The sequence below is a fragment of the Coffea arabica genome, chromosome 6e, assembly GCF_036785885.1.
Source record: "Coffea arabica cultivar ET-39 chromosome 6e, Coffea Arabica ET-39 HiFi, whole genome shotgun sequence".
NCBI lineage: Eukaryota > Viridiplantae > Streptophyta > Magnoliopsida > Gentianales > Rubiaceae > Coffea > Coffea arabica.
The window spans coordinates 13879798-13950038 of NC_092321.1; the positions used below are offsets into that span (position 1 = coordinate 13879798).

General features: G+C 35.6%; 8 protein-coding genes, 1 long non-coding RNA gene and 1 other non-coding gene across 13 annotated transcripts; 3 read left to right on the top strand and 7 right to left on the bottom strand.

Moving 5' to 3' along the window:
* Positions 1-4407: 4407 nt before the first annotated feature.
* On the top strand, positions 4408-9134 carry LOC113694522 (gamma-tubulin complex component 3-like). 4 transcript variants are annotated; one of them, XR_003449406.2, is made up of 4 exons: positions 4408-7041; positions 7140-7596; positions 7682-7744; positions 8698-9134. XR_003449406.2 is itself a non-coding variant. In XM_027213348.2 (3 exons), exons 1-3 carry the CDS (start codon positions 4734-4736, stop codon positions 7450-7452), a joined length of 2478 nt encoding a protein of 825 aa, XP_027069149.1. In that variant the 5' UTR covers positions 4600-4733; the 3' UTR covers positions 7453-7626. The 4 variants fall into 4 exon arrangements, 2 of the variants coding, with proteins under 2 accessions (XP_027069148.1, XP_027069149.1); XR_003449404.2 differs by lacking the exon at positions 8698-9134 and having other exon boundaries at positions 7682-8220; XM_027213348.2 differs by lacking the exons at positions 7682-7744; positions 8698-9134 and having other exon boundaries at positions 4600-4778; positions 4922-7041; positions 7140-7626.
* Positions 9135-9254: 120 nt separating this feature from the next.
* LOC113696415 (uncharacterized) lies at positions 9255-10897 on the bottom strand. The gene is made up of 2 exons (XM_027215836.2): positions 9733-10897; positions 9255-9472 (listed from the first exon to the last, which is right to left on the bottom strand). Exon 1 carries the CDS (start codon positions 10895-10897, stop codon positions 9827-9829), a length of 1071 nt encoding a protein of 356 aa, XP_027071637.1. The 3' UTR covers positions 9255-9472; positions 9733-9826.
* LOC113694525 (DNA-3-methyladenine glycosylase-like) lies at positions 10671-16014 on the bottom strand. The gene is made up of 8 exons (XM_072055355.1): positions 15997-16014; positions 14534-15041; positions 14379-14450; positions 12879-13002; positions 12271-12341; positions 11763-11820; positions 11420-11610; positions 10671-10810 (listed from the first exon to the last, which is right to left on the bottom strand). The coding sequence occupies exons 2-7, from the start codon at positions 14957-14959 to the stop codon at positions 11447-11449; spliced, it is 915 nt and encodes a 304-aa protein (XP_071911456.1). The 5' UTR covers positions 14960-15041; positions 15997-16014; the 3' UTR covers positions 10671-10810; positions 11420-11446.
* A 36-nt stretch (positions 16015-16050) lies between these two features.
* LOC113694524 (uncharacterized) lies at positions 16051-19320 on the top strand. The gene is made up of 3 exons (XM_027213349.2): positions 16051-17123; positions 17898-17977; positions 18984-19320. Exons 1-3 carry the CDS (start codon positions 16239-16241, stop codon positions 19075-19077), a joined length of 1059 nt encoding a protein of 352 aa, XP_027069150.1. The 5' UTR covers positions 16051-16238; the 3' UTR covers positions 19078-19320.
* A 404-nt stretch (positions 19321-19724) lies between these two features.
* On the bottom strand, positions 19725-19806 carry TRNAS-GCU (transfer RNA serine (anticodon GCU)). Its single transcript has one exon. It is a non-coding gene; the product is annotated as a tRNA-Ser (tRNA).
* Positions 19807-20025: 219 nt separating this feature from the next.
* LOC113695121 (thioredoxin-like 3-1, chloroplastic) lies at positions 20026-22345 on the bottom strand. Its single transcript, XM_027214097.2, has 5 exons — positions 21905-22345; positions 21726-21800; positions 20635-20701; positions 20511-20528; positions 20026-20389 (listed from the first exon to the last, which is right to left on the bottom strand). The coding sequence occupies exons 1-5, from the start codon at positions 22201-22203 to the stop codon at positions 20291-20293; spliced, it is 558 nt and encodes a 185-aa protein (XP_027069898.1). The 5' UTR covers positions 22204-22345; the 3' UTR covers positions 20026-20290.
* Positions 22346-28543: 6198 nt separating this feature from the next.
* LOC140009210 (uncharacterized) lies at positions 28544-30382 on the bottom strand. The gene is made up of 4 exons (XM_072054099.1): positions 30235-30382; positions 29956-30056; positions 29693-29760; positions 28544-29296 (listed from the first exon to the last, which is right to left on the bottom strand). Exons 1-4 carry the CDS (start codon positions 30379-30381, stop codon positions 28686-28688), a joined length of 927 nt encoding a protein of 308 aa, XP_071910200.1. The 5' UTR covers position 30382; the 3' UTR covers positions 28544-28685.
* A 2857-nt stretch (positions 30383-33239) lies between these two features.
* On the bottom strand, positions 33240-34638 carry LOC140009528 (uncharacterized). Its single transcript, XR_011816964.1, has 2 exons — positions 34007-34638; positions 33240-33842 (listed from the first exon to the last, which is right to left on the bottom strand). It is a non-coding gene; the product is annotated as an uncharacterized lncRNA (long non-coding RNA).
* A 10967-nt stretch (positions 34639-45605) lies between these two features.
* LOC113695511 (protein trichome birefringence) lies at positions 45606-49249 on the top strand. The gene is made up of 5 exons (XM_027214635.2): positions 45606-46968; positions 47455-47647; positions 47757-47950; positions 48032-48190; positions 48432-49249. Exons 1-5 carry the CDS (start codon positions 45920-45922, stop codon positions 48787-48789), a joined length of 1953 nt encoding a protein of 650 aa, XP_027070436.1. The 5' UTR covers positions 45606-45919; the 3' UTR covers positions 48790-49249.
* A 13203-nt stretch (positions 49250-62452) lies between these two features.
* On the bottom strand, positions 62453-65406 carry LOC140009529 (homeobox-leucine zipper protein HAT14-like). Its single transcript, XM_072055356.1, has 4 exons — positions 64802-65406; positions 63837-64183; positions 63455-63534; positions 62453-63043 (listed from the first exon to the last, which is right to left on the bottom strand). The coding sequence occupies exons 1-4, from the start codon at positions 65079-65081 to the stop codon at positions 62692-62694; spliced, it is 1059 nt and encodes a 352-aa protein (XP_071911457.1). The 5' UTR covers positions 65082-65406; the 3' UTR covers positions 62453-62691.
* Positions 65407-70241: the final 4835 nt, after the last annotated feature.

A 70241-nucleotide genomic window follows, 5' to 3' on the forward strand; every position in this document is an offset into this window, starting at 1 on the left:
TTTTACTTTTTGAAGTGTCCAGAATCTGGACGGTCCTTTACTGATTGAATTTTTTTTTTCTCATGGGACCATCTAACGTTACTGATTCCTTCGAGCATATTCTCCAACCATGCCAGGCTCATCTCTTCTTGTAAATCATTAGCTTAGCCTTACAAGAGAAGCATAATCCCATTTTGATTCGATTGTCATTTTCGTTCAAACCTCTTGTATAGCTCCGTTTGGGGTTGCGGTGACTCGTAAAAAAACGCTTTTGACACAAGTGCTAAATAGTTTTAGGTTATCAAAAGATGGGCAATTTAAGTTACGAAAATTAGTTACTAAATACTTTAAACGTAAGCGCACTGTAATTTCAAATGGGACCTAAGTCGTAACGAGGAGTGTGCTCTAGATCATGTTTTGCATGAGAGGAATAATTGTGCAGGTATCTTGGTCAAGATTAGGTTAAAATTGCTAGTCTCGCACTTCTTCTAGATCCACCATCTACTATGAAGGAGTTCTTGGCAGCAAATTTATTGGGGGCTTCTTATAACAGAGTGGTTAGTTTGTAATGGGCGTCTAATCCTCCTCTTGATCAAGAAAAAAGAGAAAGAAGGAGATATTTTTCATTAGCTAATGAAGTTGTGTTAGAGTAAATTTTATCTCTTCTCTTCTTAGTGTTTGATTAGTATTTTACATTATCTTCTTTGTATTGTTTGTTTGATGCATCTTTATTATTAATAAATCCTTATGTGCAATTGTATATATTCTCTCACCAAACTTCAACTTTGGAACACATCTGGCCATTCCAACAACAAATATACCGATAAGATTTTTGATAATTAGTTAGTCTGGTAACGAAAAGAGATGATTCTCAACCATGGACCAAATTCAAAAGAAAAAGAGGAGTACGTTGGAATGTCAAGATCAATTTCTTGCATCTTTGGAAGTGATAGGATGGTTGAGACAAAAAAGAAACAAAAAATGAAAACAAAAAACAAAAATCCCACAGCCTTGGGACTTCTTGTGGTCCTTGCATACTCGATGAGAAAATTAAAGAAGCACCGTCGGGTAGTCTCTTGCAATCTAGGCTTCAGCCTTTTTGGTCCCTAGTTTCCTTGTGAAACTGATTGGAACACATCTGTTAGATTCGCATGGCTATTTAAGTTTTAACTCATTTTTTTGGTCACTAAAAGTTTGTGATTTTGGCTCTCATCATCCACACGATGTATGATAACGTTCTTGAAATCATACGTCTCTTATGTGAGTTTTTAAAAACTACTTAATAGTGCAGTTCTCACGTTAATAAGATCTGATAAGAAAGTGATTCGTTGTTGTCAACTGAATCAATATAGTTTGGCATGGCTATTTGAAACTAGCAAGTGTGGGCTTGATCAAGCAGAAATTGGTTTCTTTTATCGTCTTCTTTAACTCAAACCTACTTTTACAAGCACAAAAGCAAATATAGGAGGAGTTTTTTTTTTTTTTTTTGGGAACGACAGAGAACTTTTTACTAATGACAGTCAAAGAAGGTATATCCCTACCTACGTAAAACAAGCACTAATCTATACAGTGCTCAAAGATAGGCAGAGAAAACAATGAACTTATCAGAACTTAAGCCTGTACAAAATATATAGAATTCAAATTTAGGTTCTAATAATAATTAATGCATGCAAGATTACAGAATTGAAGAGATAAAATGATCACTCATTTGTGAGAAAGAAGAAAATAAATAATTCACGTTATTATTGAAATCTCAAACAATGAAACAAAACCACACCATAATAATACTTGATAGACTCTTTTAGAGTGTCTCTTGGACTCTTTCAAGAAAATCTCTCAACTAATGCCATATTTATAACTTACTAAGACTTATTAAATAAGAAATCACTTGCACAAAAAATTACAAAGTGAAATACAAATTTGAAATAATTCGCCTTTCACACGTGAAGGTCTGCAAGTTGGGCTTTAGCTCAGAGCCCAAATATTTGTTAGCCAATACGGTAAAACTTGTTAAACTTGTTTATAAACAAATAAGAAATTGGCCCACATCATTCATTTTCTGGATATGGTATGGCCAGAAAGGAGACCCAATACGCTAAAATTTATTTATAAACGATTGCGCCAAGGCCAACATTATTATTTCTTTATATTATAATCAGTTAATTGCCTTTGTTATTTTTTTCCAATTTTTTTCACAAAAATATGTTAATTACGTATCTTTTAAGTGATTATTTCATCATTTTAATATGAAAATAATCATGGGCATAAGTAAAAACAAATAGGCACATCTCCTTCAGGCACCAAAATAATTGGATGACAAATAAGACGAGACAGAAGAAACTATATAGTATGAATTTGGAAATTTCAAAAAGTTTTGGTGCATGAATAAAAGCAGATTGAGCTCACAAAAACAAAAGAAATGGTTTTGTGAATTGCAATTTAACAATTCACAAAAATATATTTTAGGTACCAAAAGGGGTATGACTGTAGTTGACGGTCTAAAAGAAAAACATTTGAAGGTGATATTCAAAAGAAAATGTATCTAGGAAAGAAGAAAATTTTCATTATTTTATTTTTTTGATTCTATTAGTATAGATTTTTATCATTCCTCTTGAATATCATATCTTCAAGTTAAAATTATCATTGAATAATGAAACAAGTGTTTTTGAAGCTTTAAATTGTATTGACTTTAATCATTTAAATTTTAAAACACTCTATTATCGCTGAGGGATAGAAATTGAGAGAATGGACTATACAACTTTCCTAATTTTTATAGGGAAAAAAAAAGGAGGTTTTCATAATTTGTTGTTCTGGCAACGAGAACAGATGATTCTCAACTTTTGGACCCAACTCAAAAGAAAAAGAGGAGCAAGTTGGAACGTGAAGATCAATTTCTTGCATCTTTGGAGGCGGTAGCCTGGTAGGATGATTGAGACGGAAAGGAAACGGAAAGAAAAGAAGAGAGAAAACAAAAAATATCCCACGGACTTGATGGTTGATACTTCATTCGTCTAGTCCCTTTACAATCTTGGCTTCGGCAAAAGTTACTCTTTCCCCTTCTGTTTTTCCCCACATAGTTCCCATATGAAACTAATTGGCACATTATATCTCTCTCAATCTCGTGGCTATATCAACTGAACCTGGAATACCATGGCTTGGTCAAGCACGAGTCTTAGCTGAAATTGGCTTTTTTATCCTATTCATAGATATAGGGCTGAAATTGGCTTTATCATCAATGTTCATCTCCTTTTAAGCACAAAAGCAAATACTAGGAGTTACTTACTATAGCTCAAAGAATTCGGCTAGTTTTTTTTTTTATTTTATAAGTAGAAGATTTTGAATTCAAAATTTACAAGAAAGCGTTTAAAGAAAGATTAGAGGCCCTCCCAAATAAAAGAGGATTAAAGTGGAGTCATGAGATTAAAATATTTTCTTCACGGTTTGATGTATTCCTCTAGAAGGCGTGGAATGTCATCATCCGCTTTTTGAATTGAAAGAAGACTCAAAATCCGAATATTTGTCAGCGAGAAATGGACCCATGTTATTTTCTGGATTTGGTAGAAAAAGAGGCTCAATTTTTATTGATTATTTTTCATATTGTAAAGCTAAAATTTATCTGCAAATGAGTCAACCAAACGATTTTTTATTTATTTTGGTTACTTAATCACTCATTGTAATTATGAGAATAATCATAATCAAAACATATTAGTCAAAACAAATAGGCCAATCTAATTTATTGGAGGTATCAAATGACTATAATTTGTTTCTAGAAATTTCAAAAGGTTTTGGTACTTTCCATAGTGTTTTAACTTTTTTTTACGATGACTCGAGTCCTCAATTTATTAATTACAGTTACAGGGCAAATAACTTACAATCCAAACACACTCAGTGTTTTATCAATCAAACTATGGCCCCGTTTGGAAGGTGAGTTTTTTGGGTGTTTGTCTAAAACTTAACTTACTGTAGAAATTTTTAAAAATATTTTTGAAGTATGTTTTTTTTTTAATATTTTGAAGTTTATAATTTAAAAATTTTGAAAAATTTTTTAAGGTTACTGTAACTAAAGTTTTTAAAAAACTTATAGCAGACAAACTTGACAAAAAAAGCAGCCAATGCATATCTGTACTTTGTTGTCATAATGCTATAACTTGGAAATGAGAAATATAAAAATCTTTAAGGGTCAAGAAATGATTTGTGATATATGAATCGAAGTAAATTAAGGTCACAAAAATAAAGCAAATGTCTACAAAAGTGCAAATCCTTCATTCATTTTATTTTTTTCGTCCTACTACTAGTTTATTCACAAGTTTTATCGTCCTACTAATTGTTTATTCACAAGGTTTCTATTTTATTCACAAAAGAGGTTTTATTGGGATATAAAAAGAGGTTTTTTGAAAATGTTAAAATATGGCCCCCTATACTATAAACTTCTTTGCACCAAAAACTTTCCCCGCCATCCATCATATTAAATCAAAAATCAAAATTCCCACAAACCCTTCCACACTTCCACTTCTCACTGCCCTCCGCTCTCGTCTGTTCAGCCATGGAAGACGACGATCAGAAGGTCCTAGATCTAATCAAAGAACTGGTCCACCGCTTACTCTACACCTCCCAGCACCCAATCCCCTCCCCGTCCGCCTCCTCAAACCCTAATTCCTCCTCCTCCTCCCCCACTACCCATCAATATCAGCAAGCTCTCCGGTATGCCCTTCGCATTCTCTCGAGTCGGATGACCCCATCAATTGCCCCCGACGATGCCGCAATGGCCGAGTCCATTAAACGCCGCCTCGCCACCCAAGGTAAATCCTCCGAAGCCCTTACTTTTACGGATCTTTACTCCAAGTTTTCATCCAAAACGGGCCCCGGAAGCGTGAAAAATAAATGGGGTGTGCTTTATTTGCTAAAAACTATCTCTGATGATCGGAAATTGCTGAAAAATCAGTCCATTTCTAGGGTTTCTAATGGATTCTTCGACCCCGCCTCGGTCGGCGGATTGCCGGCATTGTTTGATAGTGAGTTGAGCGACAGAGTTAGTGTTGTTAATGAACATTACAAGAATTTGAGTGATTTGGATGACAAGCATTTTTCGCATAATTTGGGGGGTTCTAGTGATAATTTGAAAAAATTGAGGGGTTTGAATAGTTTTGGGAAGGTGGAGAAGAAATGGGGTGATTGTGGTTTCAATGAGAATTTTGAGAAATTGAGGGTTTCAGGGGAGGGTTCGAGGGGTTTCAAGGGTAGGGAGAATGTGGGCAAGGGTTGGAGTGGAGGGGTTTTAATGGTTTCGAAGGACCCGGAAAATATTCGTCATTTGGCGTATAAGGAGTTTGCAGCATTGTTAAGGGAAGAGAATGAGGTTTCAGAGGAGGCCTTGGTGAGGGATGTGTTGTATGCTTGCCAAGGGATTGATGGGAACTATGTGAAGTTTGATGAGAAAGCTGATGGTTATATGTTGCCTGAGTTAGTGAAGGTCTCAAGAGCAACTCATGTTATGGTTCGGAAGCTTTGTGAGCTTGGATGGTTGTTTAGGAAAGTGAAGGGTTATATTTCAGAAAGTATGGAGAGGTTTCCAGCTGAGGATGTAGGGACTGTTGGGCAAGCATTTTGTGCCGCCTTGCAGGATGAGCTGTCAGAATACTATAAGTTGCTTGCAGTTCTTGAAGGTCAGGCAATGAACCCGATTCCACTGGTTTCGGAGAGTGTAACTTCGGGGAATTATCTTTCATTAAGGAGATTGTCAGTTTGGTTTGCTGAGCCAATGGTAAAGATGAGATTAATGGCAGTTTTGGTTGATAGTTGTAAGACTTTGAAAGGTGGGGCTATGGCGGGGGCAATTCACATGCAAGCCCAACATGGTGATCCACTTGTGAAACAGTTCATGAAAAGATTACTCCGACGGGTGTGTTCCCCTCTTTTTGAAATGGTTAGGAGTTGGGTTCTAGAAGGAGAGCTTGAAGATATTTTTGCTGAATTCTTTGTTTTAAGTCAACCAGTTAAAGCCGAGTCGCTCTGGAGGGAAGGTTACAGTCTGCATTCTGCAATGCTTCCTTCTTTTATTTCATCTTCTCTGGCTCAGCGGATTTTAAGGACGGGGAAGTCAATTAATTTCCTTAGAGTTTGTTGTGAGGATCGTGGTTGGGCTGATGCAGCAGCAGAAGCTGCTAATGCTGCTGGGACTACCACAGGGAGAGGTAATCTTGGTTATGGTGAAACTGATGCACTTGAATCTCTAGTTGCGGAAGCTGCCAAGAGGATTGATAAGCATTTGTTGGATGTTATGTACAATAGATACAAATTCAAGGAACATTGCCTCGCAATTAAACGCTATTTGCTCCTTGGGCAGGGTGATTTTGTACAGTATCTTATGGATATTGTCGGTCCGGAACTGTCTGAACCTGCTAATACAATCAGTTCATTCAAGCTTGCAGGACTACTGGAAAGTGCAATCAGGTCATCTAATGCACAGTATGATGATCCTGATGTACTGGACAGGTTGAGGGTTAAGATGATGCCACATAACACTGGGGACAGAGGCTGGGATGTATTTTCACTGGAATATGATGCCAGAGTTCCACTAAATACAGTTTTTACTGAATCCGTTATGGCTAGATATCTGAGGATATTCAACTTTTTATGGAAGCTGAGGAGAGTAGAGCATGCTCTTATTGGTGCTTGGAAAACCATGAAACCAAACTGTGTTACTTCTCGTTTCCTTGATAAGCTCCCAAATGCTGTTAAGTTGCAGTTGGTTCTGACATCAAGGAGATGCCAAGTTCTTTGGGATGAGATGAATCATTTTGTCGCAAATTTGCAATATTACATCATGTTTGAGGTCTTGGAAATTTCATGGTCCAATTTCTTGAAAGAGATGGAGATAGCGAAAGATCTTGATGATCTACTTCTGGCACATGAGAAGTATCTTTGTTCAATTGTGGAGAAGTCTCTCCTTGGAGAGAGGTCACAAACTCTGAATACAACTCTTTTTGTTTTGTTTGATCTAATATTGCGGTTCCGCAGTCATGCAGATCGATTATATGAAGGTATTCATGAGTTGCAATCGAGGTACTGTCCTTATCTTTCCATTTATAGTGAATTTTTCTGAAGTTCAATTATTGGTTCTTTTTCTTTGGCTCATTTAACATGTTTGTTACATTTTTCAGAAGCACAGAAACTTCCCTGTCTTCACGTGATAAAACAAAATCTCGGGCCAACAAAAATGACAAATTATCTGAACCTGGGTTGTGGCTTGGTGAAGGCAGGAAGGCTCTAACACAGCGTGCTGGAGAGTTCCTTCGAAATATTGGGAAGGATTTAGATGCAATTGCAAACGAATATACCTCTGTGTTTGACGGGTTCATTTCTCAATTGCCGGTGCAGCAACACATAGACTTGAAGTTCCTCATGTTCCGACTGGATTTCACTGAATTTTATAGTCATCTGCAGTCCAAAACTGGCGCAAAGCTACTACCTTAGCACCCCTGTTAAACAACATTTTACTTTCTAAAGTGTGTAAGATGTATGCTTTCTTTAGTAGTTGCACATCATGTGTGCTTGTAGATAGTCTCTTGGCTGTTGTAGAACAGGCCCTACATTCTGTACATAATTATTTGCTTTCAGGTAATAGTTTACTCTCTCTCTTTCTCTCTCTCTCTCTTTCTCGTTTGCTTACTCTGTTGCTTGTTCGTGGTTTTCTTTCTTTCAGAAGGCATTCTTAAGTTCTTGAGCAGGTGTGTAGCTGCTCTTGGCTGTTGTACTTGAGCTGAAGGTATTCTGCTCTGACTGTCACCAATGTAGAACATAGTGTTCCACGTTTGATTGTTATGTTTCATTTTAGTTTTTCTTCTTTTCATACGGTCAATTTTTGAGCTTGTAAGTCTCTGTAACATAGTTTTCGTTTGGTATGGTAATTAGTAAAGGCGCTGGTAGGTTTATTGCCTTCATGTTTCCATGACTTGTTGGTGATATAATGGTTCCTGTATCGCTTAATGAATTTATTGGTAGCAGTGTGTGGAACTGTATTTGATTATATCTTTGTTTTTTTCTGATGTTGTCAACAGAGAATTTCTTGTGGCCCTTTAAAATCTTGTTGTCTTGTATAAAGTACCCGGCATGGATTGTGCTTTCCAATAGGGAATGCTAAACCATGCTTTATAATGAATTCTGCTATATGTTGATTAGTGGACCATTTATTTCTTTTGCTGTTTTAATGCAAATTTGCACGCAATGTGCATCATAACTAAATAGATATATTGTGCATTGAGGAGATTGGTTTGTTGTGACTTGTGAGAACTTGGTCTTTCTTCCTTTGCTTCTATTACTTTTATTACCTATTTCTAGTTGACATTCCCCTGTTGCAAGCTGACATTCAACTGAATCAGAATTAATGGGTCTATACTCCCATTCTAGACGTCCTTAGATTTAAAACATCTTCTATGTAGATCGCTTTGGTGTTTTTTTTTTTGTTTGGTTGGGTTCATCTCAGATTTCAACCACCTATGGTTGGTCCATTGAAATATGTATTACCTTCGGACAGTTTGAAGCTTTTGACAAATTTTGGCTACTTTTTATGTATCGGTTGATAAATGAGTGAATCTGAATAATATGCCAGTGTATGTCTTAATGTATTATTATATGACAAAAAAAATCAATGCTTGTGGCTACAGTTGGATGTAGGTTTTTGAACCTTTTATTCTAATTCTCTTCTTTTTTGATCTCAAGGTTCTGGAAGATCATTTCTCTTTTTGGTTGTCAGGGTTAGGAACAGTGTGTTGCACCATATCTTAGCCTCTTTTATTGCTGTTGTTGACAGTTCTTTTTCCATGTATTGTTTGGGAGTTTGAGTCTGATTAATGGAGAACAGCAGAGTTTTGCACCCTTTTAACGTGCAAGTCTGTACATACCTTTGTCTGACTCGGCAGCATTGTGGAGTTCCAAAATGTTAGGATTTGTACTTTGCATTGTTAGATTTTTGGAATTTGTTAATATCGAAGTGTTTAATGGTTCCTTATGAGGGGCTTTCTAGTTATGTTGTAGTGATGAATGAGATTAAAAAGCGTTGGGTTCAGAGTAGCTTCTGATGGAATATCAACGGAACTAACAATTGCCTATTCAATGTATCGAAGTTCCATAGAAAGGAAATTGCAGTTGAGGATGAATTATGTGTGTGTGTGAGCTTTTAGTTTCAGGTGCTGGATTATTTACTTACGGAATATCTTAATTTGTGTTGAAATATTTTAATCATGTCAAAGATTGTCTAAATTGGTGCTCGCAAGTGGTAAGCATTAGCAAGGAACTAAATCTTCCTTTTCGATAATGTATCAAACTTGTTATGGGGAAATCTGTTGTGTTGTTTGAAATTGAAATTTGAGTTGTTCTAGGGCGTCAAGTTAATCCCCCATCAAAGGGCTGCCCAATGACTTCTGTATCAGCAACTGTTCTGCTACTCGATTTACTTTTTGCCAATGCTACTGCTTAACACGCAGCCCCTTCAAGCCTGCATGGAAAACAAACCAGATGCAATTCCAGTTATACCAAAAAAAAAGAGGTCTATACCAAAACATGAGCAATTGGAAAGAAAATTTAAGCAGGGCTTGTGTTAAGAACTAGACAAAAAACTAGTGAAAGTTTGTTACCAAGTTATCAACAATTTCATAAACTCTTAAGCACAGAATTTAAATACTTTGTTTTCTTGATCTCTACGAAATTCATGTATAATTCCTATCAAAACAAAGGAAGCAAATATACAAATAATACCTGTGCATCTACAAGTCATTGAGGAAACAGATTTCCCGCATGGCTAAGCAGAATTTGCAGCAAGCGTGCGATCTCTCCCACAGAATTGAGTTTGTTACTCGCCCAACGTATACTTCTTTCCTGTGAATGGTATGAACTTATTTTCTTCAGCACTAGTTGCATTCTTTTTGTTATCTAGTTCTTCAGAGATCCTCCTTGATTTACTTGGCTGATTACCGACTTCTTCAGGACCAAACACTAGCTTTCCAGCACGCTTTCTGGATAAGGGTTGTGCTTCAGATGCCATTCTATTGCTAGATTCTTTAACTGGCAGTTGGGAAGAGGGAGGAGTAGAAGAAGCTGCACGAGGCACAATACTTGCAGGTTGCTCATCTAATCTTCTGGCAGCACCCACAAACGGCTTGAACTTAGGCTGTTGATCATCATCTTGAGCTGATGTTTGTTTTCCTTGAACCTTTCGGGGATCAGCGTCCATGGCAGCACGCACAACTGATGATGGAGGTTGCTTTTCTGGCTCTTTGTAGTCTAAAGGAGGTGCAAAATCAACCTCACAATCTGTCTCAAAAAGTGAAATAGCATTCGAAGGGTTTGTTTCCAATATGTCAATGTAATACCGGTTATACTGATGAGTGATCATGATGGTATCTCCAGCAGTCACACATGCAAAATCTTTCAGTGCTGTTTCAAGGATTTCTTTAGGATCAGGTAGTTTGATAAAGTTCATCCTATGTGGTTGAATCTTCATAAAACTTCCTCTGGGAAGAGTTACATACTTCAACACCACGATTGAACCCGGATGAATTTGCCAGTTTTTCATCATCCATTCTGGCACGTAAACAAAACCCTCATCCGCACTGAACTCCAGAACCCCACAATGAGAAACTTGTTGAGAGCCACCCTCGTTATCGTCCCGCCCGCCCCTGGTGGTGGTGTTGGTGCTGGCCGCGGCGGCAGCAGTGGTAGTTGGTTTTTTAATCTCAAACACCATGGGGTATTCGATGTTGTCCATATAGACTAAGCGTTCAAGTGCTGAGGGAGGCATTACGATCCTGTTTCCATCTTCGAGATATTCCCTATCCTTGATATGAGAAACCGGAAAACAATTATAAGATTGTTCAAAGTATTCATAATCTTGATCCTGAAAATCTTCCATGGCTGGTTCCATGTTAGATAGAAGATTAAAGCTGAAGTGAATTAATGAGGTTGTTGGACTTGAACGAATCTCTTTTACAGGGTCAGGGAGACTTGCAATTGTACATGTCAGTGCGTCTCGACTGATAAGGTCCCTTTTCCAACTTTTGTTAGAATCCTTTGTTTCCTTTTTCACTTCGGTTTTAGTTTGACGATTTTTTCTGATCTTAAATAGGTGGAACTTAGCTCATTCATCTAAATTCTCCAGTCTCCCAACTAGTTATATTAAATTTGTCCAAACATCAGAACAGTTGTATTTTTATAAATTTTTGCCCATTTTTTATGAAAGGTTTGACTAATATATAGCACATTTGTGAATGCATACTGTCTCATGGTAAATTACATGCAATTTAGATACTCGTTAAACAAAAAAAAAAAAAAAAAAACCCTTTAATCGTTTAATCATAGTTTTTCAAGATTTTCCCTTCCGAATTTGGAAATAGTTTTCCGTAAAGGAGACTTCAAAACACCGTATTGAGCAGAGATTTTAACCCACCAGTGTCACAGATGGCGTCCGGAGTAGCTAGCGAGGTCTCAGCGTGATTTTGGGAGCGCTTATCCAAGGGGTACCAGCAATTGCAAACCTCCACAATGCGTTGACATGTTCTGGCAAAGCATAATCTATTCCAACTCTTGGACCAACAAGTACATGCTCTGGCCGTGGTCCCTCTAGGAGCTCTAAACCACCTGAGTTACATCCTAGTCTATGTTAGAATCTGTTTAAGAACATCCTAGTCTAGGAAGTATAAATGTATAATACTCCCCATAAAAGTTTCACCAGATTTGAGCTTTATCAGTGATGAAAAATAGGAAGAAAGAAAGAAAAATTGGAAGCTTACCAGGAGTATATAGGGAATGGTTAGACCAATCTGTTGAAATTCCTAATGCTTGACCAACCTTGAGAAACAAATGAGAAGTGTCAATCGGAATAAGGTTGTTGAAGTTGGCATAGTTTAGCGGAAGACATATATTGTCTTAATGAGAATCAGCTTGCTGAATGCAACCTCAGATGTTTCTACAGCTAACAGCTGCAACACATTTCTTTTAATGTCCTGTTGCTTAATACCCCAATATGATTGTCGTTTCCGTTGTTTTTTTTTTCCTTGGGGATTCTTTAAACATCTTGTTTTTCAATTCTAGATTAGCACTAAATAATGATACATAAAAAAATTCAGTCTAGATTTTTCTGCTAATAGACTTGTAGAACAATATAGTAGTTTAATCCACACCTCTTCCAGTAAAAGTCGCTAAACTATATTGCCGCACAATAATAATGTTAAAAGTTCCAAGCAGAGGATAGATGCTAGAATGTTCATACAAGAGGAGGAAGAAGAAGTTATAGATCACCTTTCCTGGCCCTGTAAGAAGAACAGGCTTCTCAGTGACTATACCTCGACGTTGTTGAATGGTTTTCAGCCCTGAGTTATAATTAAAAGAATTTTGGCATAAGATCTCAGCCATGATAGCTTTTATGATGTTAAGGATATTCATCCAGGAAAAAAGTGGTAGACAATAAATTTTCACCAGAAAAGTTCCTCGTTAGTATCATGATAAAGCAGCAAACATCAAAATTTTTATTTCTTTTCTCCACGTTATTTGGATAACATGTGAATCACTACTTTTTTGGTTACCAAAAAGCATTTCCCTAAGACAAAATCTGAATGAATTCTTCATCAAAAGTCTTCTGCCTAGTTCACATTTGGAGCTTTCAATATTTATTTCACATTTATCTCATCCAAATGCAACAGAAGTGCCTTGGAGTTGGCATTTTGCTTCAGCATAATCCAATATGTTCTACTAATGACTGCTTGAGGTTATAGCTGTCACATGGTATTCCAAGAAAACTTGCTACACTACCATTATAAATTAAATGCAAAATACAAAACAAAGAAACTATAGCAAGAATCGACAAAAGAAAATGCCAATTCAACTTCAGAATTCCAAAATGGTATTACCACTGATTGGGGCACAAGAACGAATTAGCACAGCTGCTCCTGCTCCTTCTCTGTCCGCGACAATATTGAGCATGGTGTGGAGACCATAGCAAAGGTAAACATATGCATGTCCACCAGGTCCAAACTATATTAACCACAAAGAGAAGATATTTACAGCAAAGAAGCCACAGTAAAATATGATAATGGATTCAATCTTATATTTCAGGATATGTTAGCACTAAACGAACAAGGAATAAACCTTAGAGTTAGGCATTTTCCCTAGTAATATCTTCAATTTATTGTATTTCTGAAGTTAAAGAGATCAAGTTGGCTAGGAACTGAGAAAGAATAAGGCCTATCTTGCAAGGTCCCTAATTTAATTGGAAGAATAGGTCATCTGAAAACTGCTAATACATCTGCTAGACTTAAAATTATAGTCTCAAAAGTAGCTTAAAATTGGATAAGTTTTCATGATTGCATCTGATCCACAAGCCAATGCAAACTATTAAGTACACAAAACAAGTCTTATTACCTTGTCATGGCATTATTTGTTAAGACAATACAAGATAACCAAGAACCAGAAATTGAATCTTTAGCCAACACAAACACCTACACACAAAGACATTTTATATGGTCCAAAATCAGAAGCTCTGCTCTTCTGGTATGCAGGTCTACTTAATAAATTATGATTATCACCCTTCTGGACCTCCATCCACATGCATCCATCTTTTTTGTTCTCTTTCATTGCACTTAAATGCCGAGAGGATACTAGCAGGCAAGGATGGCTTAATCCTTAGGCAGTTACATTAAAGGGGAAATGGACAGTTGGAAACATACCCTTCCTGGTATTATTGTAATTGCACAATCCTTATAAGGAATGAGATCTGAAACCTCAAAAAGAAAAGATGATGACATGATATTAGGTCAGGAATTTTGTGTTCATTATTCCCCCAACTGATTCAGCATCTGAAAACATGAAGCAACGGTCACATGGTACTCATAATTAACATATTTTCGTAATTTGCAACTGATCACAATCTAGGCATTTGGAAAGTACAGTGGTATAAAGTTTTGCATCCACCTTGTATTAGGGGTTGGAAATCGTTCATTCTTATGTAATTGCTTACATCTTAGTTATCTCAGTTTTACTTCAAGGCTGCTTTTTCAGGGAACAAGCTTAGTTCAGCCTAAAACTAACTGCTCACTATCGTGTCATTTTACAAAGTAAATAACCGGCTATCCAATTATGCTTCTGTAGTACTATAAGTAAACACAGACCATTTTACAATTACCACATGGAGCAATCAAAGAAGCAGAAAATTATGACTGTTAATGATTCATTATTACAGATTCTTTATTTTAATGATGGGGAGCGAAGGCCAAATGTATTAGTAAGACTGCAGATAGTCGTTTCATCCTATAAAAGTTATCTAAAATCAGGCACGATTAACATGCTCCATTCATTTGCACAAGTAACAGGTAAAGCAGATAGCACTTAAATGGCTATAACAATAAACTTACAACTGGTGCTGTTCTTGCTGTCATGCCAAATCGACCGTGGCAAGCTGAATCATTTGGCCTATAAGCTTCCACCTATAAATCAAGTCCAAAAAAAAAAGTGTTAAGGCATCCCGTTCTAAGATTGCAGGAATACAAAAATAGATATAGTAATTCACCTCAGTTATCTGAAGAACAACATCGTCTCTTCTGAGGTACTTTCCAAGCAAAAGTGGGGCAAGATCAAGGGCATCAATTTGGTAGAAATCAGGGGACAAGATTGGCCATTTCTCAAAGAATGTAGACAACGAAGAACTGGGATTTAAATCATTATCATCATCATCATCTCGAAAGTCAGATTCTGGGATTGTTGAACTGGGGTTAGCCCTGGGATTGACTTTTGCTATCGTCTTAAATTTTCTTTTTATGATACTGGTGGCGGTGGTGGTTTTCTGGGTGCTTTTCTTGATGGGTTTAGTGAGTTTTTTGGGAATTAGAGTATCCTTCATCGAATTGATCGATGAAGAAAATGGAAATTTGGACTGGAGAGAACTTGTGGGACGTATCAGACAACGAGAGAAGACTTTTGATTGCAAGAATAACATAGAAAATAGTGGACTTTGATAGTTTGACCCTGCAGCGTTTTGGCTAATTTGGCGGGTGTTTGTTGACGACTTGATGTGGTTGCTGTCAATGCAGTAGGAAAGGAATCAGACTGCTGCTTGGAGTTCAATAAAAAATTTTTTTTTTTGGGTTCTTCCAAAAGGATTTACTTAGAACAGCACCTTTTATTGTTTCAGTTTTTTAATTTAAATCTGACTATTCTTATACTACCTCATTAACTACAAATGCAATTATTCCAAATAGCAATAGATTTTTCTCAAGTGAGTATATGTATGGAATGGCTACTATTTGTCAAAAATAATTACTTGGATCACAAATATATTTTTAATTTTTTTTTATCTTTCTGATTCTTTTTTATTTCATATATATGATATCAGAAAACACTAATATAATAATTACTCTAAATCCTTCTTTGAATAATCTTTTAATCGAATAATTTTGGTCCACATATTATCAATTGTACACTATAATTGAAAATCAGGCCTTGTTTGGATTGCCGGTTTCCGTCGAAAAATTACGTCGTTTTCCGTTATCACATTTCCCTATTACCTTTTTCCCTCACATACATCAAATCGCTACAGTAATTTTTTCATGAAAAATCACGGAAAATGCAATCCAAACACAACCTTTATTTTCTTTTTGTTTGTTTGATAAATTCATCTACTCTCATCCTACCTTATATTTAGTAAAGTAAAATCAATATAAATATTGACTAACAAAATTAACTTATTTTCAGACTATTATAATTCATCGAGTGCAGATCATTTTGCTTGAACTGAATAGTAATCTACTTAAATTTGATATTATTTTTTTTAATGAGTTTAAAATGTTATTTAATCTTTATCTATGGAAGTTCTATAATAAACTATATTTACCAATTGAATTCAACTATTTTTTTTATTTATTATCTTCTTGTAATTCATTTGGTAGTTGTGGAACAAAATTGAAAACTTGTTTGGGCTAAAGTTCAAATAAAGGAAAAATTAAGGGAAAAGGAGTGAAAAGTAGTGTAAGTTACCGCGGTGGCCTATTTCTTCTAGACCCTTCTATTTCTGAATAATTTTTGCAACCCAAATTAGGGTTTCCATTTTTCTATTCTAGACCCTTCTTCTTGCTCCTTCCACCTCCGGAACCCTCCGGACTCTCACTTCTTTTTTTAAATCTCCCTTTTGCACAGATTTTCACCTACAAACACGCACCAGAAACACTGAAGAACGAAGAACACGAAAAATATAAACTCCTAAATTTCCACCTGAAACAATGGCGAGAATGGGCGAAGGAGACAAGAGATGGATCGTCGAAGACCGCCCCGACGGCACTAACGTCCACAATTGGCATTGGGCCGAGACAGATTGTCTTGAATGGTCCCGCAATTTCTTCAAGAAAACCCTCTCCGATCAATCCCTATTAAATGGCGAAGGCAATCTCTTCATTAAGATAAACAAGGTCGATAAACTCGACGGCGAAGCCTACGTCAATATCCGTAAGGGGAAAATCATCCCTGGGTACGAATTGAGCCTCGTAGTTTCATGGGAAGGTGAAGCCAAAGATTCCGATGGTAATTCAGTGCTTAAATCCGAGGGGACCGTAGAGATACCTTATATTTCCGATGAGAACGCCGACGAAGATCCGGAGCTTAGAGTTACGGTGAAGGACGATGGGCCAATCTGCAAAAGATTAAAGGAGGCCTTCTTAGCTAAAGGGAAACCGTTTGTGCTGGAGCAAGTTAGGGCTTACGTCAGTGCAATGGCGAATGGTGGGCCCGCGAAAGAGGAGCTGGAGGTGAAGAAAGTGGCAAAGAAGACTGCTTCTGCTGGTAGTGGTGATGAGAAGGCAGTGGCGGCTGCTGCTCCGGTGGTGGAGAAGATGGAGGTGGTGAAGAAGGAGAAGAAGAAAGAAGGGTTTAAGACGATTACAATGACAGAGAAGTTTAGTTGTGGGGCGAGGTATTTGTTTGAGATATTGATGGATGAGAATAGGTGGAAGGGTTTTACGCAGAGTAATGCTAGGATTAGTAAGGAGGTGAATGGGGAGTTTAGCATATTTAATGGGTCGGTGACTGGGACTAATGTGGAGTTACAAGAGGGCAAGCTAATTGTGCAGAAGTGGCGGTTCGGTAGCTGGCCTGATGGCATTCACTCAATGGTAAAGATTTTAACTTTTCTCAGTATGATGATTTAATTTGTTCTTGTTTTATATTCTTTGTGTATACATGGATGCTTTTGTGCAGCTTATTTTCGATTAATCTTTTGTTTTATTCCATTTAGCAAGTAGCATGCTAGAACTGGTTAGTGGAAGAATTTGTTCAAGCAGAATTTGTTTGGTAGTTCTCCACCAAGGGAAATTTACCGTTGTTGGTAATGAATTTAATACTGAAAATGTGCTTCAGGTGGAGTCAACCGCATGTATGTTAACATTAATGTCTGTCGCATTGTGATTGGTGCTTGTTCGACTGCTGCAGAGGATTAATATGCTTGTTTACTTGTTGCTGTGGATAAACTAAATCTCGGCAATGATTGCTGCTAGTTAAATTTATTAGCTACAGTCCACTCGTGTATTTTGATTGATTTCTTGAGCAGCATTTCAGCTAATTATTAGATTTTTATTGTGTGCTTTGGAGCTTTGTAATACAACTTCTGTGTTACGGTAGTTTTTCCTGCCTTTGGATTATAAACGTTGTACATGCTGCCTGCTTTCTAAGAATTAATGCACCACGGAGATGTACATTGATGTTCTTATTAACAGCTTGAAGAACTTATATTATTTGTCATTTTTTGCATGTTTGATTGATAATTTGATATCATCACTGCTGAGCAGCATGCAGTGTTTGACTTTGTTGGCAAATTCAAGTTACATGTGTTATGGAATTTTCTCCCCTTTGGATTATAAACGTTCTGCTAAAAATAATATATGCTGCAGGTGCGACTAACCTTTGATGAGCCTGAACCTGGGATTACAATTGTCAAGCTCATACATAGTGATGTTCCAGAGGAAGACAGGTTGGTGCCATCTCTAACTGCTTTAGAATATATTGCCTTACCTTCAGCTAGCTGTATATTTCCTCACTGCACCACCCCATCCCCCTAGAAAGAAAAAGACTTGGCAAGAACAAGGTTAAATTCTAATTTGCGCCTCCACAATTTGGCCAAGCTTACCCTAAGGTCTGGAAAGCCATGATCATTGTCTTGTCCAGAAAAGATGTCCACATGTTGAAATCACGTCTGAAATAACTACATTAGTTGAAAATTGATTGTACAGAAGGAAACACTCCCACTGGAAAATGGCTTGAATCCTGTCTCTCCCCTACCCATCTTCATGTCATCCAACCCCTTATTTCCTCTCCAGAGTTTCCGTAAAGCCACTTATGCCCGCTGTGACTATTTTGCCCTCTTATGCATAACATTCCCTGTTGGCTGTTTCTCCAAATCGCCTACCTACAACTCACCTTATCGCCTTCCTTTAAACCAGCACCACCTTTCCTTTTCCCTCCCACTTGTTTGTGTCATAGGTCGTGCTCAGCAACCAGCACCAAGCATAAATCCTGGTGTCCCTTGCCTTGTGTCCTCACAACCTGCACCAAGGCCCTTGTCATCTTTTCCCAACCTACCCCTTAGCTCAAACTCCTTGCTTTTAGTTTTCAAGTGGACTCATTTCTGTTTGTTGCGGAGATAGCAGGATTAGGCAAGGTTTTGATTGGTTGAACTTTTCCATGTCTTTGGTTAATTCCCTGCTCTTGAAATCTACAATTTTTAACTGTTTAAATATGTTATAAAGTTAATTTCAGAACTTTCTGTTATTTTTTTTGGTTTTCTCATTCTGGGAACTGCAAATATCACAATAAGGGTTCATATGTTTTGAGGTTTTCTCAAAGCTTTAAATAACTGATTGTAGTTTAGCCATCTCAAGTGGTGTGCAAATAATCAACTGCAGATAAACAGTTACTGAATTTTATTTTTTGTACACTCCCCCCCCCCCCTCTCTAATTGAAGCTACTTGATTCTGCAGATATGGAAACGCAACTGTGGTGGAGAATACGGAGAGGGGATGGAGGGATCTTATTTTCCACAAAATACGAGCAGTTTTTGGTTTTGGAATATGATTTTCTTCTTGGAGTTAGTTAATGAATCCGGCCAAGCGTAGAATTTTGTCATTTTGGGTTCCATTAGACTGAGATATGGATTGAATATGACTATTATGGTAAAAATGTACCCAATTTTATGGGTGCAGCTACCATCATATTTACGGTGACCTCTGGCTGTGCCAGACCCAATAGCCTGTGCTGCCAAGTAACTAATTGTGAACTGTGTCTTGATTGGAATGAAGGATATAATGTTCTTTGTTCTCTCTTCTCTATTGGCGCAGCATCGAAATTGCTAGTCATGTCTTTCTTCTGCTCTTTTGGCTCTTGGTGGGTGTCGCATGCCAAATTGAAGTTTATTTCTACAGTGTATTTTCGATATCGCAAGTTGTACTAAACTGAATTATCTCTTTGAGGCTGCACAAGGAAAGCCGATGGCAACACAATCAAATGGTTAAGGGAAAAAAAAGCGTAAAATAAAAATAGGCGATGGACTGGATGCTCTGAAAAAATGAAATTAATCATTGAAATGGCTTTCAAAAGGGTTCAATTTCTGTACAAGAAAAAGGTGGAACCTGTACATTCTTGAACTTGGTTTAAAGCCCATGGACTTTGCTAGGCCCGAAATAAAGAATGACCCGAGTTTATGTAGGAAAGGAAAATTTTTTCGTCGCCTGAGAGATTCGAACTCTCGCGGGGAAACCCCATGTACTTAGCAGGCACACGCCTTAACCACTCGGCCAAAGCGACGATTTTGTTATGAGGGCTTGATATGAAAGCTTATAATACAGCCAGAGGAGGCAACATGAATCCCAAGACTTCCTGCCTGTGTTTATGTCTCATTGACAATTCATTATAACAAGTTCATTCTTGTTTCTTACCTGAAACCCAGGATTTCTTGCTTGTATTTATGTCTTATTTGACAATAATGAATACATATTCAATTTACATGTTTTTGAGAGAACTTGATTCGAAAGAAAAAGGTATAAGATATAGGGGATTTTACATAAGAGAGAAAAATTCAAGCAGGAAATTCTTCTTCAGTATCTTCCCCCCTGTCGCGTTTTTAGAAGAAGACACTTTTACTGTACATCACAGAATAAGGTGGGGTGTTGCAATTTACCATAACTAAGTTTATAGAAGATAAATCTGTTGACAAAATGAAGAAGTGGGAGGGAAGCGATCTACATCCTACGTTGAGCTTGAAACTACATGTATTCTCATGCTTAAAATTCTACACAAAGTTCTGGATCATTTGTCTCACTTCTTCAATAACAAGCCAAGCTTTGTGTCCTCCGATCACTTGTGCTTTCATCTCACCATCTTTCCATAGCTGCAGGAAAACACAAGACACAAAATCAAGTGAAATCACATCAAGTTTTTAATTTGGTTATTGGTCAATCTGGTTAGAAAGAAATTCATGCTTAGAAGAGAATCACGGCTACCGAGCTCACCTGTATCGTTGGCATTTTCTGAGACAAAAGACATCACAGGAAACATCAGTAAATAAATTAAACAGATGAATGAAAACCACAAAATTAATGCAAGAATAAAAATGATCAGATTAATTCAACATACTGTTATGTTTCCGCGCTTTACTAAGGCCTGGGGCACTTTGTTCACATCGACACAGAAGAACCTAAGCCTGTCATGAGAAGTAAGCGTCAGATTTGAAACCATCTTAAAGGGCTTCTAAGTATGTGATCCAGCTACTCATACATTCACATTTGCTAAAGCTCCATTGATCCATACGATTACTTGAACTATTCTCTGCTTTAAGCTCCATGGATCCTCTATAGCTATAAGAAGTGGCTTTAGAAAGTACAATTTACAACGCCTACAGACTCTTGTTCTTGAACGCAGGTCTCGAAAAGTACATTCTGTTCAAACATTACTGTGTGAGAATTTGAGCTTTACAGAGGAAGTTTAACTTTGTAAATTTCCCAATTCAAAATATTTGTACCCACTAACAAAACTGTAAGGCCTAATAATGGTCATAGAAACATAACCAAGTACTTTAGAATTAGATTTCTGGTACTACAGAATTATGCAAACTGTGAAGGTTATTGTCATTAAATATCTTAAGGCATAAAAGGGCTGCTATTTGCCTGAATTCTAACTACTATGATATTTTATTCCGATTTTCCAACAAAAGGCAGAGAAATCTGGAGTTCGGATCTCTCTTCCAGAAAGTTGAGAAATCAGAATTAGATATCTTCATCACTTGTGGGATTCAAACCCTTCCTATATATTGTTCTTTCAAATTCTTCCATCAAATCCACATCCATCATAGTAGTTTTTTTGGGTAGTGTCTTCAACCCTCAATCATCTTTGTTTAATTTCTTCATTGTTATCACAATTGGAATCTTTTGCTGGCTAATTATCACAATTTAGGTGTGCCTGAGCCCCATTAGGACTCCAGCGTCCAATATTCCTTGCTGTGTTGCTCACATGGACATGTGTGGTTTAGATGAAAATTAATAGTGCTTATCATGCAAATCCATGAAAAATATATCAACAATTAGCCCAGAAGAAACACATTAGAAAATTTTAAGTTCTATTCTAAGTTGGTGATTGGCAAGGCTATTGGAAGTAGAGCATCATCATGAATCCATATCATGAATCCATACATCAAATGCAGTAAATACAAGTAATTGAGCAAAACTTACTTGGTATCATATTCAGCAGCTAATTTCTCTAGTTTTGGCTCCAAATAGATGCATTTCCGGCACCAAGAAGCCATCCTATCACCATTAACAAACAAAAACCAGTCAAAAAACTAACATGTATTATAAAATCGCAAACAACATGAAAAATGAAAAACAGAGGAAAAGATGAGAGGGATGACCAATCGATGATGATGGGTTGTGAGAGTTGTTTAGCTTCATCAAGAATCTTGTCCAACTGATCACAATCTTCAATGGGTTGCATTTCCATAGCTGCAGGCCTTGACAAGTCTGGCAAAAACCCAGCACCAACCCTGGAGTCTCTCTTTGCTACTTTCTTCCACTCATCTTTTCTTTGATCAAAGCTGAACCCATATGATTTTACTAGAACGAAGCAGCTTCCGCCACCCCACCAGTGCTGCTGATGAGGATTATGGATTTCCCTGCATAAGATGTGTGAATTTGGTGCAAAGATTGACATCTCTTTCAATATTATCTTCCTTCAAGAATGAAGTTACCAAGAAACGAAGATAAGATATTTAGGCCATTCTTTTTTCTTTTTCTTTTTGAAAAAAAAGGGCCAAAAGGGATAAATATCTTTGGAAAAAAAAATTTTGTTGGGGGGTCTGTGTGATGATTGAATTTTGGTTATTGCTTTTTTATTTGATTTTTGTTTGTTTGTAGCACAAATTAGAAAGATTATCCAAAAGCTAAGTTGGAAAGTGGGAGGTTGGCTTTTGGGGCCCCATTGGGATATGGGCCAGGGCCAGTTCATAATTAAAGCCAGGCAATATTGAGTTCCCCTAGGAGGCCTAGCCCATCTTCGCATTTTCAAATACAGCCATCAGATCAGAAATATGGTATTTGCTATATAATGGTAAATTTTCATTCTAACTATATAATTTTTTTTTCCATTTTGCTGCTACTGAGTTCTCCTAATGGTAAATGCTCATTCAACTACGTAATTTTTATTTAAAATTCAAGAGATAGAATTCAACGAGATTAGAACTATATATATATATATATATATAAGGAAAAAGTCCCAATGGCCATCTAACTCTTTTCCAGGTAAAGTTTTAGCCCTCCAACAATTAACGGTAAAGGTTTGGCCCTCGATCTAATAAAATAGCATATTTGTGGCTCTTCTGTCAAATCCAGCAATTAAAATTGACAGGAAACATCATCTCGTGAGACGCGCGACCAAATATCAAGGGTATTATAGTCTCTAAAGAAGAACACAAATTCTGCCGAATAGAAGAAGAACACAAATTCTGCCAAATTGCCACTTACTCGGGAACTCCTCGGATGGCATATATCTTGCCCAACCTCTCCCCGACAATCATCCAATCCAAGAAAAATCACTCCACCCCTCCTCCTCCTCCTTCTCATCTGCGTTTGCCCCCACCGCCTCCTAGGCAGGCCTCCTCTCTTTCTGTTCCCACCAGGCAGCAACAGTACCTCCGCCCCCACCTACTCCTCCACCACCCCACCACCTGTGCCACTGCCACTGCTGCCGTTGCTCTTGCTTCTCCTCACAATAATAAGCAGCATGACCACAGGGATGATTTCTTTGTGAACCTGGGTCTGGCCGTCAGCACTCTAAGGGAAGATGAGGTTGGTGATTATGAAGCAGTCGATGGGGTTGCTGGAGAGGGATGTGGCGGACGGCGGCGGCGGCAAGGAATTGGGACCTAGTACGCCTAATGCCAGTGGTAGCGGTTGTTGTGGGGTTTGGCAGGGAAACGAGGAGGTCCACGAATTGGGAAATGGTGGTGATGGGGTTGTGGGTATTGTGAATTAGCAATTTCAGCCTCAGCAGCAGGAGCGGCAACAAGAACAACAGAATGCTCCATTCATGTCCTGGCTTATGATACAGCGTGATCGGACGGTGGCAAGGAACATGTGGACCACCACTGCTTGTGAACCATCCACTCAGGTTTTATTTCTCACAACCTGTCTTAATCCACTCAGATCTCTAATTTCTTCTCCAATAAGACGATTTGGCATGCTGCTGAGAAAGGCTCAACACTACACATAATTGATTTTGGTATTCTGGGTTCCACGGCATAATTTTGTTCAGGGAGATTTCACTTCAGTACTAAGGATTTGGCAGCCGTCTGAGAATTTGATTTTGATCAGATGGAACTTGAGTGGAAAATGTTGGAGCGAAAAGGAGTGGAAATTGTTGGAGCGAAAATCAGTGGTGAAAGAGAGCTTTTACTCTTGGAAAAGAGACTATAATGCCATTGATATTTGATCGCGCATCTCACGAGATGATGCTTTCCATTAATTTTAACTGCTGGATTTGACAGAACGATCACAAATATGCTATTTTATTAGATCGAGGGTCAAAATTTTATCGTTAATTTTTGGAGGGCTAAAACTTTATCTGGGAAAGAGTTGGAGGGCCATTGGGACTCTTTTCCCTATATATATATATATATATATATATATATATATATATATATTGGCTTGATTAGAACCTTCTCAATTTTAGGAATCAATTTTAGACCAACCCTTGGGTTGACCAGTTCCAAAATTCCCCCCTCTCTCTCTCTCTCTCTCTATTTTGACACATTTGAGGAGATCTGTTTATTTCTCCTCTTGTTTCTGATACATTAATAGGAATTACTCTCTGTCCCAATTATTTAGTCATATTTGGGGAATACAACTTTTTAAAAATAATGGTTTGATTGTGATATTTGTACTTTCTCTTTTCAATTTTACCTCCACAAATTCAAAATTTAAATTTGAATTTGAATGGTAACATGCATTTGATTAGAAAGAAGGGTTATATTGAAAAGAGAAACTAAAAAGTGTTTTGACTCTTCCAACATGACAAATGTTTTGAGATATCCAAGAATAGAAAGTATGACACTTTCAATGGAACAGAAAGAATATATTGTATTTGACTACGTATCTCCATTTTGAGGGGGTTTTCTTTGTGGGTTTTCTTAATGACTAAGGAAGCAAAAGGTTATGCAGAATCTTCAATTAGTTAGATTAGTGGGATTTTGTCCATGACTTCACTAGTAACTAATTGAAGTCATACTAACGCCTGAGGAAAATAGAAATTTCAAGAGAAACGCCAGCTGCTCAGTTTTCAGTTTTCAGATGGTAAATCTTTGTCCTCAAATAATATCTCCCTGAATCCAAAATTAACCTTTTCCTCAATAAAAGGAAACAAAAAGAAAAGGCAGTAAATTCTAAGCTAACGGTAACTGTCAAAGACTTAATCTATACTTGAGGCATTTATGTTTGTTAGGGACTGTAATAGAACATCAACGAAGCAAACTGCTTAGTGATCGAGCCTTAAAAGCTGCAATTCTCCTCTTGGGAACCACATCTCAATCTTTAATATCCCCCGTAGCCAAGGCAGTGAATTCTGTTGTGAATGCCGGCTCAGCTGCTTTACCTGTGAAACTCTTATTCATTTTCTCCCTCTACTATTCTTTCTAGCAGCCCAATGATGTTCGCACAAAGGATAACCAGTAGAACATGGTTGAGAACACCTCCATCCCTTTCCATTTGAGCGACTGCATCTTGGATTAGTAATGTCATCCATTGTTTTTTCTTCCGTCTTGATCTCTTTTGCAGCTGGAGTACTGTTCATTATCAAATCTGCAATCCCTTCAGAATCGGTATCATCTTTGCACAGAACATGGTCACCTCTTACTTCGTTTGAGTATTTTCTGCTTCTTCTTGCACTCCCAATGTTCATGGTCTTCCTCTGCGACAGTTTTGTTGGGCTGTTGAGTGTAATCTTAACCTCTGATCCTGCCGCTTTACGTGGAATAGTATTCATCTTCTTGCTGCCCTTCCTCCTATTTCTCATATCAGTCCAATGATGCTCGCACAGTGAAGAACCAGCAAACCTCCGCTGAGAACACCTCCATCCTTTTCCACTTGCTCGGGCGCATCTTGTGTTTGTACTATTATCAATTGTTTCCTCCTCCATTTTGATCTTTCCTGCAAGCCCTTCAAAATTATCTTCGTCGAGAACATGGTCACCCCATTTTTTGTTTGCGCAGTTCTTCTTCTTGTTCACCTTTCTCTTAGTGGTCAAGTGAAGCTTACAAAGTGAACAACCTCCAAAACTTGGCTGGGAACACCTCCGTCTTTTTCCATCTGTCGGGGTGCATCTTGTGGTAGCAATATTATCCATGTTTTTCTCTTCCATTTTGATCTCTTTTGCAGCTGGGATTCTGTCCATCACATCTGAAGCTACTTCAAAATCATCAGTCTCGTTAAAAACATGGCCAACATTGCTTATGCATATTCCTGTTTTGCTTGCACTGCCAGCACTGGTGTGTTCTCTTTGCATCAGTTCTGAACGGCTGCTGATTGGTACAACTTTAACCTTTGATGAAGCTAATTTACGTGGATTACTGTCCTTTTTCTTCTTCCTCTCCTTTCTCCTACCATTCCTGGTTGAAGTCCAGTGATGATCACAGAAGGCATTACCAGCCAAACTCGGCTGTTTGCACCTCCATCCTTGCCCATTTGTGCGAGTGCATCTCGTGCTGGTAATGTTATTAATCATGCTGTCCTCCCCTGCCATATCCTTATCCTCTGCAGTTGGATAATTGATCATCTCAGGAGACCCCTTTAGATCATTATCTTGACAGAGAACATGGTCAGCCCTCGACGTAACTCTGCGTTTTCTGCCTGTTCTTGCATTCTCAATATACTTCAGTCCTCCTTGCGATACTGTTGGAGAGGTACTGCTTGGTGCACTATCTAAGTTCAGCAGTATTCTCCTCTTCTTAAAAGGGAAAATTTTATCTTCTTCCAGCCAATGTCCTCCTACATATACATTATACACATGCAATTAATCAACAATAGGTAGTAGTACTATTATCTCAAGAATCTTCCAACATGAAAAAAAAAAAAAAAAAAAACTTCCCACGTAGAACAATGAAATTAATCTCATGCATGCATAATAGAACATTAATTAAGATTATGCATGCACAATACTGTATTAGAAGACGACAATTGACATCAATATGGTTAAGGCATCTTTTCATGCCCTTTAGGTATCCTGTGCTCACAATAGCCTCACCATGTAAAAATGAAAACTATGTTTATCAAAGTACGTTCTTAACTCATAAGAAAGATATTTCTTCTCTGAGCCCCTCTTAAACAGTAAATTACAAACATTTTTTCAGGCAAATTACAAACATTTTGTTAAAGCATAAAAGCTTAAATCATTTTGTTGCTCTAAAGAAGAAAGGTTGTTTACCTTCTTGGCAAATATAGCTATCAGCTGATCGGGGGTTGCAATAATTCCTGCACATTTCACACAAAAAAACATGCAAAAAAAGAGAAATCTGTGGGCACATTTTGCTTTTTTTCTTTCACTAGTCTGTAATTGCACCCAGTATCAACTACTACATTATCAGCAGAATAAAAATGTCACTAGTCCATTGCTTTCCTATTTACCTCCATTTAGTAGAAGGAATCTGTCTGATATGCTCCATTACTGCATGCTTATCTACTGCAGCACCGCCACCCTGCAGTACAAATAAACAGTACTACACTATCACGGCACAACAATGACTGAAGGGAGAACCATCTTTTTGTGTGGATTTTTCCCTTTTTTGCACATAATTTCTTAATAAAATGGAAAATTTTCCTCTGGGTTCAACTTATCTGATCGTGTAACAAAAGAAAATTCTGGTAGAACTATAAAGCATTGAAGCGTGTAGTAATAGAGTACTAGTTATATTCGGTGGGCTAGATTCAACTGATAGTAATTAACAACATAATCATGCACATGTTCCGATATTATTTTTCTCTGTTAGGTAGTAATATTATAAAAGATTAATGAACCCAGTGATGATATCTAGAAATTTTTGTAAAAGAAAATTACTACCAAGTAAGTACTATTAACTAGAAACCTGTTGAGAAGAAATGGAAGATTCGGTTGATAGAAGAAGTGATGGGTGATGGGTAGGAGGCGATTCAAGTCTTTGTTGTAGTAGTGGGTGGAGAGTTGAAGCTGAAGCTGGAAGATCTGCTGGTGGTGGTGGAGGAGGAGAAGAGGCCATTCTTTTGTTTTTCTTAGATTTTCAACACTTCTCTTTCTATCAAGGAAGGAAATGGAAGAATTTCTTGTTGTGGGATAGTTTGGGATTCAGGTCTTGGAGTCTAAAATACTAGATATAATGGGGTGAGTGATGGCTGTGTAGGTAGGTCAAGAAATGATGTGGGCTGGGCACGCAAATGATGATGAAGCAAGCAAGAAAACAGATCAACGGGAGGAATATTCATGTGAGAGAAGGGATGTGAACAGGAGAGAGAGGAGATGGAGATACAATATATGCAGGTGATAGCTGATTCTTGGCTTTTTGTGGATTTTGGTTTCTAAACCTGAAGAGTCAGAACAGTTATGGTTTATGGCCTACTAGTGTTGCTGCAGTGGGGGGATCCGTTGCACATATATTGCTGATTCGCGTATTTTTGCACTGCAGACTTGCATCAGAGAACATGATCAATTTTGTGATACAGCTCATGTATACAATATGGTTGTATATAGTCTTACTAAAAGATATGGAGTCTAGTGCTAGTCTAGTCTGGCCAAAAAAAAAAATGCTCAAGAAAATAGATCAGAGCAGCAAGTTTTGGGGGGAAAAAAAAATCTTGACAGGAATTGAGTTAAATTGGTCCACTTTCTGTTTTCCTGTGCTAAAATTTATGTACCTTTTGAATAATGGCTATCGAAGTTGAGTTGAGTTTAATCGAGTAGCAATCAATTCTTGAAGCCTGGAAGGGCTGCTGCAGTTTTCACAGACTTGTTTTATATCATGGAGTTTGTCGTCAACAAATTCATTTCTAGAAGTTTATAACAATTGCTTGTTGTAACATCGTACTCACTTTTCTCACGAACTGCTAATAGCTAGTCAAAATACAACTAGGCATTGCATAACTAATCCATGTGCAAAATTATGATAGAATCACGCATCAACTACTTATAAGCAAACTACTGATTGATCGATCCTTGACAACTCTAATCCTCTTCTTTGGGAGAACATGATCATCGTCAGAGTCTTCAGTATCTGAAGAACAAGATCTTGTACCCCTAAACAACACAGTGAATTTGTTTGCAGATGTGGGCTGATCATGATGATCAGCAAATTTACGTGCAATAATCTTCTCCTTCTTCTTCTTCTTCTTGGTTTCCCTACTCTTGTTTAATTCCCAGTGATGCTCGCACACATAATAACCGGCAAGACTTGGCTGAGGACACCTCCATCCGTGCCCGTTTTCGCGCCGACACCTCTGGCTGCTGCCTCTTGTACTACTGCTCTTCATGTTCTCAGCTGCCAATATTCTGGTTCCGTTTGCCCCTCCAATCCATTCAAGATCATCACCATGTTCATAATCCGTAACATGGTCAGCCCATTTCTTTTCTGTGCGTTTTCTGCTTGCTCTTGTATTCCCACCATTCTTCAGTTCTCTTTGGAAAGCTGTACCAGTGCTGCTGCTTGGCACATAGTCCATTATATCCAGAATTCTTCTCTTCTTCAAGGGGAAAATCTTGTCTTCTTCAAGCCAGTGCCCTCCTATACTAACTAACAAATTACAGTGGCACAAGACCAATATTAATCTTCACAAGCATAACTATATATTAAAACCCATGCATGCGTCAAACTAAACATTATTACCATATACAGGATATCAAGAAAACACAGCAAAACATCAGTTTGATTCCAAGACACATTTTCCTGCTTAATGATATGTACTTTAGCCCTTCTATGCATATTTTGCTTGACTGTGCCGTGGCAGGTAAAAATGCTCTTTGTTCTCAAAAGCAAAACAATGTGTCCCTTTATTTGGTCTCTTTTAGTTACCACCAAGAAAAAGAAAAATGTAAGATTTCTTCGTAAATCCATGAAAAGGGTGTACTAATTTATAGCAGGTCCTAACAACTTTTAGTGGGTGATACAAAAAAAAATGAACGAGAATACCTTGTTGACGTGAAAAACAGGAAGGGAGAGAGCGATTATTTGCTTCTCCACTGCGATTCAAATAACTCCTGTAACATGTAACACAGAATAATAGGTTAAAATAATGGATTCCTTTCTTCTTTAAAATTGAAAGAAAAAGGAAAACAAAGATATTAGACAGGCGTTTTTCCTACTCTTTTACAGCCAGATTATGATAGTACCTCTGTAGCATTAAAATGGGATGAACGAATAGAAATGGAAAAGTACTAATTAAATCACCCAACCTCTGCTCAGCACCAACAACCGCACTGCTCTTCACCCCTGCGGCCTTATTTTCTTTAATGCTTCCAGTCACCATTAGTTGCTGTTCATCATCATCATCAACCTGCGTTGATACACCAGAATCATAACAAATTGCTCTACACGATAACCTTTGAATTTCTAATGCTCGTATGTAAAAATATTACTAAAAAATTGTTGCAAGTACTATATATATATGTTTTCCTGTAAAAGAAAGAAGTCATGATGCGCATGAAGAAAACAAGAAACTAAGAAACTTGAACCTGTGGAAAAGAAACGGAAGATTTGGTTGATGGAAGTTGTGATGGATGATTAATGGTGTGAGGCAGGGGCTTCAAGGGCCAGAGAACTGAAGTTGAAGATTGAACATCTGGTGGTGGCGGTGGTGGATAAGGAGGAGCCCATCTCATGTTAACAGAACAGTAGAAGGAATATCAATTTGTGTGTGAGAGCAGGAAGGACAGATTGAGAGCTCATAAATATATATATATACATTGTACTAGACAACATTCTTGAAAAGTCAGTTCGTACGATATATGGAGGCAAAAGTTCAGAGGGAGCAGATCAACTTCCATTTGCGTGCGGGTGGCAAGTGGTGGCTGGCCCTGTCCTTGTGGCAGTAGCTGCAGTGGTGAGTGGCGACCAATTTAGGTTTGGGGCAATGGGACAGACAATGCCGTTTGCGTGTTTCTTTTCCACTTACAGTAACGTCCCTGCTGCATAGTATTTGATATGGACGAAGCTCTCAAGAACAATATCATTATTGAGAGAATTAACTTGGAGGAATTACCTTAGGGAATTATCATTTTCACTTGTATATTCTTGGGGCAGGATGCACAGGCGCAGTCCAGCAAAATTGCGATACATTACTCCCTGTGTTGAAAAAAAAAATTGGAGGAAAAAAGGCTTTGCTACTTACTATTCATCAGGTCTCAATGCGTTTTCTGTACATAAATATTTGTAGTATATATACTACTGTCTTTGAACGATTGAAACATTTTAGTGATCACAAAATTGAAACTTCTCACGTTACTTTGTAGAAAAGTAGCAGCATATATATTCTCGCACTTTCTTTCATAGTTCTCTTTGGATTTATTATCTGTGGGATTGTTAAGGAAGTTTATCACAGACTTTCTTTTTTTTTTGCATGCTCAACAAATGTGAGTTCCAAATGCTTGTCTCAGTTTGTAGTCATGACTCATGATTTAGTGGATGGATGGTGAATTAGTCATGCAACAAGAAGCCTTAATCCCATCCTTACAAAACCTTTGTGGCTGGACGTAGGATCTGTATGAGGGCTGCCTGATTGGGCTTTCCAAAAGTGTCAGCAGCCTATCTCCTTAAGGGCCTGTAATTTTTATGGATCCCATGTTAGGAAGTCCATGGGGAAAACACAAAAGTGAATGTGGTTATTCTATTACCCAGCTTGATGACGATCAGACTACAGAGATCTCATTTTCAATGGGCAAACAGCTGCAAAATCAATGCAGGAAAGGCTTAACTTTTTCTCGTCCGCCTGCTAGATTCCTGGATTGGGCCTCAATACACTCCATCCATCTATGTTAATTGCATCGTATTAGAGGCATTTAACATTTCATGGTTTTAGTAGGAGTCACAGTAAAGTTGCTCGTGTTTCAGTTAAGACTGCAAAATTCATCTGTTATCATACCTATTGGAGAAAAGATACTCCAGATTTTGTTGTGCCATTTCTAGTGATGGATTTAATGGAAAGTAACGTAATTTTGACATTTCTATCAAAAAAAGAAAAAAGAAAGCAATTGATTTTTATTTTTTTTTTACGTAATGGCACGTCTAACCTAATCTAACCTGCTTCCACGGGGAGGAGCCTACTCTAGGGGTGGCCCAATTGAGTCGAAAGAACTTAATGGGAACTGAACCACTATCAGATCAAACGGGGTGCACCATGCACCCGTATGGATTTAGAACAATTCTCATATAGAAGCACATTGATGGAAGATAAGGTTTGAACTCTTGACCTCTCATCCTACAATTAATGTGGTGGTCAATTCCTTTAGATGGAGTTGGTTAAGCAATTGATTTCATATATGTCTTTTTTTGTTCCTTTTGGAATAAAACATTTGAGGGTAGGAACACCTAGCCACAATCCAACAGTTTACTATAAACAAAAACCTATTGAGTACACGCAATAGCTCACAAATCATGTAACGTGTCTTCTAACTTGCCTTTTGGAGTTTTCATCTCAAGGAGTTGGAGGTTTTCTCATTTCCAGCTTTACATATATCGATTCGAACAACAAATCATTTCCATGAAAAAATTGTAGGAAAGCAGAAAAGGGATCATGGGTAAAAAAAAAAAAAACTGTTTCACAATTACACCACTTCTACTTCAATAATAATAACACAAGCAGTGGTTAATTTGTTGGAGATAAATGGGTCATTTTAAAATCCATTTCTTGCACTTCCTAGCACATGGAAGTCTTGTATTGAATGGAATTCTTTTTTGAGTTTTTCTTGGAGACCAAAAAAACAGGGGGAGGAGATAATGGGCAATGAGTAGTGACGGAATTCGGAGGCTGCTTAGACCGGAAGGGTCTTCATATTCATGAGCCACAAATACATAATGCAGATATGGAAATGAATGACCACTTGAAGCTACTCTTGCACTGCAGCTTTCTCCACCGAACATATATTCATGCTTTCCACCATTTTCCTTCATCCTTATCATTTATTCTTGTGTGCCCTGCCTTTCATGATTCAATCGTGCAAGATTATCTTCCCCAGACGAGCTTCACATATTAGTGTTTATGTACATTCGTAAGCCATGATGTATCCGCCAACACATGTTTGGACGGATCCATGTATTCGAATCCTACTACTACTGGTGTAAAAATTTTAATGATGATTAATTTGTAAATTACCCTGTAAAAAATCTGTCTGATTCGAAAACCATATCTTGACTCGTGTAACTAGAGTCGGTGCCGTGAAATTAAAATTTACCAAATAGTGAAAAAAAAAATTGGACATTATGTATCATTGGCAAATAACGCTGCAACTTAGGTGGGTTGGCGAGTCGAATCAAGTCAAGTTTGAATAGCGCTGTGTTTGAGCTCGAATTCGATCAGGCTACTCAAATTTGAACTTGAACTCAAACTCGACTTAATTGATCAAGAGAACTTGTAGCTTAACTCCTCTCGTAGGGATAATATATTAACTCGAACTCAACTCAATAAAACTTGAGCCTTATCGAGGTCAAGTATTTGAATAAAAACTCGAACTTTGGTAGAATATAGACCCATAACGATTATTTCATAATTTAAATAAATATATTATATAAATAATAGAACTACTCGATTAGGCTCCTCAAGCACTCGAATAGCAGCATATAAAGGAGTTCGAACTCAACTTGAAACTCGACACGAGTAAATTGAACTCGAACTCGAGTTCAAACTCAGCTTAATTTGACGGAGCTCAAAGTCAAACTTATTTTGACCGAATATTTACTGGGTGTTGGACAAGAGCGGCTTGATCCGGTAGCACTCCTACTCTAACCCAAAAACAAAAAGGGGAAGAAAACAAAGAGTAATATTTAGCATAAGCTATATACAATCACCCTTTAGTTTTTGTTTGGTTGAAAATAAGCCTGATTGCTACCAATTTTGAACTGAGCCATAGTAAAACAGCTGAAATTATGAAAAATTGATTGAGGCTCAATAAAGTGGACTGGATGATACTTTATGGGCAGGCCTTTCTCAAAGATTATCTTCCTTTTCTCCAAAAAATCAACAGAGAACAACGACGCATGGATTCTGCGCAACAATTTTCTTGATTTCTTACACACCCTGGAATGGCCATCCATTTAATTGTCAAGAGTAAACGATCTTGCCAACTAGCTGCATCAAGAATAACTGTCCCAATCAAACGCCAAAATCTACTGCTCATGGCTACTCACGAGTCAACTAAAGAATCCACAAACTTCGGGTGAACTGAGTAAATAAATGAACCACAACAACTACAAAGCAAGAATATAGTAACTAAATTTGGACCAATTAATTACCATCAAAAGCTTCAACCGTCAAATGCTTCATATGCAGAGCCTATACAGTGATTACGTGCAAAGCAATATGGCATGATCTGCCATGCTGATTCTACTTCAGAAGAAAGAAGGAATTGGTAAGCTCATTATGGGATTTACCCTCTTGCTGTTTTCCATATTGGCAGTTTCTTCTGGAGATCTTTTATAAGTATTTTGTAATCTTTGCAGTACTAGTACCTGAAAGTACCAAGTTTGAAAAAAAAAACAAAAAAGTACTAATGAATGGAAGGTGCACAGAAGCTCACATGGCTGATTCTGCCGACTATTAGAATAGAATGAAGGTTTGATGCATTAGGAGACACGTATTGCTGCCAAGAAATGCGTGACAGAGCAAAATGAGTGTGAAATTGACGATATTCAACCATATTCCATTGTCTTTTTGCTGAGCCAAAACTTAGGGGGATTGAGTTTCAACTGGAGCAAGTATCATACAGTCGGTGGAATGGAACAAAGTGGTTGGCAAATTCAAGGTGAAGAAGACTTTAATGAATTCGGACCCTCCTCTTTTTTCTTTCTTTTTCATGCAGCTCCTTCTTCCCGTTTCAACGATGTGGGGTTTCTTTTAAGAAGATGTTGAGTTTATGAAAATGCAATTTTCGGTTTGATTTGAATGTTATGCCAACATTTCAGATATTTCTTCGCGATAATACAACCAAAAAAAAGTGGTGGAGATTTATTGGGAGGACATAATTCTTAAGTTATGGTATCGCCATCTCATCAATCATAAATACTCAACTAATTTAATTATTTTTTCTTTTGTTTGGTACAACCAAATAATCAAATCAACGTCCCTTGATTTGATTTGGCTATTTATGCTGTGGTTTGCGCAATTATTGTAAAAGACTTATATGTTGTCAACAGTAGCATTGGTCTGCTTCTCAATTGTTGGATTAGTTCAAAATCAGCAACAAACACTAACTCAAGGGACTTCACCTTTGAAAACTAGAAGGAAAAAAAAAAGAATCTTGTATATATTCTTCACTAGTCGATATTTGTTGCCTTTATAGGATAAATTTATTCTTCTAACTCAATTAGTTTCTTTTTTTTCCCTTTTCTTTTCACTAAGTTCAAAATTACAATCATTAGTTGTTTAATTCCCGATTAAGAAACGGGCCTAGTATTATATATCGGGTATATTTTGTATCCATTGATTGTGTATACAGAAGCGGAGTTGGATACATGTTACGTATACAAAACATAACATTCAATTTCAAATTATAATTAATTATCATACATTTAATCCCGTCTGTGTACAGACAATAATTGTGTATAGGCAATGAGTGTATATAAACTTTATCCTCATATATTTAACAAAACAAAAAATTTCTTTTGTTACTCAATCGTCCTTCTGAGCCCCGGCTTGATTAGTTGGTTAATTGTCACCTCAAAGCTATAATTCCAAGCTCTGGCTTATCAATTAATTATCAGGACAAGACTCCAGGATGAGGAAACTTATCCAGTTAGATTGCTAGAAACAACAACTCCAACAGATATATTACTGTTTTGAGAGAAGACCGACAACTCCAATAGTGTATATATATATTTTTTGTCCCTTTCTTTTCCTACCAAAATTTTTTTAAAAAAAATGTCCCTAACATTTCTTGTTAATCAGAATGTCCACTAAAAACCCGGATTTGTGCTTCCGAATTTCTTCCACTGCATAACTTCAACCCTGAAAACATGGAAGATTGAACTATAAGAAAACTTTGGGGTTGATAATACTTCGTCCCCAGAACGTTTTTGGGGTGGTAATACTTTACTAATTTGGAAGGAACTATAGGGGAAAAAATTTATTCAGTCAGCTACTCGTTCGTTCCATTTATTTAATTATATTTGGGGCATTCAACTTTTTAAGAATAGAAATTTGATTATCATGTTTGTGCTTCTCTTTTTAATTTTACTTCCACAAATTTAAAATTTAAATTTAAATGGTAATATGCATATAATTAAAAAGAATTACTATATTAAAAAGAGAGATTAAAAGATGTTTTGACTTTTTTAGCATGATACTCCCTCCGTCCTATTTTGATAGTCCTGTTTTTCTTTTTCGTCTGTCCCAAATTGTAGTTCACTCTCCAATTGAAGAATGTAGTTGTATTTTAATTTTCCTAAAATACCCTTATTCAATGTAAGTTGTTGTTACTATAAACCTAACCCATTTAATGAGAGTTGATTCTTTTTTTACCATCAATTCAAGTTTCCATAAAGTTGTACTCTAATTAATGTGAAGGTATTTTAGGAAAATATCTACTTAAATTGATTGTTCCAACAAACTTAACTATTTTTTATTAAACTGTGTGAAAAAAAAACAGAACTATCAAAATGAGACGGAGGGAATAATTATTTTTAAAATAAAAAATATAATACTTTCAATGGAACGGAGCGAGTATGAAATAGCGAAATCGAATTCAAGTGGTTCATTTAATAAGCCAGCTTTTATCCACCCAAAAACAAAAAATAATGCAGCCAGCTGGCCAGAAATGTATCACAAAAGAGCCGTCTACCTACTTGCATGAACCACATTAGTTATTTCCCCTTCCCAAGAAAATACTGAAACGAAATAAATGGTATATCTGGAAGAAAGAAGACAAAGTGCTGAAACATTCTTCCATATTTAGACACTAGAAAATTGTGCCCATGTTACATTTTGTTTGTTGGATAGTGTATTATTTGAAATATTATTTGGAATAATTACTGTAGCACTTTTTGTGATGTGATGTATATGAGATAAAAAGGTGATTGGGAATATAAAAAGGTAGGTTGGAAAATGTGTTTATGATGCAAGCAAAATATTATTTGAAATAATGGAGGTATCCAAACACTAATTATTTGTTACTTTTGCACATACAGATAGATCATCAATGAAAATTCAATGAAAATGTGTTTCGAAATTACAACAATTATTTGTGCCTAGAAGTATCAAATTTAAATTAGTGGAATAGCAAACACCGTGACAAGTATATTAATGAGTCCACCTATACAAAAGTAATTAAAAATTATAATATTTTTAAGCAATAAAAACAGATATAAAAATTTTTAAAATTAATAAGATGAATCATTTTTAATTTATTTTTTTATACTTAAATCTTACTATATCGCTCAATATAGAATTTCTCGTGTATATATATATATATAGTATTAATATAGTGCAGCACGTCGTCGGTGTAACGTAGTAGTGGTAGACTAGTACTTTTGACTTGAAACTCAACAAGAGACTTGGACTAATTAAACCTAAACATGTTTGATTCTCAGACTCTTGGAGTCCGTATTATACGACTTTAGAATTTAGATTAGACTAAAGAAAAAAGAAAATGAAAATTAGGTTGACGGCGAGATCTACAGTGCTGTTGACGCTACAATCCAAGTACGTACGAAAATCAGCGAATTTAATGTACGGATATAAACAAAAGTATCAAGTTGTGCGGTTGGTGAAATTTTTGCCCAACGGAGGAGTCAATGGGTCCACGCGGAATGATCTCCGTAACGGACTCCCCACTTGAGCGTTATGCTATTAGTGGAGCACTATTTAATTACTCACTATCTAACACTTTTTTTTTGAGTACTAATATTTAACTCTCTGTATATATACTAAAATTTAAATGATTAACTTTTTATGCACTGAAACAGTATAATAATTGTTTTGCACTAATAACTACGAATATATGTCACACGCACATAATTTGAATTTTAAATTTAAATTAATGTTATATAACATGATCTAAATCTGCTAATATAAAAAAATACACACTGACGGTGTGTAAACAAAATTAGTCAAATTTAAATTATAGTTTTTATCTTATAGGATGGACTTCAATCGCAAGTATTTTGGAAGAGTGAAGTTAAATCCGAAGAGTATTTCAAAAGCAACTGCAACAATATATGTGAATTTGCTTATTCACATAGGAAATGTTATTTGCACTCGTATTATTGTCAGTCACATTTTTGCTATCATTTTTATCATATGATTTTCATTTATTAGACTATATAACAAAATATATAATAGGATTGCAATTAACAAAAAATGAGTGTAAATAACATTTTTCCTTTCGCATGGGTAGATTGTATTCTACTAAACAAAGTAATTATTAAGAACCGTTAGTAACATTTATATTGTCAAGCTAAATCAAATTACCCAGAAATATGAATTGAATGATTGGAATGCGATTGTTGTCCAAACATCAAATAAACGTCATGACCGTTAATCTTTAGACTGAAGTATGCTTTTCCCATTATACTTTTCCTCCCATAATCGGAAAAGCATTTCTGTCGAATCTGTCCATTTGTTATTGAAAAGTACTTCGAGTTTCCCTGTGGTCTAGCGTTCGAGTACTTTTATCACGGTTCCACACAATTTCAACTATCACAAACCATAGTCTCTACTGTTTACAGAAAGTGTAATTGCAGATGAAAGCAAAAATGGCCAATTTTGTTTCTAAATTCTTTTACTAGTACTGATTTAGTCTCTAATTTTTATTTATAGTCAATTTAATACGCACACTTCTTTTGTGATTCCAATTAAGGATCTCCATGAAGGTATCACTATCTAAAATCGATTTAGCAACTAATTGGCCAACTAAATAAAGGTATTTTGGTAGCATCACTGACGGGGTTATAATAAATCAAGTAAATCGTGTAAAAAATTACCAGATAAAACTTTTTTAAAAATTTTAATTTTATAATTTTTACACAATTTATTTGATTTATTACAGTCTCGTGAGTGACATTCTAAAAATACTCCTATTTACTTGGTCAATAATGAGTCAGATCAGTTCTAGATGGTAGTGCCATCACAAAAGTTCTTAATTAGAATCGCAAAATAAGTTCACATATCAAATTGATTAGAAATAAAGGTTATTGACTAAATCAACACTAGTGAATAAGTTTAAACATGAAATTGGCCATTTTCCTACATGAAATACCGTTGTAGTAGTGGTCCACCCTGAAGTTGACCATCCTAGCGGATGAAATAGGTAGACAGGCTGAGACTTGAGTGAGTAGGTTCACATGTAAAACAGAGCAACTTAACGCCGTCCGACTCTGTGAGTACAATATAAAAACCGAAGGGCATCTTTCAACTGCACCGCAACACCCAAGAAAAGCCGAATCTACCATTCTCTCATCATCTCATTACTCTTCCAATAACTCGAGTGGAATTAAACGGGCCACCAATGAGTACTTGCTTTTTTTTTTTCTTTTTGTGTAATTATACTAATCTCCATGTGGGCTAAATAATAATTGACAAATAATATAACGTCAAAGGTTGATATAATCTATTAGTTTGGTGAAAACTAACAAATGTTGATGGACTTGAAAAAAATTGAGTGCTAAGGGAAAATTGGTTCAATTGACCTAAAACTATGTGTTTAATAAACTTGAAATTTGAGATCTGACGTCTAAATTTATTAAATTAATAAATGATTAAGTACTAAATATTATATATTTGTATGTATATCACAATAAGTGATTAGTAAATAGTGTGTCATTTATTTTTTGGAGCAAATTTTGTCCACAAAATTTCGTGTCACTTAATTAATTAATTCAGACATTCTATTTCTAATTATCAGATGCATTGAACATGCTAAAATCTGAATTCATTAAATTTAAGTGTTGGATTAAATTATCAAATAGAGCGCTTGAAGCACATGATCGAGTTTACATATTTCAATTTTCAGTCTAACTCAGCTGTGTAGTCAAGGAATACATCGCTAATAATAAAGGATAGCATTCAACAGAGAGAAACGGGACACAAACACACGGCTAACAACTCTGCCTATGAATCTACAAACTATTATTGTTTCGTCTTATTACACGGATGGCTGTTTGATAAAAATACAAAAAATAGCTTAATCTTGATGTTAGACATGAACTTAATTAGCTTCCTGTCCTTATCAAATAACCATATATGCTGCTGAAAAAAAAAACTAAAGAAATTTTGTGTGAGGAAAAAAATGTATCCGTTACACAGTTCCAGAATACATTAAATTGGTACAGATCCATCAAATAATTGCAATTGATAGAAGCATCTCTGTAGGTATGGACCATCTTACTTAGAATGGATTTTTTTGGGCACGAATTTGAAATTTAAACCATCACATAATGTTTAGAGTGTTTTAAAGAATTAGTTGCACATTCCTAAATGTTGTGGAATTTACACCACCATTTTTACAGTTTGACGAAGATATACTGCACAGTTTTTTCAAGAGGTAGCAACTTTTCCCACGGAGTCCAAATTTGCAGCACATGTACCATAGAATTACAAGTATATCTGGCCCTTACAGAATCCAAAGGTTACTTTTTATTTTTCGATCAAATGGCAATGTTACTATGTGTTTGGATTGCATTTTTCATGAAAAAATTACTGTAGCGATTTGATGTATGTGAGGGAAAAAGATAATAGAAAAATGTGATCACGGAAAATGACGTAATTTTTCTACGGAAACCGACAATCCAAACAAGGCCAATAGTCAAGTTTTAATTATAAAAAAGGACAACTGCCCTGAAATCCTTCTATGCAAATTCATTGAGGAAACAAGACTCCCGCTTTATATCATTGATAACTAGCTTGAAGGCAAACTTTGCTAGCTTATGACGAACTTTGCTAGCTTATGACGAACTTCATTTCCTGATCTAAACTTGCTAGCTTATGACAAATTTTATGTTCTTACAAGAATTTTCAAAATTCAAAAAGAAAAGATGTGTGAATCAACTGCATCCCTCATATGCAAAATTTGGCAATCTAACCTATAAGGAGAATCCTTTAGATTTATCGTGTCCCATGAGGTTTTTCCCCTGAGAAAACCAGGAATTATTTGGGATATTTCTTGCTGATCACAACTTTGCAGTTGGTTACAAAATATTTCTAAAAAAGTGAAGAAACTCATAATTTTTCCTGTTTCTTGAATGCATATCGGATAGCTTTTCTTGAGCAGACAGGGAGGAGTAGTGCAGCATATTATTCTCTCTGTCCCATTTTGATAGTCCTAATTTTTTTTCACACAGTTTAAGAAAAAGTACTTAATTTTGTTGGAAAAACAAATTTAGATTGTTATTTTCCTAAAATACCCTTACATTAAATAAAGTTGATTTTTCATATATCAATATGCTTTGGAAAATCTAAATGCATTAAATGGGGTAGGTTATATTCAATACTAACAATCTATATTAAATAATGTAATTTATAGTAATAACAACTTACATTAAATAAAGATATTTTAGAGAAATTAAAAGACAACTACATTCTTCAATTGAAAAGTGGACTACAATTTGGGACAGACGAAAGAGAAAAAACAGGACTATCAAAGTGGGACGGAGGGAGTAGTAATTTGGCTTTTAAAAATCGATAAAAAAGAAAGAAGGGGCCATTAAATGGACTGTCGGTGCTAATATTTCTTGAAAATTTTGAAACAAAAAAATTAATGCCTCTAGTGAGTCCAGCAAAAACATTCTTGGATGTCACACGATCTCTTGTCACCTCTTGCATGTGAATGTGTATTCTGATTGCATCACCACGTAGATGGATTTGGATTTGGATATTATGAATGATTTTAAGAAGAAAACTGGCTTTTAAACAGTAGTACGTTACACATTTGATATATTTTGAGATTCATTTTATCTGTGCTGTAACATATTCGATATTTTCTGCTATTAGTGTAGATCTCATCAAATAAAATTATATATATATATTTTTAGCATCTTTACTTGATAAACAGTCTTCTTCATAGTGTTATCATATATTTGTCAACGTAAATGAAACTAAAAATAGACTGACAAAGATGGAAGGCGGATGCTTAGTCATTGAATTCACAAGCTGCTCTAGCTTTAATGGCTTCAATAACACAATTTCTTGTTCCTTTCTTTATCCGAGAGAACTCTTATCAGACATGTTGCCCGTAGCAGTGATTTTGAAACATTTTGGGCTGGTCCCATCCCAAAGGAATGGAAGGAGAAACATATTTTCAGAGCTTGACCATCTTTAATTACGAATCCATGTATTTATCCCTTTCTGCATGGTATCCACCTGCATACTAAATAGCTTATAGTGGCTCTTATATATCTATCATCTGCTATCAATGCATTAATTAGTAGTAAAACTCGAATTCGACTCGCACCAAAAAAAAAAAAAAAAGAGAGAGAGCAAAGAACTCAAATTCGAGTGATTTTAACATAAGAACCAAATCCTTCCTTAACCACAAGGAGAGGGATGGCAAAGGGAGGATTTGGGGAAGATCAACTTGTTATACCTAGAGTAACGGCTATTCGTTGAGTTAGATCAGTCAACATTTATACATTTCTATGTAACCTTCAGCCTTTAGGCTATGACCAATACCCCAATTGGTTCCTTTTTTTTGCTTCTTGGTTCTATAATGTTTTACTAATGAGAATATTTTAATTTTTTTCTAATTTCTTGGATGATAGAGTTGCGGCAACGCTTCTTTCTTCCATATTTTATTTTGGACTTTAGTCCCATAGGTTTGAATTTTAGAATGAATCAAAAGTTTTATAAATTTTCTTCCATTTGTATCCTTTACAAATTTTGTAAAATAAAAAAAGAACCGAATCTAAGGTATTTGTCTTTTCCATTGATTCCTACGGATTGGATCAAAAACAATTATTGAACGAGTCATTAAACTCTAGGGATGAATTGAAAAGGATACTAGATGAGCCACGACATATTGATCAGGCACATTGTTCGTGCATATCAACATCTGGAGCATGCTTAGTTTTTTAGGTGCACAAGGGAAGAGAGAATAATTAGAAGAGGGCATTAAAGCCATCGAGGGGTTTAAACTCTTGTATTGTATTGGGACGGTGTCCAAAATTACATGATGAATGTGGACAGGAAAGGGTTTCTACAATCAACGCAACCACACACTTTCCCGGACATGTCCACGTGGTGCCATTTCTATGGTTCATCAACAAACTCGCTTGACGGTAGTGGCAACATTGCAATTAACACCACCTCCAATGGCATTTGTCCAGACAAACCATCCCAACTTCAACGTAACTACGATAGTGCTTAACTTCCTTTTACTTTCTAAAGACCACTTTCAAAGTATAATTATACCACGAGACAACACAGGACACTTGTCACTTTTAAATAATAATAATAAGTAGTATAATCAATTCAGTGTGAATGGGTGGATAAAGTTTTGGTATATTAGGCAAAGTTTTTAACTTCATAAATTAGAGGCCAGTGATACTGCTAAATTTATATCCTTAAAATCTAAATTCACAACTGACATAACTTTTAGGACTAATAGGATACAAGTTATCATGTTCGTGATACAAGTAGGGGTGGGCAAAAAACCCGGTCCGATCCGAAACCCGGCTAACTCGATCCGATCCGATCCGAAAAATAGGATATCCGATCCTATTTTTCTTAGCGGGGCAGACACAGGTCGGGTACCCGAAAAAATGGATACGGATACGGATCAGCAAAATAAAAACCCGTGGGTACCCGACCCGCAGGATATATTATCTAAATATTAAAAAAATAAGGGTTCATTATATAATTTTATAATTTTTAATCCTAAGTGTAAGTAAAGTGGTTCACAACCTCATATTTTAATCTCATATGATCTGCCTCTCCTCATTTTGTCTAAAAAAAGCGAATATTCTTGGCGAAATCTGAACCAAATGAATAAACAAAGAAAAATTTGTGAAACTCTAGCATAAAAATTGTTCGTTCATTTCATCCTTTTTCATTTTTATTTTACTTCCATCGATCTTTCCTACAAATTTTTCATCAATTCAATCAAGAATTTGTGTTTGGAGCTCCAATTTTTTGTTAGCTAGATAATTAAAACATTTGTGTCTTTCATTTATTTATTTATTTAATTGCAATTGTGCCTCTTAAATTTGTCTCCTTTTATTTTAGTACAAGAAATTTATTTTTCTTTTTCATCACCTTTAATGCAACAAGGTCTATTCCAACAATGTAAGAAAGTTGGGGAAAATTTTTCAAGATTATTTTGGTTATACTTTCTTCAAAAATTATTAGCTCTGTTCAATTCTTTTCCGGATTTGATTCCACAATCGACTCATTTTGGATGCAATCTTGTACCATAACATCCTTAAGGAAGTTGAAAAAGTTGTCATATACTTATTATTCTTGTGTTTGTTATATTGGAGAAGGATGAAATGCGTGAGAATAGTGATGTACTCAAAATTATTATAAAATTTCGTTTTATCTATTAGATATTATAATTGTAATATGTACTAAATTTATGAAATCAGTTTGATTATTGGATGAAATATGTGAGAATGGTGATGTATGGATTTTGATTATAATATCTCTAGCAATGTTAATTGGAAAGCATATTTTTTTTTATTGGAAAACATGTTGCTATTAAGTGAAAAATATTTTTTTATTGAAAAATACATTTTTTTTAGGAGCGGGTACCCTATGACCCGCCCTTTTTTTTCGGGTACCCGAATAGCGGGTACCCGAAAATATTAGGAGCGGGTTAGGGTCGCAAAATGATTGATCCGATATTTTAGGGTCAGGTCAGCCAAATCTTGTTAGGGGCGGGTACCCGACCCGTGCCCACCCCTAGATACAAGTCATTAATGTATTAGAGACGAGAATTTAGACTGGGGCGTGTGGATTTAGCCAGTGATTTTGAATGTTTAAGGGATTTGTTTTAAAGGATGTATTAATGGTGATCTCACTGTTTACGAATTAGTCCACAATATAATTGATTTTAATTTGTGTGTACTCCTACTATTGTGTTTAGTTAGTGATATTACTAAGTTGTAATTTATTTGTAGTATTTTTACTGCTTTGAATTCATTATTTGCTTCGTTTGGATTAAAGAATTTGAAATCCATGAAAATCATTCTAATAGTTTGAATTACTTAAGAATCATTTGGATTTGTAATTTAACAATTAGTATTAAAAATATATTTTAGATAATAGAATACTTAGTGATTTTCGAATTCTAATACCTTCTAATCAATCTAAACAACTAGAGAAAATTGAAAAGATTTTTAAATCATTCGTCAAATATCTCAATCCAAATGCATCCATTATGTATTTGCATTCCTTGTTGAGTATTAATGTATGTGTTGTTGCTCTTGCTATAAAGCATGAATTTGCAAGAGTTTGTAATTATATCCCAAAAAACAGAATTCAAATTTTGAATTGCACATATATTCAAAACTTATTGTATCCTTTCCCAGTTTGTTAGGATTTGAAATTTGTTAGGATCACAAAATTATTCAATTGGATTCCGATTAATATGCCCCCACTTGACTCATCTTAATCTTTTGAGAAAAAATTTTCATCAACAAGAAAAGCCAATGATAGGAAAAAAAAAAAAAGAAGAAAGAAGTTAGGAGCTGGTATAGACTATTGTTTGGATTGCGATTTTCCGTCGGAAAATTACGTCTTTTTCCGTGATCACATTTTCCTATTACCTTTTTCCCTCACATACATCAAATCGCTACAGTAATTTTTCCATGAAAAATCATGGAAAATGCAATCCACACTAATATATAAACGCAAAATAGTTGTAAAACGATGGCATTTCCTTGAGGAATGCTTTAATGCCATATCCCATGGCATTCGGATAGTATTATCCATAAATTCCATATACTGAGTTTTAGCGATTTAGGCTTTGAATACTCTGTTAAGAGACTCAAAAAAAAAAAAAAACAATAAAACTCACAGAAATTCTCTCCTCGCTCTCCATTGTCAGGTGCTGGTCAAGTGCTGCCTCCTCTTTTTCTCTCTCTTAAGCCTTAACCATCATCTTCAGCTGGCTTTCTTTCTACTTCTGCCTGTCTATGCTGTATACATAGTGGTAGTTTCTGGGAATTGCAAGAGGAGGCAAGAAAAAGGAAACAAACCAATAGCAAGAATAAGGCCCATTTATGGCAGAAATAACCAAGTATCAACCTATCAATGGAGGAACTTTGGTGACAGAGCTCAAGAGCCAATTCTATCTGCTCAAACATAAGAAAACCGTAGCTTTGGCTTATGGCTTCATCTTTGCTTTTACTGCTTTCACAATTTTCTTAGCTTTTAGTCCTTCTCCAAATTCTTCTTCCCCTTGGTTCTCCAACATTTTTAGCAGAAGTAGCTTCAGGGGCGGTACTTTAAACTCATCTACTCCTCCAATTTTGTCTGATGAGTCTCATGGATCTCATTTTTCTTCTGTTTTTTCTTACTTCTTTCCCAACTCTTCACAGCAAGCAATTAATGACTCTTCTGCTTTTGAGTCATCGCCAACCAGCATTGCTAGATCCCAGAACAGTTCATCTGAGCAAGTAAATTTCAGTAAAGGTTCCCCAATTGTCAATAATCAGACTCCGAGTTCTGAGTTGAATGATAAAGTTGGAGTCTTGAAGCCAAATCGGAGCACAACAATTCCAGCACCAAAATCTGCTGAGGTTCTGAAGAATCGGACTGTGAATGCAACACCAAAATCTTCTTCTGAAATGAATAATAGTTCGTCAGATGCCAAGAATCAGACTCAGAGCAAAGAGTTGGAGAGTAAAGGTGAAGTCTTGAAGGCAAATCAGAGCACTATTGGGGCTGTAAATTCATCAGAGAAGGCAAACAATAGTGCAACTTCATCAGCCAAATCCTTGCCTGGAAAGAATAATGTGAGTGGGGTTGGAGAAAAAACAATTGCAGAGAACGGTGTGGGAGTTAAGAATCTCACATCTTCTTTGCTGAAGAAACAGAGTAATGGGGCTAGTTCTAGTGTCTCTGCAAAGCAGAGGATGGATGAATTGGTGAAGGGTTTGGTGAACTGTAATCTGTTTGATGGGAATTGGGTGAAAGATGACTCCTACCCTTTATACAAGCCCGGTTCTTGCTCTCTGATTGATGAACAATTCAATTGCTTTCTCAATCGTAGACCTGATAGTAATTACTACAAGTTCAAGTGGAAGCCAAAAGAATGCATCCTTCCAAGGTATGTGCATAATCCACCTCTGATAAATACTTGTCCGGATGCTCTGATTTTGTAGTTATATGATGAAGTTTTGTTTAATTTTGTATGAATTACCTTAGGGATTGGGCATATGTTTGACATTTTACTAATGATTCGTCTGTTTCATGGATTGGATGTGCTTCTTCGGATTAGTTTTTGATATCAGAAGTATGTTACTTGATTCTGTTCTGGTTTCGGTCTTATTAAGTTGGTTTAAAACTTCTTCTTTCCCATATGAATCTTCTTTTTTCTTAATTAATCAATTTGTTGAATTTTAATTTTCTTAGTTTGTTTGTTAAAAATTGTTGGGTTCTGTTCCCCTCATACATATTTGCTGGACTCACACTGGTACCCCTCTTTATGACTCGTAGCACTTTTTTTTTTTCCTTTATACTTTTCCATTATCCTGTCGATATTGTCTTTATTGCTTTCTGAATATAATGATCGTTTTCAAATCACTGATTGCAGGTTGGATGGAGGCCATATGCTGGAGTTGTTGAATGGAAAGAGATTGGTATTTGTTGGCGATTCTCTCAATCGGAATATGTGGGAATCTCTTATTTGCATCCTTAGAAACTCCGTCAAAGACCAGAAAAAGGTCTATGAAGCATCTGGAAGACAACATTTCCGAACAGAAGCTTCTTATTCCTTTGTATTTGAAGTGAGTTTCTGGAATTGGGTCTCCTCCTTTTGCCTTGGATATCTAACACATGACATCATAATAATTTCTTTGTTGGCCCTGTATTTGATTGCAATTGTTGGATTTTCAGGACTACAAGTTCACTGTGGAGTTTTTTGTGACTCCTTTCTTGGTTCAAGAATGGGAATTCCAGGATAAAAATGGAAAAAAGAAGGAAACTCTTCGACTTGATTTGGTTGGGCATTCTGCTGATAAATATAAAAGTGCAGATATCATTATTTTCAACACAGGGCACTGGTGGACTCATGACAAGACGGCACTGGGGTAAACTTATAATAATAAATGTTCAAAGAATGTACATTTGTTGTTTGTTACCACATCGATTAACTATTATGATTATTGCAGAAAGGATTATTATCAAGAAGGCAGCCATGTATACAGCGAATTGAATGTTCTTGAGGCGTTCAGAAAAGCTTTAACGACTTGGGCGAGATGGGTTGATGCCAATGTAAATCCGGCAAAAAGCCTCGTTTTCTTCAGAGGCTATTCTGCATCTCATTTCAGGTAATTAGGATTTAGAAGAGGAAAAACAATTCCTTGATGTTTGAAGAAACTGTTGTTGCAAATAATTTTTGTCTGATTAGACAACTTGAAAGCTAATCAGCATCTTGATGATGTATGCAGTGGTTATCAGTCTGCTGTTTTCCTCCCCAATGTATATACATTTAATCATAAATTATCATCCACATTGGAATACCTATACTGAATGTTGGGGCCTTTTTTTTTTTCTTTCTTTTTTCCACAGTGGTGGGCAATGGAATTCCGGTGGCGCGTGTGACCATGAAACTGAGCCGATAAAGAATGAGACATATCTGTCTCAGTATCCATCCAAGATGGTCGTGCTGGAGAAAATCTTGAGGAATATGAAAACCCCCGTCTCATACCTCAACGTTACAAGAATGACAGATTATCGGAAGGATGGACACCCCTCGATATATCGGAAACAAAGTTTGACAGAGGAGGAGAGGAGATCACCTTTGACGTACCAAGATTGCAGCCATTGGTGTCTCCCTGGGGTGCCTGATTCTTGGAATGAGCTACTTTATGCAGAACTTCTGGTAAAACAATACCAGAAGCAGCTGCAACAGCATAAAAGACCATAGTAGGTACACAAATGCAATACGCGGAGGTTATGTTCATTGACTACCGGCTGAGTTTTTGGAAATGTGAATTATAGATTTTTTATTCTTACCATGGGAATGTTGACACAGAAAAAGAAACCACTTGGAGAAGATCCAAGATACAGTTGTTTGTATTCTGCAGCGGCATAAATTATGCCAGAGAGAGAGAGAGAGACAGAGAGAGGGAGATTAAAGTAGTAGTAAAATGCAACGTTGGAAGGTGGGAATTGTGTTTGATTATGATTTTGTACAAGAAAGAAGAGAGAGGGACGAGGGATAAGGGGCCTTAGGTGGATGGTTACAGTTAAAAAAAATACTGCTAGTAATCTCTCTTTACATACATGATGATGAAAAAGCTCTCCGGGCCACAATGGCTCGGAGATTGTAAATTAGTAAATAATTACTTCCTTAATAAAATAAAGGGTTGTAATTATTCTTTTCACTTGCTGTCTATAGTATATAGTCTTTGTCGGATCCGTTGATTTTATGTGGTCAGGTTCTTGAATGTTGAATACTGGTAAAAATATTGTTGCCTGGCAATTTTTGTCAAAGCACGTAAGAGTCTCAATCTCCTACTTATTATATAGTATATAATAATGGGTTAGTTTGCTAATCCCTATCTTCGTTGGCGCTCTCATCAGTCTTTTTCTTGTTCGACAGCTTTCTGTTTGGAATTGAAATTCACTTCAGCTTGATCTTGACTCTTTACTATTTGTTGCTGTTGCTGGTGCTTTTGATGAATACAAATGTTAGCTGCTATAGATATCCCTTTTGATGCTTTAGCAATTAGTACCCCTTTTTTCTTTCTCTTCACATGTTATGGTTTTGACTAATGGTTGATTGATTGATTATCTGCTAAGGTGTGCCAAAATTGTCGGTGTTACGCATGTTTTGGCATCAGGAATTGCTGGGAGCTATCATCATCATCATGGTCTTCATTATGGGTTTTGCAGGAAACATAAAACACTGACAAGTATAATTATTCTTAGGATTGATGAAAAATTTTTAGTGTTGATTGAATATTATAGATCTGAAGCAAAACCCTTTTCTTTCTGAAGACTATTAGTGTAAGTTATCTGCTGGCACAATTAACTCCTAGATTTCCCGCAGGTCAACCTGAAGTTCTACGAAACTCTACTACATGATTCTGATGTAGAGCACATGTATCGTCCGTCCGTTTGCCACTTTACACTTTGCATTAAATGTTGCTTCATTTGTTTTCTTGTTTCTTATTTTTTTTTTTTTTACAGACTTTGGTGCAAAATGAAAAAAATAATTTTATGTTATTTGGAAATTGACTGGTTTAATCCATGAAGCAAAGTTTATAGGAGTTTAAATCTTCTCTCCTCATTTCTTCTTCACACTTCTTACGTTGAGTGAGTTTCTTATATATATACATATACACGCACACATATAGGAGTGAATTTTTAATCTAATTGTTTCTCTCCAGATTCTTGTGATCTTGTCACGGGCTCTAGCTTCAAAAAATTGACTTTCATATATCTGTCCAAGCATATTATATCCTTGATTAATGATTAATGAAAACTCAATAAACGTTCTATATTATTGATTGTCTACACAATTTTCTAGTAAAACACTACCTTGTAATTAAGAACTTTATATTAGTGAATACGTATTAATCCATATGGGTAAGTTTTTTATACACTGTCAGTGTATAAATTTTTTTACATCAAAAGATTTAGATTATGTTACATAACATGAATTTAAATTTGAAATTTAAATCATGCACATGTAGAATACATCCACAACTGCTAGTATAAAAAATAATACACTGTCAGTGCGTAAAAAATTAATTCATTAAGTAAGATTAGCAAAATTATGAGTTTGCAATCATGAATTCTAGTAGAAGCCAGTGTGGGAGAGGGTCTGGATTGGGCCGAAACTCTTCAGCTACTTATTGGCACGTAGAGTTAACGGATCCCAAAAAGAAAAAGACTAAGGGTGCTTTGATAAAATTGATTTTGTGCTAGTGAAAGTTGTGAGAGTGGATTAATTGAAGGATTTCTTAGTGTGTATGATAGTATAATTTGAGGTGTATTATTCTAGGTTGTGTTGATTTTTGTAATATTTAGTATTGATTAGTAATGTGTAAATTGTATAATTTTTTAATTGTTCGTTGTTGGTACCATAATTATTAAATTCGATCCAGTGGTTGAACCGGTGGACCCGCCATGGAACTGGGCCAGTTTAGCAATTGGATCGGAGTTGCAGATGATTCGTTTTGAACCGTTTGACTCGGACGGTCGAATTGGTGACCCGCTAAACCCGGTGGGTTTTGGAATTTTTTTAAATTACCTTTTACTCAATATTTAATTTGACTAGTCACACCAAAATGGGCATTGTCGTCTTTTTGACAATTAGATGAGAAAAATTGAAAAGGAAATTAAGGTTTCTTTCTTTTTTTGACACTTAGATTTATCATTTATATTTGTGTATAATATCAATATGAATTAATGAACTAAAGAATACGTATGGGTATGGCTTGTGTGTATGAACTATAAAATATGAATAGGTTATGCCTCGTTAACATTGAAGAATTTATGTACTTATATTATAATTTATATGTTTATTTAATTATATTATATATATATTTTTATTATATAGTGTGATCCAACGGTTCAATCAGTAATACTCCTTTTCAACCACTGACTCGCCAACTCGATACTCCTGCCGGGTTGATGCTCGAGTTGTTTTTAATAACTAAGGTTGGTACTATTTAACTTGTGAAGAATAACTTGGCAGCTAAAGTTTTTGATTTGTTTGCATATCATATTTTTTGGCTATACATGGATGGATATAATGGTATTTTTCTTGTGTCTAAAACCCAATATAGTGGACCAACATAAGGCGGCAGACCCAAAAAGATTTCGCAAAAAACGTGAGAGGCCCAAAGACATTTGGGCAAACATACGAAGCAGGCAGCGGCCCAACCACTAAAAATATTATTCGCAATGAAAAGACCAAAAAGGCCAAAATCTGTAGAGAAACAACAGCGAAACCAACGTAAAAGGGTAAAATTGGAATAAGACCATCAAAATTCAAAACTTGTGGCTAGGGGCGTTGACGACTCGAGCTGCTCGAGTCAAAGCTCGGATCGAGCTCGTGTTGACCGAGCTCGAGTCGAGTTCGAGCAATTCGTTAATACGAACGAGTCGAGCTCGAACCTTTATTTTTTAGACTCGATAGCTCGACGAGCCGCTCGTTAGGCTCGAGTAAATGTGAAATTACAAAAATATCTCTTTGTTAGGTTACCTAATTTTTGTTCCTCACTTTCGCTACCCCCAATCTAACATCTTCCTCCGCCGACAGTCCTAGTTAAGCCTGTTGACAACTCTTCTTCTAACTCCTTCACAGAATTGGACCCAAACAAACACGCCACAGCCGTAGCGGCTGCCACCGCCGCCTTTGCCAAGGCTGCTTTTGCTGCTGCTCAGGCAGCTGTTTGACAGCCCCACCTCCCCCTAAGGCGAACCAAAGGGTTCGGCGGACTGCCTGCCCAACTCTCGCCAAGATTAACGGTTCAGTTCAGAGCGATCTAAGGTGTTCCGGAACTTACAAACGCGCGTAAACAAGTCAAAATGTCAAAATAAAAAAAAATGAATCCGGAGTCGGCCATGAATAGTAACCGACACGTCAAAATCCAACCAAACATCAAGCAAATATTTACATGTTGAAATTAAGCATATACAATCCAAAGTGGCATACAAAAGTTATTCAAAAGTGGATACATGTATGGTTTGCCAAATCAAAAGAGAAACGGACCCAAAAGTACATTTAGGGTTTCAATCAAGGAGCTATACAAAAGATATGTCCATCTAACTCAATTCGACAACCAACTATCAAATCCAGCCCAAAAGTATTTATTTTCCTGTAAGGAAAACAAGGAACAGAAAGGGGTGAGTTTGCGCTCAATGAGGTACCAGACATATAGCAGTAAAATCATGGCATTTCACATTTAACAAATCAGGTACACATGCCAGATGTAAAGTAAAGGAACCAATGATTCAAATAGGAAGGATACAGGTGGCTCTCAGGAGCCAAATTCCCATTTGCGTCACCGAAACTTGATCAAAATAATAGTTGACACTCCGTCAACGTTACAGAAGTAACAAATACCGTAGACTCCACTTTCTTCGACTCCTTCCACCTCACATACCCCCACCGGGCCCGAAATCCAATCAGATCAGAAATGGTAATACTCGAGTATACCGGAATCAAGGGTCTCAATACCCAAAGATCCCAAAACAGACTACCGTGGTTCGTTATCTAATCGACCAGACCCTTGCCGGCCCGACTCGAGTAACTAGCCACAGGGATTGAGTTCAGAGGTCCCAGAAAGGTCGTTGGATACAAGCTTCCAAACGACGTCAGAACAGATACAGATACAGATAGCAGATTCAGATACACACTCAAAATTGGCATATGAACAGACAAGAGAACGAGTGTGATAAAGTACACCCTCGTCTCAAACAGAATAAACAGATAGTTCAGTCGTTCATATCACAGATTGCATGTACAGAAACCGAGTTAACAACAACAAGTGAGGGGAGTGGTACACTCACCGGTTCAAATACGGATACTTCAAAAGTTTTCACTTCAGATTGGCTTTAATCGCCAAGAAACCCTAAAATAATCAAAGTAAACCAATTGAAGGTTTCACATCCAAAATCGAGTAAACGGAATGCACAAGTGAGGCTCGACTACACGTCGTATGCCTCGCCAAATACTTACTAACGCAAGGGTGCAAAACATGATTTTTGGGAACGAAAAAGTAACATGAAGACCTAGGCTCAAACAACCCAAAAGCCCTTCATTTCTACCAAAAGGCAATTCAAATTTAAAGGAACCAAACGGCCTAGAAAATTGGACAGCACTTCCCCTAAATTTGCTTACTTTTCCAGCCGTCATGGCTTCATTATTTTTCTCAACCAGTCCCAAAGTCACACACAAAATAAGTTCATTCAATAGCCGTTCAATAAACTCCAAGTAGTACAGGTACAATTTAAGCTAGGGAAAAGTCCGGAAATGAAAGTCAAGCCCTAAGATATTCAAATATGCACAATAAGACTCGATTACAAGTCATAAACCAATTCCAAATACCACCAAAATATGGCTCCATAAGCATACATAAGCATTAGAGGAAACCAGAAAAATTCGGAAATGGAATTAGCTCTAACCCAAAAAAAATAATTTTTGACATTATTTTACGATTTTGGCACCATTGGTACTACGATTATCAGATGAAGGTGCAAGAACCACTGTTTCGAAGCTAAGAGATAGGGCTACAATATTGCAGAAGGTCACTCAGCCCAGTTTCGAGGGTAACCAGGTCAAAAATGCAAGATACTACACCAGAACCGGAAAAATAGATTCACAGAACGCATTCTGGTTCAAATATCATAAGTCAGCCTACCTAAGTCCAAATCCAGAAATTCCAAAGCCATCCAAAAGATAAGAAACAAGGCTACATTTCATCAGAAGACATCAATAACCAATTTGGAAGCATTCCCAACCAAATTAACCCATTACAGAAGCAGTTCTCAACTTCGGGTAAAACCAGGGCAGCAAGGGTAATTCCGTCTTTTCTCAAGCTATGCTACTCCGATTGACCTGAAATTTTGTAGACATCTCTAAAATATCATTCCCTACAACTTTTATGTTTTAACCCAAGGCCAATTCGGCCTCTAACTATGAGCTACTGTGCCGGGCAGAATGTACAATCATAAAACCCTAACTTTCCAAATTTCTTCCAAAACAGAAATTGCTTGCAATTAACCACTTTTTCCACCTTCTGGCTTCTTTAAATATCATTTTCAATCATCATACATGACCAATTCACCAATTCAAAACTTCACCAATTCAACCAAAAAGCAAGATATAATCCATAAAAGTGCATCTTATACTACCACCAATCATGAATTAAGCATCATAAGAGGGAGGAGAGGGGTTCCTTCCCAACTCACCTTAGCAACACAAGAGAGAGAGCAACTAGTCACCTTAACTTTCCAAACAATTTCACCAATCACCTCACAATCACTCACTTAAGGTTTTCTATGGAACAAAAGCAAGATTAAGTGGTTGATTTGGTAGATTTGAGCAAGCAATGAAGGCAAAAATTGGAAGATTTTTTCTCTCTTTTTCTCCCTAAGAAATTCGGCCAACAGGATGAGAAATGAAGAAGATTTTTGGCCAATTTTAATTAAATGGTAAAGTTATGAATAGTAGTCAAACTTAAGAATTAATCTTATGGTGACACTTGTCACCCTATTTAATGCATCTCTATCTCTTTGTTCCTCTCACATCAATCCACTTGGGTAACCTCTAATTATCTCTTAGCACCCGCTAATTTAATTCCAGTATCCGAAATTTAACCTAGTTGGCCGAATTTTTTCGAATTTTCCGCACTAGCGGGTCCCACGTCCGATATATACTCTTAATTTCTCAAAAACTATTCGATACTAGAAAAATCACCTAAAAACTCTATTTACTCATAAAAATTATCTAGAAATTTTTCTAATCAAGAAAATGCAGAAAACATGCAATTAAAGATAATAAAACCTAAAAAATGAAAAAGTTACGGGTTCTCACAAGCTGCAGAGGTCGTTAGGCTGAGGTTGGATTAAGGTGTCAGTTCTTGGATTAAGGTTTGAGCTTTGCGAATTCCGCTGTCTACTTTAGCAGAGATATTTGAAGCCGAAGTTGCATAAGGAGTTTTAATAAAGTTGGTGTACTGAGGTCACGTTGGGTTGGAGAAGCAGGTCACGTTGGATGCCTCAGCAACTGTGGTTCTCGTTTGAGCTTCGTCAGAGGACAGATCCATTAATGGAGGCAGCTTCGAAGAACACGAATCATCACGACAATTTGTCGCCCAGGTTAGCCCTGAAATGTGTGGGCTTGCGCTTGAACAAGAGACCTCCTCAAGTAATGTATTGCTTTTTCTGGCCACAATTTGCTGATCGTCTAATTTTCTTGTCCTTTTCTTTGGGTTTGATTTGCTAATTGAAGTTTGAACAAAATGGAGAGCTATCCCTCGGTAGCAAGTTTAAAATAATTATACTTTTGCATACTTTATAAGACTTAAATCATCACCTGCTTTCTACTTTTTGCTGGCTCTTTGGACTATTTTTTGCTGGTTTTTCGTGTCTGATTCTTTCAATTTTTTGGCTTCTGTTTTGCACTTTTTTTTTTGGCAGCTCACTTGCTGGTTTCTTTTGCTTCTTAATGCAGTTAATGTTGAAGAGCTTATGCATCGGAGCTTGATTTGTTGATGAAGTGTTGAAGACGTTATTTACATTTGAAATTTGTTGGTTACTTATTGTATTTTATTTCCTCGTGCAACAATGGTTGAACATTTCAAGTGTTGGACATTTAGATTTTTATTTCTTATATGTTTATGATTATATTAGTGGATAATTTGTAGGCCTTAAGATCAGGAATATGTGAAAATTGTTATTAGCATGCTCAAATTGTATAAAAAATATGCGGACAAAAATGTTGTTTTCTTGCTCAAAATTCCAGAAACTCGAGCTGATTTCGAGCTCGAGCTCGAGCTCTTAACGAGCTAGAAATCGAGCTAAATTCAAGCGAAACGCGAGCCAAAAAATCAAACGAAAATTGAGCGGCTCGCGAGCCATAAGCGAGTCGATCTCGAACTTGCCTTTTTCTAAATTGAGCCAAGCTCGAGCTTCATTTTATGAGCTCGTCGAGCTCGCATATAAAGAAGCCTAGCTCGACTCGATAATTTTAAAACTCGATTTGACTCGACTCATTTGCACCCTTACTTGTGGCCGACAAACATGAAACAAAGATAACCCCACAACGAGTTCCATCACACATAAAAAGACAAATGAGGACAATATCAACACTCAAATTACAAAGAAACCAGAAGAAATCACTTTGTTTGGATAGTGGGTTATTTTTTCAAATATATTTGCTTACATCATCATTACAATTTCCAATACAGTTTTTTATCTTTTCAATTACCTTTTTATCTCACATACATCACATCACAAAAAGTGCTACAGTAAAAATATCTCAAATAATTTACAATCCTAACAAACTCTGGCCAACCCTTCAGTACTTTATGTATTTAGAGATTTAACAAGTTTTCTCTGTAGTAGTCCTTTACATCATAATGATGTCATTTTAGCAAAATTCAGACAATAATTTGAAGGGATAATTTCGAAAACCTCTCTTAAAGTTTTTAGGGGGCGTTTGGTAAAAGGGTATCGGAATGAAGGAATGGAATAAACTTCATAATTGGTGTTTGGTTCATTGGTATGGGAATTGAAATTTTGGAATGATTTCTAAAAATTTGGCATCCCTCCGTTCCTTAGTAAAAGGGTGGGTTTTGTCCAAAATCCAATTGTGATTCCAAAATCTTATAATTACATAATATTTACTATAATTAATATTTATATATATTATATATTTACATTATATATTTATATTTATATTTATATTATAATATATACATATATATAATATTATAATTATATATTTTATTATAATATTAGTATATTATATAAATATAATTATATTTAACTAAATATTAGTATATTATATTAAACTAAATAATTATAATATATTTATATAATATATAATATAAATTTCTTAATATTATATAATAATATATTTATAATATATATGTATATTTATAAATGTATATTATATGTGCATATAATTTTAATAAATACATGTATATAATATTAATAAATTATATATTTATATTTATATTTATTATTTTAAATATAATAATAATTATATCTAATTAATATGCATTATATTTATATAAAATATTAGTACAATTAACATTTATATATTATATAATTATAATTATATATTTATATTATAACATTCGTATAATTGTAATTAATTATATAAATAATATTTAATTTAATTAGTTACAAAATTATAATAATGATATTATTATATTATATATTATAATTATTTAGTTAAATATAATTATACTTATATAGCATATATTATAAATTTATTAATATTATATAATATATATTTATAATATATATGTATATTTATAAATGTATATTATAGTGCATATAATTATAATATATACATGTATGTAATATTAATAAGTTATATAATTATAATAATTATTATTATTTTAAATATAATAATATATAATAATAACTATATTTAATATGTAATATATACTATATTTATGTAATTAATATTTGTATATATTATATATTTATAATTATATATTTATATTATAACATTTGTATATTTATATTTAATTATATAATATTTAATTTAATTAGTTACAAACTTATAATAATATTATTATTTGTTATATGTATTATATAATGTATATTAATTTATGTAATAGAATTAATATTATCAATTATACTAATAATTATACATGTTTACTAATAGAAATTATTAATCAGTTAGTCTAAATTTACTAATACATTTATACTAATATATTTAATTAGTGAAAATTTCTTATATCCCATTTACAAAGACCCAATAACTATCATTTACGATGTGGTTTATAATATATTTATTATATTCCATTCCGAAAGAGTCGACGAACCAAACATCAACTATAATAATGATACACATTTCAGGTACTTGAACCAAACAAATGTATTGGAATGAATGACCTCATTCCAAACCCAAGATATCCGATTCCGAATCCGAATCCGATTCCGATGTGCGAACCAAACGCCATAATACTTTCGTTCTCTTGAGGTTCAAAAATTACAAACACCTCTCTTCAAGTTACCATTTTAGTAACAAAAACTATTCATTTGTCAAAATTTTGAAGGGAGGTGTTTGTGAAGTGCATTTTACTTTTCCATAAAATTCTTTAAAAAATTGGGAAAATATATAACATCACAAACCCACTTTCAACCCTCATGTCTATTGTCATATTCCCACATTCCTAGGTGAAATTGTCAAAAATCTTGAGAGAGGTTTCTGAAATTATTCCTAATTCAAACTAATTTTAATTTTTATCATTAGGTAACAATGTAAAGTATTAATTGTTTAATACCCATTTTCTCTCTTTTTTCTTTTTCTGAGGGGAGAGGAGCGGAGGCCTGGGGTAGGTGAATTTTAACATATGGTTATGCTAATTTTTCAACTTTGTAACACATATAATAATTCAAGCTAGTGTATAATGGAATAAAATTTGAAGTAATTGAAAATGACTATATCCACAAGTCACAAGGCATTGTTTCGTGATTTAATGCAAATTTTATTTTCCAAGTAGCTATTTTTGCTTTCCTCTCCCACTTTTTTTTTTTTTTTTTTTTTGCAAACCTTCCCTCTCCCACTTGATGTACAAAATTTATTAAGAAAAAATAAGTATCATTTGAAATAGAATGCCACTTACATGATTAGCAATTAAATAGGACAAATTAAAGAGAACTAGAATCATAGTATTTCAATAATAAATCTCTTGCTATGGCCGAGATGTAAAGGTTTTAAACTTCATAAACAATTAAGAAGAAATATCCACTCCAAGAAAAAGCTTAACTCTTAACCATTTTTTCTTCCACATTTGCCCTCTAAGAATGATAACCTGCCGCCCTTACATGTCTATGCTTAGCAATATGCCATATCCCAAATACACTATAATTAACCAGCAAAATGTCTTCCATTACTGAAATTACTTCAATGTCTTCCATTTTATAGGTTGTTCAGGACAGGGAAACTCTGATGCTTGGGCTGGACTGAAAAGCCTCAGATGTCTGAAGTAGCCCAGTTTAGGCTTGAATATCGTTCGACCAGACAGAAAACAAGGCCGAAGCTAAATGTTCAATGTCAAAGCCCACACGGGAAATGATCTTTCAAGTAGATTCGAATACAAAAGTAGAATTTACGGGAAATGCGATGTTGCTTTTAATTAATGTAATTTACATCTCGGCCCTTGCAAATGTATATAATCCACCATAAACCGTTAAAAAAGTCTACCAAATTATGGATTTTCCTCGTGTCTTTTTTCAGATTGTAACTCCTATTTAATGTGGAAAAAATGAAGGGTTCTAGATCGTTGGATTGTTGTTGATTGCCAAAGATCCAAATGAACCATGAAATTCGTTGTTGCTATTAAGGCATATCACACATTTGCTTAGATATGTGAGGAGGGCTCTAATAGCCTTCTCCTAACCATTGGATCAATTTCGGTGATTACGAGAGATAGGGATTAGAAAAACATACATCAATATTGAACAAAGATAATCTAAAAAGAAAAAAGAAAAAATATTCAACATTGATCTCAAGCTCAGATACATCGATTAATAGTAAAGTGGGAATAACTTCAAAAAATAAATCCCTAATTCTACTTTGATGTCTTATGCTTATCCAACCAAGAAATCCTCAATGCTACATGGAGTCTTTGGTGAAATCTTGTTGTAATGTTGCGTTTCTCCTTCAATGCTTAACTTTCCAAGAATTTCTAGATATCAAATATAAGGTAAAACTAGGGGTGTTCAAAAAGAACAAAAAAAAGCAGATAATTAACCGACAAAACCAAATTGGTCCAAGCCAAAAGGTAGGGTAACCAACTCGTAATTTTGGAAATGATTAGACTACCCAAACCTACTTAAAAAATTAATTTAGGGTATAGTTTTCAGTTTTTAAAAATCATGACTACTCGAACCTACTTGCATATATGTATGATATGTAGGGCTGGTTACAGTAACCAGTACCCAAATCTCCACTCATAATTATTTAGTCATTTACTAATAATTTGAGTTAGGAAGACCATTATATATATTTTTTATTTTCAAAACTTGTAAACTTATCTATTTAAGCCTAAATCCTATTTATCTTTTCCGCTTCTAACATTCATTGCCACTAATTTCATCTACTTTGCTACTCTATTTTTTTTTCTCTCTTTTTCCAATGCTTCTTTCCATTTTTCATAAATTCCATCCACTTCATCACTCTATTAATTATTTTATTTTTTATTTTTAATGCTTATATGTTTGGTTGTGGAGTAACCTGTCATTCTTATTAAAAAATAAATAAATTGATAGCTTTCAAGAAATAGAGAAAACAAAAATAAACGTTTAGAATATTTAGTGTTTTAAATATTTTGATTTTCTATTTTATTCATAGTTTTTTTTTTAAAGTTGTAGGATTAAATACTCTTATTGATATGGAAAAAATGATATATTATTTGATTTGTTAATCTAATTCTTTTTTTTTCTCCTATAAATAGAAGAAAGTTAGGTTACCCTGTCTATTCGATCCTATCTTACAAGTTAACCAATTATATAATGGTTAACCAGTTGAATTGGGAGGGTATGAAACGTAATTTTATTGAACCGATACATATGGTTAGGCTTAGCCAAATTGCAAATAGACCGGGCACTAGGTAGAACATCAATGCTTATCAATGTTGACATATCGATAAAAACATTGCTCATCATGCTAAAGCCTCATTCATTAGTTATCCCACCTTTTCCAAATTTATAAAAAAAAAAAAAATTAGAGTGTGACAGCCATTTTAAAGCTTTCTGGGTCTTTCCAATCATTTATTGGATTCTAGACATAATAATTGCGCATACTTAACTTCTACCATATAAAATTCCTTGACCACAAACGGAATGAGCCCAAAACTCTTTTAGAAAAAAAAATTCAAGAGAAATTAGTGCAAGAAATAATCATATCAGGTTGTGTGAGATGGTACCTCAACCAAACCTTTGACTATGATCCTTTATCATGTGTTTGATGCTCAACAACATTTTACAATTAGTCGTGGGAAGAAAAATCAATTATCAGGAAGAAGAAACACGAGGAGTAAGCAATGTCTCACGCTTTCTTTCCAGGGCCCTTCATGCGATGATTGAGGGATAAATTAATCGACAGTACATGCGTAGATGCATTCTGTAATTTGGTAGGAGGAAAAAAAAAGGAAACTCACAGTTGAAAAAACTCTGGTCATAGTTGCATGCATCCTACGACTTCTCGTCATGAGTTAGGGAGTATGTTGTAATGATTATATTGATTACACATCACCCCTAACGTTTTTTATGGTTCAATGACTTGCCAGTGTCGTGAATCTGTGCCAGCAATTGGGAATTTAGTCTTTCTTGATGACAAGATTGATAAGGACCTTTTTTCTTGTTTTCCTTTTTTGGGTGTACGTCGTTGGAGGGGAATACAGTCTGATATTATCTGTGCCGACAATCTTCTTGATGATAATCTTTGCCTCAGAAACTCTACTTTTTTTGTTTTTTTGGCATTTGCTACTCTTCCAAACTTAAGCCATAAATCTTCTCCATTCAATACAGCAAAACTGAAAATTAAGCTACGACAAATGATTAATTATTGCCTACGCCGTGCTTGATCGACAAGAATTCTTCCTAATTAATCATTTGAAGTTTCCTCTAGGATGTAAAGAAGGAAAAAAAAAAAAAAAGGCTAAAATACAAACGTGGAATGTTGAATAATACTTGTATGCAAGTTAAATTGCATGCATGGCTTCAGGGGAATGCTTTTTGACGAGCAATCAAGTCCAAGAGTGATCAAGAAACAAAATTCTCAATTAAAAACTTCAGCAAGTAGAAAATGGACCCAAATATTAGAGGTGGCAAGCGTAAATGAATTGCTAGCTCACTCAAAAAACAGGAAAAGGTAGACTAAAAACTAAAAAACTTCGTAGCAAACGAACATAAATATATTGTCTACCTAATTTGATTAATTGGAAACAACCACCTTTACATTCCAAGGTCCAACTATAATAACTCTTCTCATCTCAAGCATCGTCTCCCTAAATCACAGGACATCGTCATATATATTTCAATTAGGATCAAGCAAAATCAAGTTATATGTACAAAAAGCCAAAGCCCTTAATTACTAGCTAGCAATTAAGCTGAGCACCATTCATCATAAGGCAGCCTGTGGACCTTGAACTTGTAATGGTGGAAACGGAACCATTTGAGTCAGCCTCGGCTTGGCAAGAGAGAGTGTTGTATTAGCAATGTCAGCAGTGGCTGCCGGTGGAGATGTGACGTTAGTGTTGGCGGTGGCGGCGGTGGAGGTGGAGGTGGAGGCAACGCGTTCACAAGAGGGACACATGGTGAGAGTGGTGGCAGGGAGTTGCATGTAGAAAGGCTGGGAAGATTTTAAGGCTCGTAATTCTTGTAGCTCCTTTTGCAACCTCCTATTCTCTTCTGTCAGTGTTTCGCAGCACCTCTTTAAATACTCACAATCTACTTCTGTCTGCTTCAACTTGGTCCTGCATTCCTTAAATGCCCTAAATTACTTTCCAATCGCCATAACAATCACGAGGAACCTCAAAAGAATTGAAGGAAAATCACAAGGAACATAGACACACAAATGGGATTTCTTTAAAAATACAACTATTTCACTCGATAAATAAATAAAATGTTAAGTATATCCAAATTCGAACATGTCAAACTACTACTATTTAAAGACTACGAAATGAGAATTGGAATGGCTATGAGGCTTTAATTAGTTACTTACCCCTCAATTTGAGGGACAGTTGATGCAATGAAAGCAAGTATGCATAACAAACAGAAGAACCATCTCATTAGAAAATCAAATAGTTGATGCAAAGAAACAAAATCCATTTAGTTTGTAGGTTTTGAACAGAAAATGATACTTAACAGTTCTTACTCAAGCATACCTTGCTCTTCTGTTCTGGAACCACACTTCTACTTGGCGAGGACGAAGATTCAATTGCTTTGCCAAAGCTAGCTTTTGTTTCTGCAAAACATTTATTTCTATTAGACAAGCTAGCTTTGGCTTCACTCATCCAACTAGAACTACCACCTTCATTATTTTTGTTAAGGGTTTTGTTGTTGGGATGGGGGGTTTTGAAATCAACCTATTTTACGTATTTATATTGGTTTGGTTTAGTTCTTTAATTATACTGAAATATAATTTTAGAATATATGTTCAGAGGTCTTGAGCATGATCTTGAATAATGGTCTTATTTTGTAATAATACTACAAGTAGTACTACTATTCTTTACATATGAATTGTGAAGTAAGTAGAATGTGACTTACTGGGTTGAGGGTATTGTGTTCTTTGAAGCTTTCTTCAAGAAAGGCAGACTGTTCTTTTGTAAGTCTAAGCTTTTTTCTGGCCATTCCATTTTCATCTTCATCACTTGCTCTAGAAGAAGCCATCCCTCCTCTAATATCATTCTCTGCTTCATTCTCTGATCTTTTGTTTGATCTTGATCCGCTTCTGTAGATTGAAAAGTCCATCTGGAAAGATGAGGCTGCGCTGTTTGGTGAGGACAGAGCTGTGGTCCCTTCCTCGCCGCCCTTGTCCACTCCTAATGATCTCCGGTTCACGTCCACCGCCCTCGTGAATCCATTGGACGAACCCGGTTCGGCAGCTACAGTCACTGCTAAAACAGAAAATATGTCAACATAAATAAGGCTTGTGATCAAATCACCTGCAATACAATTTTCAGGCCAAGGAAATCTAAAAACCATCTGTCAAGCGAACCCTGGAAGGCTTTACCCCTTAAATTCTCGAATCAGAAGGAATAATCTGGAATAGAAACTGTGTTTATTGTTCTTGTTCACCGGTCTAAACAAAGAGAGAGAGAGAGAGAGAGAAAAAAAGAAACTTTTCTTAGGGAAAAATGTTAATCATGCTGCTAGGTGGTAACTTCCTAGTCTTTGAATCGGACTATCAAATTAGATTCTCTACTTCCATTTCCCCTACTCAGCTCAATTCTTCATTTCTATTCCTTCCCTTGTAAAAGATTAAAAGAAAAGATCTTGATGGAAAGATGGAAAACAAAGAAGTTCCTCGACCCAAATTTTTTCCTTTGAACAGATACCACCTTGAATAATAGTCATGCTACATGCAATATAAATTTTCCGAAAATATTTGAGAACAGGTGGTTGAAGTATTTTTAGAAAGTTTTTGAAGGTAAAATTCAAGTGTTGAACCAGGCAGGAACCCCAAGCTAGAAAGGCAGAAAACTCCAAAACATCAAACAGTGAGAAATTACAGTGTTGTGTCAGCCAAGAAAAACTGAGCTGGGATGAAGAAGTTTGACTTCTTGGAACCGGAGAGAAAGGAAGTAGATCAAGCTGAACCGGTGGATCTGATGACCCTCTTCTTTCACCATCACTTTCTCTACTATTTCTGCTCTGATGATCACCACCGCGATCAGCAGCACCCTTTCCTAAACCCATGCAAAACCCTAGATCTCTATTCACCATTTTCTGGGCTTTGTCAAGAAATGTAAAGGGTTTTGGGGTGTCACCTAGGCTCAAAGCTAACTCCATGATCAGAGAATATTTTCAACAATGATGATTGAAGAGAAAAGTAAGATATTTTGAACGACGAAGCTGTTAGGAAGAGACCTGAAGAATTTAAAGATGACACCACTAGTAATATAGAGATATATCCTACTCCTAGCATGACCAAAAAAACAAAAAAAGTGCTTCAATTTTCGATTGCCTCGTTTGCGGGACGTAAAGATTGACCGACAAATTCTTGTTGACAAACGCACGTGAATCTATATAAATACACAGCGGTTCATACCTATGACTTTTAAATCCCTACATATAGTACTGTGCTCAATCTCCTGCTGTAGGTATGCGTTACTATGTGCTGTGTGTGAAAGAGAAAGAAAGAAACGCCCAATTATGAATACCTGTGTATTATCTAAGTAATCAACTGGAATTGTGTTATACTGCTGGCATAGTTTTGTTAAGTCGCTATCACAGTAGATATCATACTTGGAAGAATAATGCAGGATAAGAGTAGTATCTTTTAAGAGAGACATGGATATGGGGATGTTGATGTGATTTATCAAGACAAATTCTAATAAATGAATGATGGGGTCGGTAACAAATTCATAATTTTACTTCTTATGTGCTCTGTGAATGGGGTGTAGAGATAGAACTTAGAAGGGGTATATTCTTGATATGTTCTAGTGACTGAAGTAGTGAATACTGTAGTAATGTTTCACCTTTTTATCTCACATATATCAAATTGTTACAGTACATTTTTCTACAAAAATTTATAAAAATAGTAATACAAACGGAAATATTTTGCTATTACCATCTAGAGTTGTTTTTGCAAGATTTTGCCTTTGAATTGTTGTGAGGGGAAAAAAATGCTATTGAAGTTTCTCATATGGATACGGAAACAAAATTGACTTGAAGTTGATGCAAGATGATTCCATTTTGATTTAATCAAAGCTCTCTACAGGAGGAAAGAGTATGACCGTCCATTTAGTATTGAATGTCGTTGTTAAGATCTGATGAAAATTCTGATGCAGAATGTTAAAACTTAAAAGGGAATGGATGTGAAATTTCAAGTAATGCAATGTCACAAGGTGGGACTACCTGTGACAATAAGTTATTTCACTTCATCAACCCATCTCATAATAGCACATTAATCAATCGAAATAAATGGTAAACCAAATAGGGCCAAGTCATTATGGAAATGATATATAAGATGATTAACTAGTGATCAATATTATCATGCTTTAATGAAATGTAAATCCAATGATGTGAATATTCATTACTGGGGTATTTAACTTGTTCAGATATGGACAAGTATAGGGATTGATGGTCGTAGACGAGTATGTATTTTTTTTAAAAAAAAAAAAAACTTTTTAATTGTGAAACTTGTTGCTTGTGAAACATTTGGTAGTATTAGAAAAATTGTTGTGCGTACCAGACTCTCTCCAAAGAAATTTTGGCACAACATTTAAAGGTTCGACAAGAATTCGAGGCTTCAGTTGTAAATAAATATGTAGAAACTATCTATTTTCTAGAGTAGAAAGTGGTATTTCTAAAACTTGGAATAGTGAATGCTGGATTACCGCCCTATACATAAAATTTCTGAAATTAATCGTATCGTCTAATTAAAACTATTCATTATTTGTGTTTCAAAGAGAAGAAAAAAAAAAAAAAGAGGAGGTTTTCATTTCGAGACTTTATCTATGCCATGTTGCTCAAGAAGCTGACTTATCAGTAAATAATTGGCCGCAGTCCGAAGAAGACAATCAATAACTTAGATTACAACTACAACAAACTTTGACAAGGCAAGGCAACCCCAGAAGTTGTTCTTGCATGCCATACGAAAAATCAAACCACATAAAAATCCAAAAAAAAAAAAAGGAGATTGTTTCAAATAAAAGAACACATTTTCGATTATCGTTAAACAAAAGCACACACTTTTGGAACAAAGGTTACAAGCAGGTGTGAACTTAGAAAAGACAGCAGAAAAGTATGGTCGGATTATGACGAAATTTGACCATAACTGCCACCCAACCATATGTTTTAAGTTGAGCAGACAAACAGACCATGCATGTTTTACTATTCCCAGGAAAGTAGTTTTTGTTCATAATGAGTCCTTGCTACCCCTTCATTTGGTTCTAGAACTGGCGTTTAAAGACTGAATTGAATGAATCATCACATCCTTGATACCACCCTTGCTTATCATTAAAAGCTTCCCTGACCTGGGTATCCAATGTCTCCTCCATTAGTCGACTCGGATAAATATTTTGTTGGACTATTGGGGTGGCAAATTGTTTAATGAATTTATCAAATATTTTTTCATTTTATCAAAAGGATAAAATTCCCCCCAATAATTGGCAACACATTGTTATTAAATTTTACATGTTTAATTATTGTACGTATCTACTAGAATATGGTCATCATACTTTTTCAACAACAGTAGCATCAGAAAAACATCTAATGAAAGCTATATGTTGTATATTCTAGCTGGATTTACATAAATATCAAATTTGTTTCACCATATATACCCATAGTGTAAAAAAAATAAAAAAGAAACCATAGTAAGTTGTTCATCGCACGTAAAGTTTTAATAAACCAGACATATAAGGACTAGAACTGTTACCATAATTTTTTCCCCTTTTTGGTCTTGTATGTAAGACGTAAACCATTACAATATTAATGGTTTGTTTGGATACCTCAATTATCCCAAATAATATTTCGCTTGCATCATAGATACATTTTCCAACCCACCTTTTTATATTTCCAACCACCTTTTTATCTCACATACATCACATCACAAAAAGTGCTACAGTAATTATTCCAAATAATATTTCAAATAATACACTGTCCAAACACTCCAATTTGTTGGAGCCTTATATATACATATATATATATATATATAATAAATGTGACTTAATTGTTGAGAGCTAGCATTGGTAATGTTTGGGTTGGAAGTTTTTTTCATATATAATTTTGCACATACAATGTTATAGTAACGCACTTCTAAAATACTTTAAATATAATCTCAATATACTTAACAAAATAATTCTACCATCTCTTTCTTCCTCCACCCACCGCTGCCACCGCTGCCATCACCACCATTATGTCTTCCCTTCTCCTCTTCTCTTTTTCTCCCCCTTCCTCAGCATCATTCCTCCCTCCTCATCTCTCTAGCACTACTGATAATGCCTCCATCAACTCTACCTCTATTGTTTGCACCACCGCCTACTCTTCTCCCTCATCCTCTCTCCTCCCTCTTTTTCTTTCCCGTCCCTTCCCTTTTTTCCCTTACACTTCCTCGCCTCTTTACTTGTGGCCAAATTTGGTTGCAATGACTAGTTTTGGTCGTGACCAATCTAAGAAGACGAAGGAGAGTGGAGTAAGGGCACAGTAGTACTGTTACCTATTGGTGGTGGCTAGGGGTGTGTATCGAATTCAAAATCGGTAATTCGAAACTTTGAATTCGAAATTTTTCGAAATTTTGGTGTCAAAGAATCTCTCTAGCATTAAAAACGAATTTGAAATTAAAATAAAAAATTCCGATTTAAAGAACCCTATTACCGAATTCGAACCACATTCGAAATATACGAATTCAAAAATCTCGAATTCAATTCCGATTTTCGATTTACTAATTTCAAAAATTCTGAATTTAATTCGAATTCGGTCAATAAATCAAAAATTTTCAATTTTGCACACCCCTAGTGGCGGCTAAGGGAAAGGGTAGAGAAGGGGGTGCTAGGTGGCTATAGTAGGAAAGTAAAAGAAAATCTTAATAAATCCCAATAAATTTTTAAAATTTTAAAGCAATTCCACTATATATTTATAGCAAAAGTGTTTAATATACAAAGTTACAATAAAGTTTTTGAAAACACTTAATCCATACGGACACATTGTTTCTCAATTTGTTTCGGAAAGGAAACTCAATTGATACGGCTTGCACAATGATGTTTGGATAAAAGAGTATTTTAAAATAATTTTGTTAATGCAAAAAAATTTTTTAAACAACTAACATAAACAATGAATGAGCATCCAATGTAGGAGCGTGAAATAATGAGAGTCATACATTATACCTGTGTAGTGTGTTTTGCATCATGACGAGGATGATGATGATGAAGATGATGATATAGATAGGGGAGCCTTGGTGTCATTTGGAGAGAGGGATGGGGGGCTATGTGAATGGGGATGTGAAATTAAAGTGTTAAACAAGTATGGAGAGTAAATGAAGAGCAGTGGTCCAACGCGCATGCGGGTGGGCTTTTGAAGAAGAAGAAGAAGGTCCTAAATTAAAAAACGCACCTACATGAAGGTGACGCGGTCAGATTTGTCATGCTTTTGGGATCATTGCAATTATTGAACTCATGCAGGCTTAAATGATAGACTACTGCCGATGACTTAGATACTATACCATCCATCGATGAAAGAGACAGAGACCAGAGGGAGATAAAGAGTCATGAATGTTCTTTTACGAATTAACCAGTAATAAAGACGACATGGAATTGTATTTGATGGTTGGAGGAATTGATTTAGGGTTGAAAAAATCAGTTGGAATCCTCTGTATCACTACTCGGCGTCAAATTCAGTGTCAATTCCATTTATCACATGATGGTAGAAGAAATTTAAATAAATAACACATGACAAACTAAATAAATAGAACACTTAGCATAAATATAGAAGTGACACTGAATTGTCACTGGAAAAGTGGCACTGAAGATCCCGTTTATGAAAAAACAATTCATCCATTCGATGCTCGCTCGTGTTGAGTTCAGCTCTATCAATCAGAAACACACACAGTTCGAATTTTGTTCGCTGACTAATGAAGGTTAGATTGAATAATATTTTGTGTTCGACAAAGTTGTTTTAAGCTTGGTCTCGATTACTATAAAAATCTGATATGAACATGTAACAAATTTTAAGCTATTCGAAACTTACTTAAATAAAAGCTCGTTTGGATTTCATTTGATTAAGATAAATTAAAAATTTTGAACACTAAAACATACGATTTAATTAGACTCAATTACACCACCCGTAATAGGAGTAATTTGGTGGCCTTGGCAGGTAAACTCATTACCAGACTTCACCTACCATCATAACATTACAGTTTAGACAAAATTGAATTGGGTTCTGATATACCGGTATGGTATTAGGTGTGCATCTTAATTTGGAAAACAACAAAATGAACTGTATATATGTCAA

Bases quoted from the DNA above. Each gene is read 5' to 3' on its own strand.
- LOC113695511 (XM_027214635.2), top strand. From the start codon at position 45,920: ATGGCAGAAATAACCAAGTATCAACCTATCAATGGAGGAACTTTGGTG. The intron at 46,969-47,454 runs GTATGTGCATAA...CACTGATTGCAG, and splicing joins AAAGAATGCATCCTTCCAAG to GTTGGATGGAGGCCATATGC. The intron at 47,951-48,031 runs GTAAACTTATAA...TGATTATTGCAG, and splicing joins CATGACAAGACGGCACTGGG to AAAGGATTATTATCAAGAAG.
- LOC113694525 (XM_072055355.1), bottom strand. From the start codon at position 14,959: ATGTTATTCTTGCAATCAAAAGTCTTCTCTCGTTGTCTGATACGTCCC. The intron at 14,451-14,533 runs GTGAATTACTAT...CTTGATTTATAG, and splicing joins TTGTTCTTCAGATAACTGAG to GTGGAAGCTTATAGGCCAAA. The intron at 13,003-14,378 runs GTAAGTTTATTG...TGGTTAATATAG, and splicing joins CAGCAAGAACAGCACCAGTT to TTTGGACCTGGTGGACATGC.
- LOC113694522 (XM_027213347.2), top strand. From the start codon at position 4,523: ATGGAAGACGACGATCAGAAGGTCCTAGATCTAATCAAAGAACTGGTC. The intron at 7,042-7,139 runs GTACTGTCCTTA...TACATTTTTCAG, and splicing joins ATTCATGAGTTGCAATCGAG to AAGCACAGAAACTTCCCTGT.
- LOC140009529 (XM_072055356.1), bottom strand. From the start codon at position 65,081: ATGGAGTTAGCTTTGAGCCTAGGTGACACCCCAAAACCCTTTACATTT. The intron at 64,184-64,801 runs GTAATTTCTCAC...CTGTTTTAGCAG, and splicing joins TTCTTGGCTGACACAACACT to TGACTGTAGCTGCCGAACCG. The intron at 63,535-63,836 runs GTAAGTCACATT...AATGTTTTGCAG, and splicing joins AACACAATACCCTCAACCCA to AAACAAAAGCTAGCTTTGGC.
- LOC140009210 (XM_072054099.1), bottom strand. From the start codon at position 30,381: ATGAGATGGGCTCCTCCTTATCCACCACCGCCACCACCAGATGTTCAA. The intron at 29,761-29,955 runs GTTGGGTGATTT...TACATGTTACAG, and splicing joins GTTGTTGGTGCTGAGCAGAG to GAGTTATTTGAATCGCAGTG. The intron at 29,297-29,692 runs GTATTCTCGTTC...GTAATTTGTTAG, and splicing joins CTGTTTTTCACGTCAACAAG to TTAGTATAGGAGGGCACTGG.
- LOC113694524 (XM_027213349.2), top strand. From the start codon at position 16,239: ATGGCGAGAATGGGCGAAGGAGACAAGAGATGGATCGTCGAAGACCGC. The intron at 17,124-17,897 runs GTAAAGATTTTA...TATATGCTGCAG, and splicing joins CTGATGGCATTCACTCAATG to GTGCGACTAACCTTTGATGA. The intron at 17,978-18,983 runs GTTGGTGCCATC...TTGATTCTGCAG, and splicing joins GATGTTCCAGAGGAAGACAG to ATATGGAAACGCAACTGTGG.
- LOC113695121 (XM_027214097.2), bottom strand. From the start codon at position 22,203: ATGTCAATCTTTGCACCAAATTCACACATCTTATGCAGGGAAATCCAT. The intron at 21,801-21,904 runs GTCATCCCTCTC...TAATGGTGATAG, and splicing joins CAACCCATCATCATCGATTG to GATGGCTTCTTGGTGCCGGA. The intron at 20,702-21,725 runs GTAAGTTTTGCT...TTCTCATGACAG, and splicing joins GCTGCTGAATATGATACCAA to GCTTAGGTTCTTCTGTGTCG.
- LOC113696415 (XM_027215836.2), bottom strand. From the start codon at position 10,897: ATGGAACCAGCCATGGAAGATTTTCAGGATCAAGATTATGAATACTTT.